Source organism: Emys orbicularis, chromosome 2 (genome assembly GCF_028017835.1).
Source record: "Emys orbicularis isolate rEmyOrb1 chromosome 2, rEmyOrb1.hap1, whole genome shotgun sequence".
NCBI classification, from domain to species: Eukaryota; Metazoa; Chordata; order Testudines; family Emydidae; genus Emys; species Emys orbicularis.
In genome coordinates, this window is record NC_088684.1 from 297830629 (window position 1) to 297901670 (window position 71042).

A 71042-nucleotide genomic window follows, 5' to 3' on the forward strand; every position below is an offset into this window, starting at 1 on the left:
AAGAGACATAGAGACAATAATACTATTTCCCTCGTGTCATCATCAGTGTTAATATTCCTTCTTTGATCTTTGAATTAAAACTATAGCAATAGACAAGACTTGTTTGCTTACATCACAAGACCTGAGCAAACATTTACCCTTTTACTTCTAACAATGCAGACTTGCATTTCAAAGCTCTATTCATTTATAGATCTTCCTAACCAGTCCTTAAGGTTCACCCATGGATCAGGTTAGTCTGTACGGTAATTAACTCTTTCTGGCCCTGTCACCTTCCAATGAAATATTATATTACACTCATAACGTCAAACCCTGCCATGGAAGGGGAAATGATGAGGTGAGATACACCCAGAGAATGCAGGCAAGTGACCCGCACCCACACACTGCAGAGGAAGGTGAAAATGCCCAAGGTCACTGACAGTCTGACCTGGCGAAAAATTCCTGATCCTGCATATGCTTGCAAGAGGCAGGATGGACCCATAAGAACCAGGCCCATCCCCTGATCTCAGTGGGGCTGGAGCCCCCATTCGGTGCCTGGCCAAGGGACGTGTTCACTGCTCTGCCTGGCCAGGCTGTGTTGTGGGGTTTGGGGATGGGGACGGGGTGTTACGGGGGGAGCGGGTAACAACAGCCCCTAGCACTGCAGCTCTGACAGCATCAGGCTAACAGCGCACCTGGGGCTCCCTGGCTCCCATGCCCTTTCTGCAGGTCCCTCCTCAGCACAGGGTGTGTGGCAGGCAATGACGCAGCTGTATCCCCCTCTCCTGGCACGGGACAGATGGAGGGAGTGAGGAGCAGCCAGAGAGGGGATGATGGTGCCACCCAGCCACTGAAACACAAGACAGACGCCATCAAACCCACCGACCCCAGCTACTGCCTACAACATGCTCCCAGAGAGCGAGCAGCCGCAGAGGGAGGAGGAACGCCGGGGTGAAATGGGAAGCAGAGGAGAATACACTGCTCTCTCCATGTTCTCCCCTGCAAGGGCCACAGCGCTGGGCAATAGGGATGTAAGCAGGGTCTGAATGAATGCTTCCCTGACAGCTAGCTGGAGGGGAGAGACTTGGGTGTGTTTATGTGTAACCCTCTGTGTATCTAGGGGTTCCGTTTCAATAACACAATGCAACTGGCTCGAGCCCCCACCCAGTGACCTGGGACAATTACACACCACCCCCCTGGGTGCCTCTAAGAGGCAACACTTCCCCTCTCGCAAGCACAGAGTCTGAATGTAGCAAAAGCCCTTTAATAAAGGAGGGAAACAATGCAGCATTATGTTGGGGAAACACCACAAACAGGGTTCATACATGTAACTCATGAGCAAAGACAGACGTCCAGCAACCCTAAAGTCCCATTAATGTGCCCGTCCTTTCCCTGCACCCAGGGCCGGCTCTAGGATTTTTGCCGCCCCAAGCTAAAACAATTTTGGCCGCCCCCCCCCCCCGTTTTTTTTCTTACCCCACCCCGCCCCTTCCCCAAATCCCCAGCCCTGCCTCCTCCCCCCAGGCTCTCAAGCCTAGGAGGGGGAGAAGCAGCGCGCGTGCGCCGCGGCCACTCAGGGTCTCCCCCTCGCTCCCAGGCTGTCAAACCTGGGAGGCAGGGGGAGATCCCCAGCGGCCGCGGCACGCGAAACAGCTGATTCGCGCGCCGCTGCTCCCCCTCCCTCCCAGGTTTGAGAGCCTGGGCGGGAGGGAGGGTGAGCAGCGGCGCGCGAGCGGCCTGGCACATTTTTAGGGGCGGCATGGCCGGCGCCAGAATGCCGCCCCTAGAAATGTGCCACCCCAAGCACCAGCTTGTTTTGCTGGTGCCTAGAGCCGGCCCTGCCTGCACCTCACTCACAGCTGCTGTCCTTGGATCGTGCAGACTCAGAGTTCCAAGGTGCATCTGCAGACCTGGACAGAAAGGGGGGATAAGAAGACACCTTACACACTCCACTGCCCAGGCACTTGCTCGCTGTGGCAACACCCGCTGGCCACGCCTCTCCACGCCAAGATGTTTTCAGGGCCCCCCACTTATCACAGCTCTCAGTGATTTCAGCTGTTAGTCGGGGAAGTCTCTTGCATCAGAGATACTGTCCCAAAGCAGGTCTACTACTTAGACCAAGGGTGGGCAAACTTTTTGGCCGAAGGGCCACATCTGGGTATGGAAATTGTATAGCGGGCCATGAATGCTCATGAAATTGGTGGTTGGCTGGAGTGTGAACTTCAGACTTGAAAAACTGGCTTGCCCTGGGTGGTAGCTATCTGTGTGACGGGGAAGGGTGGTAACTAAACAACAGATCACTTTGTGTGTGTGTATGTGTGTGTGTGGGGGGGCTTTGATCACCTAATTATGCTGATCAGAGAGTCACCTGACAAAGGGGGCTGGAGGTTATGAAAGAAAGTCTCTCTCACTGAAAGAACAAGAGTAAGGTGCTACAAGTACTCCTGTTCTTTTTGCGGATACAGACTAACACGGCTGCTACTCTGAAATCTCTCTCACTGGCCATTTGAAAGAGAGAAGAGACTTGAGAGACTCCCTGGTCCAGAGGAGAAGCCATGTGCAGGAGGAGAGGAAAATTGCTCCAGAGTGGTGAGGAAGCTGAGGCAGGGAAGTGAGTATAGATGTGTTTATTACTTTGTCTAGATCTGGGCAGTTCTTGTGCTAGATCCAGTAAAGAGTGATGGGGTTTGGGGAACCCTTACAAAGCCTGTGTCTCTTTGCTATCAACTATCCTGTGTCCTTGGAGAGGTGACCTGTAAACACTGAGCACCCACAAGGCTGGGGCTCTGGGAAGGGGTGCACTGAAGTTACTGGGAATGTGGGGGGTGGGTGGGGCAGCACTGGTGCTGGGTGCCTGGACAGCTGGGCCATGTGGTCCCATTTCTGTGAAGGGGTAGCAGACAGTGTGCCAGAAGGCAAAGAAAGAGAGAGCTGCAGCCTACTCAGACCGCGGGATGCTTAAGAGCACATGGGCCCAGTGTGTCAGGACACAAACAGCAGCCGCCGGAGTCTCCAGGAGAGGAAGTTTTTCCAAAGCTCTAGTGAACTAGTCCTGTCCAGAGAGGAACTGTCTGAGAGGTTTCATTCAGCCATGGTGAAACATCATCAGTGTTTATTTATAGATGATCATTTTCTAATGCAAAAAGTATTGCCCCGTATAATGGGTGGGGAGAGAGAGAGAGAGCGAGAGAGCGCTGCCTAAGAATGGGAGCCACAAAAGCCAGTATGCTTGGTGGAGAGCCCCCTGAGCTAACCAATGGGAGATGCTGATGTAGCCTTTTGTTTTATTTAGAGTGAATTTAGTAATGGGGTATTACATCACCCTGGGTCCAGCTCTGGTTGCCACAGTGTCAAGCTCCACAGAGTGACAGTCACCTCTGCTACCTGCCTCAGATTTAGAGCCTCTAGGAACCCATGAAGACCATGGATATTTAAAAAGGGCTCTAGAGGGGATCCCGGCAATTACAGACCGGTAAGTCTAACGTCAGTACCGGGCAAATTAGTCGAAACAATAGTAAAGAATAAAATTGTCAGACGCACAGAAGAACATAAATTGTTGCACAAAAATCAACATGGCTTCTGTAAAGGGAAATCATGTCTTACTAATCTATTAGAGTTCTTTGAACGGGTCAACAAACATGTGGACAAGGGGGATCCAGTGGACATAGTGTACTTAGATTTCCAGAAAGCCTTTGACAAGGTCCCTCACCAAAGGCTCTTAAATAAATTAAGTTGTCATGGGATAAGAGGGAAGAGCCTTTCATGGATTGAGATCTGGTTAAAAGACAGGGAACAAAGGATAGGAATAAATGGTAAATTTTCAGAATGGAGAGGGGTAACTAGTGGTGTTCCCCAAGGGTCAGTCCTCAGACCGATCCTATTCAACTTATTCATAAATGATCTGGAGAAAGGGGTAAACAGTGAGGTGGCGAAGTTTGCAGATGATACTAAACTGCTCAAGATAGTTAAGACCAAAGCAGACTGTGAAGAACTTAAAAAAGATCGCACAAAACTAAGTGACTGGGCAACAAAATGGCAAATGAAATTTAATGTGGATAAATGTAAAGTAATGCACATTGGAAAAATAACCCCAACTATACATAGAATATGCATAGGCGTGCGCAGCACATTTCATTAGGGTGTGCACCCAGGGAGTCCCGCCCAAGCCCCGCCCCCATTCCAATCCACACCCTCCTACTTCCCGCCCCCTGACTGCCCCCCTCAGAACCCCAACCCCCCCTGCTCCTTGTCCCCTGACTGCCCCCTCCTGGGACCCTGCCCCTAACTGCCCCCCAGGACCCCACCCCCTATCTAAGCCTCCATGCTCCTTGTCTCCTGACTGCCCCCTCCTGAGACCCCCCCACTCTAACTGCCTCCCTAGGACCCTACCCCCTACCTGTCCCCTGACTGCCCCGACCCTTAGCCACACCCCCGCCCCCAGACAGACCCCTGGGACTCCCACGCCTATCCAACCACTCCCTGCCTCCTGACAGGATCCCCAGAACTCCCAACCCAGTCAACCCCCCTGCTCCTTGTCCCCTGCCCACCCCCTCCAGAGACCCCCCCTGCCCCGAATCACCCCCCAGGATCCCACCAACTATCCAACCCCCCTGCCCCCTGACAGCCCCGACCCCTAGCCACACCCCTGCCCCCTGACAGGCCCCCTGGGACTTCCACACCCTATCCAACACCCCCATTCCCTGTCCCCTGACTGCCCCCGAGACCGTCAGGCCCATATCCAACTCCCCTGACCCGGCCCAGTCCCCTTACCATGCCACCGCTCAGAATAGAGTCCCCACCAAATCCCACCCCCTGAACATCCCCTTGACCAATGACGAGATGGCACTTATGGGGCAGGCGCAGAGAGCGCCAACCAAGCTGGAGTGCAATGGTGAAAGAGCGCTATGACTGACGTAAGTCAAAGGTCACGTGTAGCGCGGGGGAGGCAGCGATTGGCTGGGCGGGCCCGGGCGGGGGAATAAGGGGGGTCTTGGTAGCAGCATGGGGTTCACTGTGTGACACAATTACAACAACTTTGTGCAGCTGCTGGGGAAGTTTGTACAGGCAACAAATACACCCTGCGCAGGCAGGGGGGACCCTGTCACCCCGATTCATAGGTGCTGACTTTTGGTTTTGCCGGTGGGTGCCCCATCCTGGCTCCACCCCCTTATCCAAGGCTCCACCCCCACTCCACCTCTTCCTGCCCCATCCCCCTAGACCCCCCTGAAAACCTCCTTCTTGCAAACTCCCTCCCCTAAATGCCTCCCAGCAGCTGCTCACTCCTTTCTGCCCCTCCTGCCTTAAGGGCGAGGTGTGGGTGCTGGAGGATTACTCTGCCAGTTTTGAGGGGAGGCTATTTTCAACATTTATACACTTTCATTCTAGTTATTGAAAGTGTGTCTATCATTGGTATCTCCCCTTCCTGATGTTTCCCAGTTCTTGCTCTCCACCTGCGTCCCTTTTCCCATCTCTCTCTGCTCCCCACTTCCTGGTAGCTCTGTTTAGCAGCTGCTCCCACCCACGCACTCAAAGCAGCTCTGTCCCCCCCAAACCCCACCCCCTGCAGCCAGCCTAGAAACTACACGCCCTGACACAGAGAGAAATTTAATTCAACAGCCCAGCATAGAAATGGCCCATTCATTCATCCTGCTGTGTGGCTGCTGTGTCGCTCCAGCTCTTCCCAATCCCAGGGCTGCAGCCCATCCCCGCTTTGACGCCTTCACACACGCTACAACTTTTGTGGGAGGGGAGCCCCTGGTGGGACCATGGCCAAAGGCAGGGGAGTGGGGGCCAGTTGCTTACTCCACCAGGCTGCAGCAGCCCAGCACCCTGAAGCAAGAGGAGCTCACGTGTCCCAAGGTGAAGCAGGGCAGCATCTCCTGACCTGAAGCGGATACAGGGGGATGGATGCTAGGGAAGGAATTCCCCAGGAGCTGGGAGGGGGAAAGGGGAAGAGAATCAATCCTTCTTTACACTGGGAGGAGGGGATGCTGATCGGCGGGGGAGAGGATAAATTTCCTCTTGTGGGTGGGTCAGCTTTTGTGGCCTGCATCATGCGGGAGGTCAGACTAGATGACCATATTGGTCCCTTCTGACCTTAAAGTCTATGAGTCTATGAGTCTAAAAGCCCCTCAGGCAGGCTTGATCTGGGCGTGGGGGAGGGGGAGACAGCTTTGAGCTGGGCAAGCATTACTTTCCCAGGCATAAGGGAACTGTAGGGGTTGGAAGCTCCCAGAGCCTGCATGGGAGGGGGCTGGGCAGCATCCAGGCATGGGGAGGCTGTTCATTTGCAGTTGGGGCTGGAGTGAAGCCCCTCTGGACAGGTAAAGAAGGGGGAGGGGGCGAGCTGCAGGCCCCAGCCCAATTTCACTCAAAAGACACAAGGAAGAACTTTTCTTAAAGGAGCCATGTCCTTTGGTTTGTCCCCCTGCCTAGCACTAAGGGGGTCTGCAGCTGGTTTCTCCTGGCTGAAGGGGGAGCACAGGTCCTGGTGAATTTGAGACCCATGCTTAACCGGAGAACCTTGGGCTGTTAGCATTCCCCTTTGCTTCCACAAACCAGCATGAGCATGCAATACCCCAAAAGCATACTTTGAATCAGTAAAGATATTAACCCATTTGTCTTTTGCCAGCTCGAGTGCACGAGTCAGGGCCACTAGTTCAGCAAGTTGGGCAGATGTCCCAGCAGGTAAACTTCCAGCTTCCACGGTATCATGAAGTGTCACAATAGCATAACCCGCCCTCCTTTGCCCATTTACAACAGTACTACTGCCATCCGTATACCATTCCAAGTCAGCATTTGGGAGTGGCTGATCTTTTAAATCTGGGCGGCTAGAGTAGTGGGCATCTATGATTTCCAGACAGTCATGTTCCTGCTTTTCTGTCTCTGGTAGCAGTGTAGCTGGATTAAGGGAGGGACAGGTTTGCAGGGTAACTTCAGGATTCTCTAACAGTTTCGCTTGGTGGCAAGCAACCCGAGCCTGTGTGAGCCAGAGACCACCCTTAGTATCCAGTAGGGCTTGAACCATACGGGGAATATACACTTGCACAGTTCCTCCCAGTGTCAGTTTTTCAGCTTCCCCAAGCACTAGGGCAGTGACTGCGACCGCCCTCAAACAGGCTGGCCATCCCTTTGAAACTTGATCCAGTTGCTTAGAGAAGTATGCCACGGGACGTTTCCAGGCACCTAATAGCTGAAATGCCCTGTCCGCTTCTGGGGACCAGTGAAAGGGGTCATGATCTGCTCCCTTAACACATTCATACAGAGGTTTAGCCCACAGTCCACTACCCTGTATCCTCGGAGTCCGATAAAATTCAGGAGACTCACAGTAGCTTTAAGACAAGGGATTAGACCCACAGCAGCAATTAGCAAATGATCTACATATTGCAGAAGGAGGGCTTTGTCCTCATTGTCCCACTCCTCCAAATCTCTGGCCAGAGCCTGTCCGAACAGAGTGGGGGAATTTTAAATCCCTGGGCCAATACTGTCCAGCAAAGCTGCTTGTTAACCCTTCTGTTGTCTTCCTTATGCCTGGCAGTATTTTGCAGATCTCATAGTTGCTTGGGCACATTCAGGCCCCCCTTTCTCTTGGTTGTCAGCCAAGTCTTAGCTGCGAACAATGTCCTTGGATAGTGCCAGCATGACTGAGCTTGCTAGCTATATTTTCCTCTCAGTTAACTCATTCTGTGCTTTTTCCTTCTCCCTTTCTCGGCTTCTTCTAACTTACAAAGGAACCTTCCACTTTCCACTCATACACCTTTTCTCCAACCATTAACACATACACATTACCATTATACATCCTTTCAGTAACATAACTTCTGTACAGAGCTTTGAAGCAACAAACCAGGACGAGCACACTCACTTCTGAGGATTCCACTCTGTACAATCTCTGGTATCCAATAGCTTTCCTTTTTAATGATCTTAAATGCCTTCTCTGTCTTCATCCCTAGCCTTAGCTATAACCTGATTCCGCTACACTTCAGACAACAAGGTTCTCATAAGTATATTGCAATCATCCCAGTCAGGCTTATGGCTTGCCAGACACCCTTCAAAGATTGAAATAAACCTGCTTGGATTCGTCGAGAACTCCCCTGCGTCTGCCTTGAAAGCAGCTAAGTGTACTGGGTTAAAAGCAACATGAGAATACACTGACACAATCTGGGCTGCACGATCCTGTGTTCCTGGACGGGCTATCACATTCTCAGTAATCAACGGATACAATCCCACCGAAGGGGTACTCTCTGGAGCCTGTGGGGGTGGAGGAGCCGAAGGGGACACCGATTCTGCCATTACAACAGTGGGAGGGTTCTGGGGTTTAGCAGCCGTTACTACCGAGTCTGTCGGAGTCAAATGGCACTTATGCAAAATATCAGCCCTATCTCTTAACACCATAAACGTATACGCATAGAGATGTTCATTGCATTTACCTGTTCTCTGACAAAACAAAAGCAACTGAAGGATCGTGTTGTAATTGAGTGATCCTTCCGGTGGCCACCTTTCTTGGCACTCTAGCTGATACTGAGGCCAATCAACTGTACAGAACCTTTTCAATTTACTTTTAATCAACTGGTCAGATCCAAACACTTTCCAGTTCCCCAGAATGCATTCTAAGGGTGTACACTGTACCCTGCCGGCTGTACTCTGTTCCTGCCCCATAGGGAGACTCTGGGCATCCCCAGGTCAAAACAGGTAGACACTGGGCGTCCCCAGGTCAAAACAGATAAAGTCCCCACTGGACTGTTCCTACCTTATCCAAGGGTCCGGTTCTGCACCGTCGCCCTATCCACGGGACCGTTTCCCCACCGTCGCCCGCAGCTGCTTCTCCACTGTCCAAGTGCGTTGCACCATTGTGCCCTCCGGGGTCGAGCAAACCACGTCTCCGCCGAGGCCCCCAATGAAGTCACCGGTGAGCGCTCTGGGCGTCGGTCGTCGTCGTAATCCGTTGGCCACCAGGAGGGATCCGGGCAAGGCTAAATTTCAGCCTCGAGCCCCACGTTGGGCGCCAAAACTGTTGCCTGCCTAAAAAGGCCTCAAGATGGCAAACAGGGGGTTCGTCGCCCGGTGTGCTTGGCACCAATAAAGACACCGAGGGGAGAAAGCAAGCCAAGTTTATTTCAGAGCTCTGAAATGGCACTAGGAGACCAGCATGTCTCAAATCCAGTGCAACAAATACAAACAAATTTTCCCTTTTATATTCCAAGCAGTTTCTGTGCAAGCCTTTGTCTATTTCACCCTTACCCCTCCCTTCCAGACAACAGTTACAGCAGGTACACAGTGTGCATGTTAGAAACTTTCCCTTCGCCTGCTTATCTCTTGGCCTTGCAAGGCCTGTTTACAGCAGTTTTCCCTCGTCTTATCACTACAAGTTTTGCTAGTGTGAACAAAACTACAGCTGTCTGCTAGAAAAGCTGACCCTTACATTTCTGCTTCAGCATGTAAGTAGTTAGCACAGAAGTAGGTGAGAGTTCACAAGATGGAGTTCTGTGGTTCAGGTAGGCCCAGAGCAGAAGAGCTTCATCGGCACTTTTGGCCTTCCACTCTTCCGAGTTACCTGGTAGCTATGCCTAGTGCACCCCAACACTGGGGGAAACACCAGGGTGGGCTGAGACTGGCTGGCTCGGTCCTTGAGAACGCCCCTGGCCCATACACCCCCCCAGCAGTCCCCTGGAGCCAGCCCAGAAGCTGCCTGCCCATCTCCCCCCAGCCCCCTGCCGAGAGGCTGCCCACCCCTCTGCAGCTAGCCCAGAAGCTGCCATACCCTAAATTATAAATAAATGGAGATATTCCATCTCCTAGAACTGGAAGGGACCTTGAAAGGTTATTGAGTCCAGCCCCCTGCCTTCACTAGGAGGACCAAGTACTGATTTTTGCCCCAGATCCCTAAGTGGCCCCCTCAAGGATAGAACTCTCAACCCTGGGTTTAGCAGGCCAATGCTCAAACCACTGAGCTATCCCTCCCCCCTGGCTGCTGGTCCCCCCTAGCCCAGATCCCTCTACCCTGAAAATCAGAAAGCATCACTCACCTCTGCCTGCAGTCTCCGAGCTGCAGTAGGGGCAGGGGAAACAGCTGATGGGCAGGACTTCGTGCCAAACAGCTGATTGGCTGCAGCCAGCCAAAGAGCTGATGAGGGCTGCTGCAGCATGCTAAATAGCTGATTGGCAGTTGCCAACAGCTGATCTCCCCGGGCATGCTAAGCAGCCTCCTCCTTGTCCTCCTCCCCCCTCCAAGCCTCCAGTGGGGGAAGGGGGAGGAGCAGCCTTCCCAGACGGAGCTCAGGCATGATTAGGGTGTGCCTGGGCACACCCGGCACACTCTGTATGCACACCTATGAGAATATGATGGGGGCTAATTTAGCTACAACGAATCAGGAAAGAGATCTTGGAGTCATTGTGGATAGTTCTCTGAAGACATCCACGCAGTGTGCAGAGGCGGTCAAAAAAGCAAACAGGATGTTAAGAATCATTAAAAAGGGGATAGAGAATAAGACGGAGAATATCTTATTGCCCTTATATAAATCCATGGTACGCCCACATCTCGAATACTGTGTACAGATGTGGTCTCCTCATCTCAAAAAAGATATACTGGCACTAGAAAAAGTTCAGAAAAGGGCAACTAAAAAGATTAGGGGTTTGGAATGGGTCCCATATGAGGAGAGATTAAAAAGGCTAGGACTTTTCAGCTTGGAAAAGAGGAGACTAAGGGGGGATATGATAGAGGTCTATAAAATCATGAGTGGTGTGGAGAAAGTGAATAAGGAAAAGTTATTTACTTGTTCCCATAATATAAGAACTAGGGGCCACCAAATGAAATTAATCGGCAGCAGGTTTAAAACAAATAAAAGGAAGTTCTTCTTCACACAGCGCACAGTCAACCTGTGGAAGTCCTTGCCTGAGGAGGTTGTGAAGGCTAGGACTATAACAGGGTTTAAAAGAGAACTAGATAAATTCATGGAGGTTAAGTCCATTAATGGCTATTAGCCAGGATGGGTAAGGAATGGCGTCCCTAGCCTCTGTTTGTCAGAGGGTGGAGATGGATGGCAGGAGAGAGATCACTTGATCATTACCTGTTAGGTTCACTCCCTCTGGGGCACCTGGCATTGGCCACTGTCGGTAGACAGGATACTGGGCTGGATGGACCTTTGGTCTGACCCAGTATGGCCGTTCTTATGTTCTTATGGATAGTGATACACACATTCACAAGTACCATGTCTAGTCTGTATTACACGTTTTATTAGAGTCACAAGCAAGGTTACAATTACCCAAGCATATAGAAACCCCAAGCGTACCCATGCACAAGTTATAAATATAGTCATACTCACATCCTTAAAACTAGTCTTAGCATCTGATGGATTCCTCACTCATTGAACATCAGTAGAAGAATGGTTCCTGCTGGAGTTTTCCCATAGGTAACCTATTTTACCCAATCGGGAGCCCTCTTTTATATTGTAATTTGGACTACACTTAACACTCAACGCATCTGTATAAACATGTCAACCCTCTTTTTCCTTTTCTGTATTTCTGCACCCCATGAATATTGGGGTGCCCTGTTTTTCATAGGTTGTTTGTAGTTCTTATTTTCATTAGCATCTACACACAACATGTACCCTGCAGTCAGGACATGTGTTGGAAAAGATGTTACAACAAGGTATCTCGTGATCTCAAACAGTACGCTGTGGTCAATTTTTTGCAACATCACCTGTAGGCACATCTTTCCAGTAGTCTTGTGACATAGGGTCTATGACACTACACCCCATATTTGTCATAGTAATATGATTATGACATAATTATGATGCAATCTGTATAAGATGGGTCATGTAGAGTGTCACTGGAAAAGTTATGATTTGCTGAATATAATGGTACTATTTGTAGGCATGTATCATGTTTGTATCTGAAGTTACAAATATTGACTCTGTGTCTGTATTTCACATGTAGCCACACCTGGGTGACACCCATTAGGCAAGATGCTTCCAGTCTAAATAGCTGGTGGTGAAGGGCCCAGGCAGGGTAATGGGCCATTAGGGAAAACAATGGGCCGTAGGAGAAGCTTAGCCCCCACCCGGTGAGCCTTCCTGAGGACACTCCAGACAGCCTGTGGGTAATGGCTGCTCTGACAGGAAACTCCATCTTGAATGCCTAGATTTTTCCACAGACTGGGCTGGGAACTGTTTAGAGAACAGATAAAGCTAAAGCTCTGTAAAGCAGGGAGTGACATCATCTGTTGTTCTTCACTCCCCCACAACTAAACACTTGCGAGAAGCTCCAGAGGAAAAGGACTTAGAATGGGGGTGAGGATCCCAAGCTGCAAAACAAGTGCAGCTTGTGCCTTGAGAATCTGCCAGCCTGCTTGTATCATCAGCCAGGGTGAGGAATTGCTCATTCAAATCCTACCCTTCTAGTATGTTAAGCTTAGTTTGCGTTTTTGTTTATTTACTAGGTAAACTGCTTTGATCCGTTTGCTATCACTTATAATCACGTAAAATCTATCTTTGTAGTTAATAAACTTGTTTTATGCTTTATCTAAACCAGTAAATCTGGAGTGAAGTGCTTGGAAATCTTAGCTCAAGGCTGTTGAGCTAAAGTTCGCCCCTCCCTCAACATTGAGGGAGGGGCGAACTTTATGAGCTTACTTTGTACAAATCTCTGTACAGTGCAAGACAGTACAATTTTGGGTTTATACTCCAGAGGGGGTGTGTGTGCCTGGGGAGCTGGGAAATTGGCAGGTGTCTGCTGGTTGCACTCAGATACCCCAGTTTGGCTGAGTGGTGCCACCTGCTGTTGCATTGGGTGATAACAAGGCCTGTGTTCGGCTGGCTGTGTCCCCAACCCTGTTGTGTGTCTTAGAGGGGCGCAGCAGTTCTCACAGCTCCCAGACTGCATCAACGGGGTGATAACCCGTCACAGGGTCACTCTTTGGTCACGTACTTACGTCAAGCATTTCTTAAGCCTATGTCCTAGTATGGCTAAGCTGACATCTTACAAGCCTCAGACTGTAGGTCTTGTGTTTCAGCCCTGCTTTACTTATATACCTAATGCTACTTATTACGTCTAAATACTTATCAGTCTTGTACCTCTATGATCCGACAACTGAACTCTATTTCAAATACAATGCTTATATATGACATAACTTATGAGTTAATCATAACACACAATAAATGAATGATAAAATGAACTAATTGGCTACACTGATGAGAGGGTGCACGCTAAGCCCTGCCCTTCTCACGGAGATAGGCAGCTAAGTCCAGGCTGCATGGAGTCCCCTATCTCTGCCAGCAATTCAAACCTGGGAGCTCCTCTCCTAGAGTAAGGTGGCTTGGTGCCTAAGCCACGTTTTGTGAGACTGAGTTAGGTATGTGCCGCATTCTGCACAAAACTGCCAGGGGAGAGGGGGGTAGTGGGGAAGACTTCCTCATATCCTTTAGCCCAGTGGTTACGGGATTCACTCAGGATGTGGGAGACTCCACGCTCCACAAAAGCAAGTTGTCAATGTGGAATTGTCACTGAAGAGGGGTGTGTCTAGTGAGGTTCCAGGGGGGATTGGTTCTAGGCCTGACACTATTGAATATGTTTAGAGATGATCTGGAAGTAAATATAAAATCTGCCGATGACAATCACTGGCAAAGTGGTACATAATGATGAGGACAGGGAATATGTACAGAGAGATCTGTCTTGCTCGGAGAGCTGGGCCCAATCAAACAATGTGTTTTCATACAGCCAAAGGCAAAGATCTGCTACTAGGCACAGAGAATGCAGCGCCTACCTACAGAACGGGGACTGTATCCTGGAAAGTTGTGACCCTGAAAAGGATTTGAGTGCTGCAACAGCCCTGGTCAAGCTGCCCCTGCTGGACACTCACCAGGTTCTTCATTTGGATCCTGCACACTGGACCCCTGGGTTCTGAAGCTTCCTGAGTCTGAACAGGGTCCAGGCACTAATTCTAGCTGTGGGTTTGTCTAATGCCCCTGTCTGAGAGCTGAGACTCTGCAACCCAACTACATAGGCCCTTAGACTAGTACTGTACTGCCCCCCCCTCCGACTCCCAGTAGCTTAAGCACACTCTTTTCCAGAGCTCCAACCTCGTGGGTTCTCTGGTTTACAGGTACCCCTTCAGGAAGATGTGATAATTGAAGCAAACAGACACAGGTTATGTCTACACTACAGAGCCTCTTCTGGCATTGCCCTCTAGTGTAGACACAGTTTACACCAGCAGAAGGAGTTTTTCTGTCAGTGTAGGAGCATCACCTCTCCGATCAACGTTAGCTAGGATGAGAGAAGTGCTTTTCTGTCAACATAGCTGCATCTGCACTGGGGTTTTTGTCAGCATAGCTATATTAGTCAGGGGTGTGATTTTTTTCACACCCCGTGAATGACATAGCTATGCTGGCATAAGTTTTAAGTGTAGACCAAGCCATGGGCTTTGCAAAAGGAATTTTGAAAACGCCTTATTACAGTGAGACACTTAAAGAGATTGATCTGTTCAGTTTACCAAAAAGAAAACTGGGAGGTGTTTGCAGCATACAAGGACCTTCAGAGGGAAAAAATACGGGGTGCTAAAGGGCTCTTTAATCTAACAGAGAAAGGCAGAAAAAGAATCAGTGGGTGGAAGTTAAAGTGAGACCAATTCACGTTAGAATGAAGACACAAATGTTTAACAGTGCGGGTGATTAACCATCGGAACAGGCTGCCTAGGGAAGTGGTGGAGTCTCCATCTCTTGACATCTCCAAGTCCAGACTGGCGCCTTTCTGGAAGATGTTTTAGTCAAATGTGAATTATTGGGCTCAGTACAAGAGTAACTGGGCGGGGGATTCTCCTGCCTATATTATACAGAAATCAGACTAGATGATCTAAGGCAGTGTTTCTCAGACTGGGGGTCCCAACCCAAAAGGGGGTTGAAGGCTATTGTGGGGGAGGCTGTGAGAGTGGTGGCTGCTGGCTGGGCACCGTGCTCTGAAGGCAGAGCCAGACCATGCCACCCTGACTTTTGTGCTGTTGCTGGAGGCAGTGCTGCCTTCAGAGCTGGGTGGCCAGAGAGCGGCGGCGGCTGGCTTCAGGGATGAGTACCACTTTTTTTGGGGGGGGGGGGGGGAAGTCATCACAGCCTGAACTATTTTCAAAGTTTGGCCCAGTTAAAAAAAAATAAAGTTTGAGAACCCCTGATCTAATGGGCACTTCTGGCTTTAAAATCTATGGCATAAAGATCCATTTTCCAAATATCTATACAGCTGGAATGTAAAAATAGCAGAAGTCCCCATTCCTGAATAAAAGCTGAAAAGTGTGTTTGTTTTACAGGCTTTCATGGTTCAGGTGTGAGGAGATTCACTGCAGGCTATTTTCCATCAGACCACCAATCTCTTGCCATATTATACCCTTCTTTGAGCTTCTTGCCAAAATTCATGATTCCCATCTCTTGTGTTCCATGCTTCCTGTACTTTTCCTTCTCTGCTGGCAGCAGTTCCTCTTTATTGGCGATCTTGGTTATTATCACAGCCTGTTCTCTCACCTCCTTCAGCGATTTTATGCGTCCCAGGGACCCAGGCTTCACTTCCTGCTCTTCTGACATGATCATCAGGTCAATGTATTCCGGAGTGGACAGTGGGTTTGGTTTTAAGGCAATTTCTTGCAGGCGTTGGAGGCTGAGAGATGATCTCTTAATGAGCTTTAGTACTATAACTTCTACTCTAGTGTATTCCTCACACAGCCTCTCAAAAACCTTCTCTGTCGTCATCACCTCATCAGAGGCCTTTTTGTACTTTTCCTGCAGCTCTGCATAGGTTTTTTTCTCTTTTTTGACTTCATATCCCCACTTGTACTGTTGATTGAAGTGAACGTTCCACACACATTTACCAGGACAAATCCTGCACTTTCCAGAACTGTCCATAGCCCAACATTTGTACTTGTCTTTATCATCAGCATATATACAGTTATCGTGACATGTGAAGTGACACACCTGGCAGTTTGTTAGAAACAAACCTGTGCCACTGATGTCTTCTTTCACTGCCACTGTTCGTTCTACCTCGTACTCAAAGTTTTTATTGGCCTCCATATGACCCTTATGCTGTTCCAGAGCTCGCTCAGTCTGTCTTAGCTCCTCTAGCTTGGTCAGGCCAGCTTTGATTTGCGGCTGCAGCCCTTGCACGGCCGTCTCCAGCTCCTTCCGCTCTCTGAGAACTTCCTGGGTTAATGTTAAACTTTTAGTCTTTAAAGATCTTAAGGACTTAAAAAAAGTCTCCATGCTGCTAGCTCCCATTTCCCAGAACATTGCATCAAAATTACAGCTGCCCTTGCCAGCTCCAGCATTGCTGGCAAACAGTGCGGAGTTGTTGAATTTGAAATGAACAGGGACACCCTGAGCATCTTTAGTACAAGGCACCTCAGACGCGTTAATGGCCTCCAGGACAGGGGGCGTCTGTCCATCTGCGAAGGTGATCAGGATTTGTATATTGTCTTTTATATCCTTCCCAAAAATGGAGAGCACTGAGTCAAACACATACTTCTGGGAGTGTGTCAAACGAGCTGAGGAGGCTTGAACTACAAAGCAGACGGCGTCTATTTGATCAATGGCCCCTGGAGTGGAAAAAAATGCTCTGATTTGCTCAGTTAACTTTATGTCATGTTCAATTCCTCTAGTATCACCAAATCCCGGGGTGTCTATTATAGTCAGGGAATAAGGGACTTTGAAGCCCTCCTTGCAATTGACCTCGTAGGCAGTCACTTCAGATGTCTGGCTCTGGGCTTGGCTTCTGTTTGTAGTTTCATGGATTAGTTTGAATCTGAATTCATCTTTCCACTGCACACCCAGGACATAGTTGATCATCCCATTGATGAGTGTAGTTTTCCCTGACCCAGTTGCTCCCATCACCATAATCACTTTTTTAGAGACATGATGTGTCTTTTCTCCAAGTCTGCACTTCAGATAAGATGACATAGGACCTAATGCTATCTTGTCTAATGGAAGGGCATAGACTGACGGCTGCCCTTTTTTTATGAGCTTGCTCTTTTTGCGCAGAAAGTCTGCTAATTTATTTGATTCTTCTTTTCTTTGTGTTGAAACAATAACCTCCTCACTTGGGGCACTCACAGCCCCATCCGCACACACAGCCGACACCCGGAATCTGTAGGGAGTCTCAGGCCTCAGTCCACCAATGGTACAGAACTCTGTTCTCTCTCCTGTCCTTCGTTCCAGCCATTTGTCTTTCTGCTCACCTCCAGCTTCCTCTTTATAGTCCACCTTATATGCCCTTATACTGACTCCATCTCCAATGACACTTGGACTCTTCCAGGTGAGAGTGATGGCTGATGATTCTACAGTAACTTTTTCTGGCTTCCCAGGAGGGCTGATAGGGGGAAGAGTCTTCACAGGATCACTCATGTCGCTGCTCTCGCTGAGCCCTGGTTTGCTCACTGCCGTGTATCGGAACTGGTACTTGGTGTTTGGACGTAGCCCTGTTACTGTGAATGTCTCTTGTGTGTTATTTACATCCACAGCCATCCAGTTCTCCTGCCCTACCATTCTGTACTCCACCAGATAGCAAGATATCTCCTTTCTCCCAAAGGCTGCTGGTTTAAACGTGAGATGCACATGGTCATTTCTGACTCCATCTATCAGGAGAGGAAGAGGTTTTGATGGAGGTTCATAGTTAGTGCTGACCAGGTCTCCATTTTCATAGAGGTAAATTGAAGCTCCCGGATTGTCCTTGTCTGGGACCGAGGCCACAATGAATCGAGTCTTCCCATTAGATTTATTGACACGGGCAAAGTCTGAAATGGATTTTGCAGATTTTCGGACATTTTCTTTCCTCTGTTTGTCCTCAAACCACAGTTTGGATTTGTCGCTGACATAACTGACTGATGCAGGATCTTGGGTATTCTTCATAAACTGGGTCTGAAGGTAGAGTTTTAAATCTGATAAATATGGTTCCTCTTCATGTAATGAAGTGAACATAAAGGAGACAACAAAGTCATTCTTAAGATCAACTACTATTTCATCCAGTTTATTCTGGGAGGACACTACTTCCACATCCTTTATGGCAGAAATATAGGTTTTGACAAAATTCATTTCTCGTTCCTTTTTATCCAGAAATTCATTGAGTTGCTGGGTATTGAACAGTGATCGGTTTTTGCAGATTAAAACGTCCACCAGGGCCCCTTCCTCTTCTCCACCTCCACGAATGGAGGGTAAGAGTCCTGCTAGCTGTTTCTGGAATGTCTGTCTGTGTTGCTTACAGATATCTTTGAATTGCTGGATTTTACTCTTGATTTCGGGGAAGGTTGAGGCAATTGGATTCTTCAATGCATCATTGCATCGCATGTCTAATTCTGTCAGTTGCTCCAGGGCGGTTTGAACATCAAAGATCAGTTCTGTGCTGATCTCACGCACGACCTGAGCCGCTCTGGAATCCAGCTTGGTCAGCGGGTACAGCCAGACTCTCACTGGTACGGCCTTCTCCCCACTGTCACCCAGCAGCTTCGGGAGAGTGGAATAGGTTTTCATGGCATCTTGGTAAGTAACTGGATTGTTCTGAAGAGCAAAATCACCATAAAACTTACAACTAAGTTTTTCAGCTTGTGCTTTTTCCGTGTCATCCATTTTGAGAGATCCTTTCCCTTCGATGGAAACCAGGGGTATCTTTTTAATGATAACCTGGAGTTTTCCCTGTATGTCTTGCATGTTCTCAGATGAAGAAACGTCCTGATCAAAGACAAAAAAAGCCTGCGCCCCGTACAGCACAGCCGTGACCACGTGGGTGGCCGTGCCTTGGTCAAACACATCAGGGTAAGAGATATTATGGTGCCCTAAATGGCTCATGGTCAGCTGCTTAAACTGTGTTGTAGTTGAGTACTGGAGAGAAACACGGGCTTGATGTTTTGATGTCTTGGTATCACTTAAATATTCTGCGGCTCCATTCACTTCCACCAGGCCAGACAGGAAACTGGCGTTCAGCGATGCTGTGACACTGAGGGCAGAGGCCTTGTCTTCAGTGGCATCAGATGCAACAATCTGAAGTTCAGTCTTGGATTGTGGTTTTGTGTCTACATGATTTTGAAGTGTCTCCAGGTCCCATAAAGTGATGCCTAGAATAGTACAGACAGACACATGGTAAATGGCAGAGAGGGTAAGAAACCTTTCTGTTCTGTAACTGCAAGACATTTTCTAACATTAAAAGAAGAGCTGAATGTCCCTGAACAAACTGTCTGATCTGGTAACATGCTTCACTCATTGTGTCTGTGCGAGAATAAACATAGATTAGCATTCATTCATTTATAAGTCTAACATAAACACACAACCCTGACTCTGCAAAGTTATAATTAACATGACATTTTTACTGTAGCCTGCTGCACCTAGGGCAGTTTCAGCAGCTGATAATGAGATTGTTATGCGTACATGCACTTATAAGAACGGCCATACTGGGTCAGAGCAAAGATCCAACTAGCCCAGTATCCTGTCTTCCGACAGTGGCCAATGCCAGGTACCCTGGAGGGAATGAACAGAACAGGGGATGGATCACTTGATGATTCCCTATCGCCCATTCCTAGCTTCTGCCAAACAGAGGCTGGGGACACCATCCCTGCCCATCCTGGCCAATAGCCATTGATGGATCTGTCCTCCATGAATTTATCTAGTTCCTTTTTGAACCTTGTTATAGTCTGGGCCTTCACAACATCCTCTGGCAAAGAGTTCCACAGGTTGACTGTGGATTTCCAAAGTTTATGGTAAACTAAATTGTGTTTGTAATTGAGCTTAGTTTTGGTCATGTATGTAGCTAGACATGCCCACTATGATGTTATTGACATAAACTATGACCATATAGATCATTGTTGCAACCACTGTTATATATTTGCAGCAAATATTGTACAAAGGTTGTCGTGTAAGGTGAATGAGGTTATGATTTGCTGGTTATGATTATGCTGTCTGTATATGTGTATCATTTTGTAGTATTGGCTATGTACTTGTATCTCAATGTGTTTTGATTCTAAGTAGCCTCAGTGAAGCATTTGGTCAGCTTCTTGAGAAAGGACTATTCTGAGTAAGTGCCCAATCAAGAAACACTTAAGCTAACAATGAACTTTGGGAGACGCCAATCCACATCTGAGCTTTCCTAACATGTAAACAATGGCGTCGGCCTGTAAAGAACTGAGTCATGCATGGACGTGTGACTTGCCCATGTGACTACAAACTCCATCTTGTTGCTGTGATTTTGCACAGGAGAACCAAGGGGTTTCCGCTCACAAGACAGAGAATATAAAAGGCCCTGGAAACTGCTCCATTTTGTCTTCAATCCTGCTTCTTACTTCTGGAGGAACCTTGCTACAAACTGAAGCTCTGAACAAAGGACTGAATGACCCATCCCAGCTGTGGATGGACTCCAGAGACTTGATTTGAACCTGCAGTTTATTCATCACTGCTACAAGCCTGAACCAAGAACTTTGCCATCACTGTATGTAATTGATTCAATTTAACCAATTCTAGCTCTCATCTATATCTTTTTCCTTTTATGAATAAACCTTTAGATTTTTGATTCTAAAGGATTGGCAACAGCGTGATTTGTGGGTAAGATCTGACTGGCATATTGACCTGGGTCTGGGGTTTGGTCCTTTTGGGATTGAGAGAACCTTTCTTCTTTTAATGGGGTATTGGTTTTCCAAACCATTCATCTCCATAACGAGTAGCACTGGTGGTGATACTGGGAAACTGGAGTGTCTGAGGGAATTGCTTGTGTGACTTGTGGTTAGCCAGTGGGGCGAGACCGAAGTCCTCTCTGTTTGGCTGGTTTGGTGATGCCTTAGAAGTAAAGGAAACCCAGCCTGGGGCTGTGACTGTCCTGCTCTAAGCAATTTGTCCTGAATTGATACTCAGTTGTGTCCCACCAAAGCCAGCATCGTTACACCCATGCTCTCACTTCTTTTTGTCTGCCTATTGCTGTCCCTCGCAGTAAGATTTCTGCAGACAGCTAGTTCTGTGTGGCATGTGATGCACTTGGCATTAGCTTTGTTTATCACCAACCCCTTTCTCCCTCACTGCTGAACTCACATAAAAATACACACACGTTCTAGAACTCTCACCCCTTTGTGGTGTGTCTTAGACAACAGAGAACCTGCATGAAGAACCAACAGTTACGTTCTGGTAGCTCTGTCTACCAAAGTCTGTTATTTTGTAAAATGAGTTATCAACAAAATATACGATCTGGAAGAGTCTGATACACAAATACAGGACCCTGTCCCTAATGGAGGAAGGGCTCCTTTGGAGCTGGGGACTGCAAGATACATCCCCATCTGGATCACCATGTTCACATTCAGGCACAGTACAAGTGTTAACTGACTTCAGTGGGGCTTAAAGTCACATGCATGTGTAAGTACCTTCCTGAGCTGGGGCCTTAAAGGAGGTTTAGGCACCGGACTGGGCACTTATTCTTGGATCAATATCATCATCCACATGGATCCCAAAGCATCTCCCAGATTGTCCTAGCTCAGGGGTTCTCAAACTTCATTGCACCACAACCCCCTTAAGACACTAAAAATTACTACATGAGCCCAGGAAGGGGGAACCAAAGCCTGAGCCCCGCTGCCCTGGGTGGAGGAGCCAAAGCCAAAGCCCAAGTCACGCTGCCCCAGACGGGGGGCCAAAGTCCAGGCAGGGGCTTGTAACCTGAGCCCCGCCGCCCAGGGCTGAAGCCTGTGGGACCCAGCAAGTCTAAGCCAGCCCTGGTGACTCCATTAAAATGGGGTCGTAACCCACTTTGGGGTCCCAGCCCACAGTTTGAGAACTGCTGTACTAGCTGCTTCTGCACTACAATATCTCTAAACTTAAATTTAAAAAACCTTGACATTAAGAATTTGAAGGTTTCAAAGCCAAGCAGTAAAAGGTCAGGAAAGCAAATAACTCAGATTAAAAATCTGTTTTGAGGTAGGTTTTCAATGTGTGGCCCCAGGCAGGGCTGCCGAGAGCGGGTTCGGGCCCCACTGAAATTTTTTTTTCGGGCCTCCCAGCAAGGGCAGACCAGCTAAACAGGACCGACAAGGGGTGGGGGGGAAGCCGGGCCCGGAATTTTTTCGGGCCGCCCAGCAAGGGCGGACTGGCTAAACAGGGCCGACGAGAGGTGGGGGGAAGCCGGGCCCCAGACCCCCTTCCGGACCGCCTGGCCCCGGTAATTTGTACTGGCCTCCCCCGCCCCTTCGTCGGCCCTGGCTCCCGGCCTGAGTTACTGGACACTACTCAACCCCTGCACTGAATCCAGAACTGTTCATTTCCTCCCGGGTGCCCATCACTGTAATATCCAAGTGCTTCAAGAACATTCACCCACTTCTCTTCACAGCACCCCTGGGAGGCAGAGGGATGTAAATATCCCTATTTTACGGGTGAGGAACTGAGGCACAGAGAGTAAGGACAAAACAGCCACTCATTTGGGTGCCTGACTTGAGAAGCCCAGGGCCTGAGTTTTCTTCAGCGCTTTTAGCAGTTTTATAGAACTTCATATGTACAAAGCGCAGCTCCCACTGACTTCTGCAGATCTAACCAGCCAGACAGGGGAAGGAGAGACTCGTCTGCCAGCGGGATTTGCAGCTAGTTGCTGTTAGCAAAGAAATGTAGGGCCAGATTTTTAAAGGTATTTAGATGCCTAAACCAGTGGCATAGCTAGGACAGGAAAATGGGGGTGGGCCCCGGCTTTGGGTGCTGGGGGAGGGGGAAGGGGACTGCCATCTCCCCTGTGGTGGGCCGGTGGGTGCTGGGGGAGGGGGAAGGGGACTGCCATCACATGTGGCTTCCTTCCTCCCCTGCAGCCTGCTGCCCCTCACCCTAGCCTCACTAGGGGTGGGGGATGGGGCTTCCCCTTGCCCAGCGTTGGGCAGGAGTGGGGGCTGCGGGGGGGGGGGTGGATCACAGGGTCAAACACTCACCGAAGCCCCAGCAGCTGCTCAGGTGAGTGAAGTCCACTCCAGATGTCCGTCTCCCGGACAGAAGCCCCCTTGGCGTCTCCTCCCGGTGGGTGCCAGGGGAGGGGAGGGATGCAAAACATGTGTGTGCCTCCTCCATCCTCCCCCCTCTCCTGTCCTGCTCCCCCTCCTCCTGTGCTGCTATAGCCCTAGGCAGAAACAGCAGCAGGCTGCGGGCAGCACAAGCAAGGGAGAGGCACCTGCTGTTTTCTTTCAGGCAGGGAAGCTCCGGGGGTGGGGTGGGGGACGCTCCGGGATGGGGGGGGGCTGGCGGCGGGGGCCGGGGTCCACTCTAGGCAGGGCCAGGGGAGAAACCCAGCTCCAGATATGGGTGGAGCACAGCCCCCAGCCCTGAATATTCCTGGTGCTCAGGCACCACGGGCCCATATAACTCGCCGCCTGTGGGGCCCGCACTAGTGACTCCTGTCATGCCAAAGGGAGCTCTGCTAACGGCTCGGCCTGCGAGGAACTGGGGAGGAGGCCGGCACATGGCCATGCATAGGGCAGAGCCAGCGCCCGGCTGGAGGTTCCAGTGGTGCACATCGGGTGGGAGAGCTCCTCAGGGGATGGGAGGGCTGGAGAAGAGTCAGGGAGAAAGTGGCTGCCTGGCATCCGAGTCAAACTCAAGCTGACTTTAGTCAAACACAAGTTCCTGGGCTCAATAGAGGGGTAACGAGGTGAAATTTAATGGCCTATGATATACAGACTAGTGGCTCTGATGGTTTCTTCTGGCCTTAATATCTATGAATCTGTGAAAAGAGTCAGACTCTTGTTTCCTTCAACTGCATTACCGAGACATTTGATCTCCCAATATTAGCCTCCTTGTGCACAGAACAGCTGTTCGGTGGCTGGAGCTGGGGTGGCCTTAAGATAGACGGGGGGTGACCAGGCCAGTTAGGAGTCCATCATGAGACAGGTTATAACTGGGTACAAAAAATAATTAGATCAGTTCCTGGAGAACAGGTCCATAAATGGCTATTAGCCAAGATGGTCAGGGTGCAACCCCAGGCTCTGGGTGTCCCTAAACCTCTGTTTGCCAGAACCTGGGACTGGACGACAGGGGATGGATCACTTAATGATTGCTCTGTTCTGTTCATTACCTCTGAGGCATCTGGCATTGGCCACTGTCAGAAGACAGGATACTGGGCTAGGTGGACCACTGGCCTGACCCAGTAGAGCCATTCTTATATTCTTAGGTTACTAAATGCCAGGGAGGGGATGTTTAGAGTCTCTTGGTTGGTGGGTGGGGATGTGAGAGAGCAGCCACCCCGAGAAAAGATTAGGGGAAAATAAACCCTCCCAAGTGGGCAGCGAGTAGTTACTTTTAATCAGGCACGTGAGATGTTTTAGTTCTACATGATCCAGAACCAATGGCAGCAGGTCACCAGCCCAACGCGCGTACCTCCTGCCCCATGCAGTTACTTCAGCCCAGACCCTGGGGAATGTTCTGGGCCATTTCTGTAATACCCATAAGCAGGTCACTCACAGCGCACTGGGCTCGTTCTCAGGTGTGAAGGGGTTTGACTGTGACCCTTTCCTCCTCTCACTCCTGAGTTCAGGGGCTACAGCTGGGGAATTACCTGGGATGAGGGAGTCGCTGCGGCAGTCGTACAACATCCCCAGCTGGAACGGGCGGCCCAGAGCCGGCAGCTCAATGGTGTCAGCTGACATGGCCATGGTTTAACGTCCAACCACTTTCCTCTGTGTCACACCTGCAAGAAATAACTCGTGTTACACTTAGGTCCTCCAGGGGGCAGCAGATTCAAATGCTTCTCCTTGGCTGCGAACTTCACACCTCTCCGACCAGGTGAGTTGGGTTCATCACACTGGAAGTGTGAGTTTGTGAGCATGGATCTATGTCACTTCCTGACACACACTCAGGTGCATCGTACTGAGGGCCCAGAAACTGATTCCCAACAGTAACTAGTCCATGCAGGAGCCTGGTAAAAGGGCTAGTTTCACTCCTTTGTGCATCATTTTGATGCTACTGACATGACTGGGGGATTTCAGTGATCTCACGGTCTAGTGCAAACACAGAGCTCTGGGCAACAGTGAAGGGAAATGTGGGTGTGGAAAGCTGGTGAGCTCAGCTAGGGCAGGGTTGCTGGAAGAAGTGGGTTTGAAGGAGAAAGCTGAAGGGGGAGAGAAGGAGATGGTTGGACAGGATAAGGCAGACTGGGGTAGGAGGCCTGACTCTTCACTGCTTTATACCCGGTGTCGTCACTGACACCCCTACAAAGCAAGTATGAAATGCGTCGACTCTGGTCTGGTAGCATTTTAAACCCACTTTTGCACAGGTGTCAAAAATGACGCAGGCACCAGGCAGGGGAGAATCAGGCTCTAAGCAGTTAGGACCCGAAGGAAGCAGTAAGACGAGGGGACTGGGAGACAGTGGGAGGAGAGATGTAGGCAGGGGAGACTCAGGCTCTAAGCAGTTGGGACCCGAAGGAAGCAGTAAGAGGAGGGGACTGGGAGACAGTGGGAGGAGAAATGTGGGCAGGGGAGACTCAGGCTCTGAGCAGTTAGGACCCGAAGGAAGCAGTAAGACGAGGGGACTGGGAGACAGTGGGAGGAGAGATGTAGGCAGGGGAGACTCAGGCTCTGAGCAGTTAGGACCCGAAGGAAGCAGTAAGACGAGGGGACTGGGAGACAGTGGGAGGAGAGATGTAGGCAGGGGAGAATCAGGCTCTGAGCAGTTAGGACCCGAAGGAAGCAGTAAGGCGAGGGGACTGGGAGACAGTGGGAGGAGAGATGTAGGCAGGGGAGAATCAGGCTCTAAGCAGTTGGGACCCGAAGGAAGCAGTAAGACGAGGGGACTGGGAGACAGTGGGAGGAGAGATGTAGGCAGGGGAGAATCAGGCTCTGAGCAGTTAGGACCCGAAGGAAGCAGTAAGGCGAGGGGACTGGGAGACAGTGGGAGGAGAGATGTAGGCAGGGGAGAATCAGGCTCTAAGCAGTTGGGACCCGAAGGAAGCAGTAAGAGGAGGGGACTGGGAGACAGTGGGAGGAGAAATGTGGGCAGGGGAGACTCAGGCTCTGAGCAGTTAGGACCCGAAGGAAGCAGTAAGACGAGGGGACTGGGAGACAGTGGGAGGAGAGATGTAGGCAGGGGAGAATCAGGCTCTGAGCAGTTAGGACCCGAAGGAAGCAGTAAGGCGAGGGGACTGGGAGACAGTGGGAGGAGAGATGTAGGCAGGGGAGAATCAGGCTCTGAGCAGTTAGGACCCGAAGGAAGCAGTAAGACGAGGGGACTGGGAGACAGTGGGAGGAGAGATGTAGGCAGGGGAGAATCAGGCTCTAAGCAGTTGGGACCCGAAGGAAGCAGTAAGACGAGGGGACTGGGAGACAGTGGGAGGAGAGATGTAGGCAGGGGAGAATCAGGCTCTGAGCAGTTAGGACCCGAAGGAAGCAGTAAGGCGAGGGGACTGGGAGACAGTGGGAGGAGAGATGTAGGCAGGGGAGAATCAGGCTCTAAGCAGTTGGGACCCGAAGGAAGCAGTAAGAGGAGGGGACTGGGAGACAGTGGGAGGAGAAATGTGGGCAGGGGAGACTCAGGCTCTGAGCAGTTAGGACCCGAAGGAAGCAGTAAGACGAGGGGACTGGGAGACAGTGGGAGGAGAGATGTAGGCAGGGGAGAATCAGGCTCTGAGCAGTTAGGACCCGAAGGAAGCAGTAAGGCGAGGGGACTGGGAGACAGTGGGAGGAGAGATGTAGGCAGGGGAGAATCAGGCTCTGAGCAGTTAGGACCCGAAGGAAGCAGTAAGGCGAGGGGACTGGGAGACAGTGGGAGGAGAGATGTAGGCAGGGGAGAATCAGGCTCTAAGCAGTTGGGACCCGAAGGAAGCAGTAAGAGGAGGGGACTGGGAGACAGTGTGGGGAGAGATGTAGGCAGGGGAGAATCAGGCTCTAAGCAGTTGGGACCCGAAGGAAGCAGTAAGAGGAGGGGACTGGGAGACAGTGGGAGGAGAGATGTAGGCAGGGGAGAATCAGGCTCTGAGCAGTTAGGACCCGAAGGAAGCAGTAAGACGAGGGGACTGGGAGACAGTGGGAGGAGAGATGTAGGCAGGGGAGAATCAGGCTCTAAGCAGTTAGGACCCGAAGGAAGCAGTAAGACGAGGGGACTGGGAGACAGTGGGAGGAGAAATGTGGGCAGGGGAGACTCAGGCTCTGAGCAGTTAGGACCCGAAGGAAGCAGTAAGGCGAGGGGACTGGGAGACAGTGGGAGGAGAGATGTAGGCAGGGGAGAATCAGGCTCTGAGCAGTTAGGACCCGAAGGAAGCAGTAAGGCGAGGGGACTGGGAGACAGTGGGAGGAGAGATGTAGGCAGGGGAGAATCAGGCTCTGAGCAGTTAGGACCCGAAGGAAGCAGTAAGACGAGGGGACTGGGAGACAGTGGGAGGAGAGATGTAGGCAGGGGAGAATCAGGCTCTGAGCAGTTAGGACCCGAAGGAAGCAGTAAGACGAGGGGACTGGGAGACAGTGGGAGGAGAGATGTAGGCAGGGGAGACTCAGGCTCTGAGCAGTTAGGACCCGAAGGAAGCAGTAAGGCGAGGGGACTGGGAGACAGTGGGAGGAGAGATGTAGGCAGGGGAGAATCAGGCTCTAAGCAGTTAGGACCCGAAGGAAGCAGTAAGACGAGGGGACTGGGAGACAGTGGGAGGAGAAATGTGGGCAGGGGAGAATCAGGCTCTGAGCAGTTAGGACCCGAAGGAAGCAGTAAGGCGAGGGGACTGGGAGACAGTGGGAGGAGAGATGTAGGCAGGGGAGAATCAGGCTCTAAGCAGTTGGGACCCGAAGGAAGCAGTAAGACGAGGGGACTGGGAGACAGTGGGAGGAGAGATGTAGGCAGGGGAGACTCAGGCTCTGAGCAGTTAGGACCCGAAGGAAGCAGTAAGAGGAGGGGACTGGGAGACAGTGGGAGGAGAGATGTAGGCAGGGGAGAATCAGGCTCTGAGCAGTTAGGACCCGAAGGAAGCAGTAAGACGAGGGGACTGGGAGACAGTGGGAGGAGAGATGTAGGCAGGGGAGAATCAGGCTCTGAGCAGTTAGGACCCGAAGGAAGCAGTAAGGCGAGGGGACTGGGAGACAGTGGGAGGAGAGATGTAGGCAGGGGAGACTCAGGCTCTGAGCAGTTAGGACCCGAAGGAAGCAGTAAGGCGAGGGGACTGGGAGACAGTGGGAGGAGAGATGTAGGCAGGGGAGAATCAGGCTCTGAGCAGTTAGGACCCGAAGGAAGCAGTAAGGCGAGGGGACTGGGAGACAGTGGGAGGAGAGATGTAGGCAGGGGAGAATCAGGCTCTGAGCAGTTAGGACCCGAAGGAAGCAGTAAGGCGAGGGGACTGGGAGACAGTGGGAGGAGAGACGTAGGCAGGGGAGAATCAGGCTCTGAGCAGTTAGGACCCGAAGGAAGCAGTAAGGCGAGGGGACTGGGAGACAGTGGGAGGAGAGACGTAGGCAGGGGAGAATCAGGCTCTGAGCAGTTGGGACCCGAAGGAAGCAGTAAGAGGAGGGGACTGGGAGACAGTGGGAGGAGAAATGTGGGCAGGGGAGACTCAGGCTCTGAGCAGTTAGGACCCGAAGGAAGCAGTAAGACGAGGGGAGTGGGAGACAGTGGGAGGAGAGATGTAGGCAGGGGAGAATCAGGCTCTAAGCAGTTGGGACCCGAAGGAAGCAGTAAGAGGAGGGGACTGGGAGACAGTGGGAGGAGAAATGTGGGCAGGGGAGACTCAGGCTCTGAGCAGTTAGGACCCGAAGGAAGCAGTAAGACGAGGGGACTGGGAGACAGTGGGAGGAGAGATGTAGGCAGGGGAGAATCAGGCTCTGAGCAGTTAGGACCCGAAGGAAGCAGTAAGGCGAGGGGACTGGGAGACAGTGGGAGGAGAGATGTAGGCAGGGGAGAATCAGGCTCTAAGCAGTTGGGACCCGAAGGAAGCAGTAAGAGGAGGGGACTGGGAGACAGTGGGAGGAGAAATGTGGGCAGGGGAGACTCAGGCTCTGAGCAGTTAGGACCCGAAGGAAGCAGTAAGACGAGGGGACTGGGAGACAGTGGGAGGAGAGATGTAGGCAGGGGAGACTCAGGCTCTGAGCAGTTAGGACCCGAAGGAAGCAGTAAGACGAGGGGACTGGGAGACAGTGGGAGGAGAGATGTAGGCAGGGGAGACTCAGGCTCTGAGCAGTTAGGACCCGAAGGAAGCAGTAAGGCGAGGGGACTGGGAGACAGTGGGAGGAGAGATGTAGGCAGGGGAGAATCAGGCTCTGAGCAGTTAGGACCCGAAGGAAGCAGTAAGGCGAGGGGACTGGGAGACAGTGTGGGGAGAGATGTAGGCAGGGGAGAATCAGGCTCTAAGCAGTTGGGACCCGAAGGAAGCAGTAAGAGGAGGGGACTGGGAGACAGTGGGAGGAGAGATGTAGGCAGGGGAGAATCAGGCTCTGAGCAGTTAGGACCCGAAGGAAGCAGTAAGACGAGGGGACTGGGAGACAGTGGGAGGAGAGATGTAGGCAGGGGAGAATCAGGCTCTAAGCAGTTAGGACCCGAAGGAAGCAGTAAGACGAGGGGACTGGGAGACAGTGGGAGGAGAAATGTGGGCAGGGGAGACTCAGGCTCTGAGCAGTTAGGACCCGAAGGAAGCAGTAAGGCGAGGGGACTGGGAGACAGTGGGAGGAGAGATGTAGGCAGGGGAGAATCAGGCTCTGAGCAGTTAGGACCGGAAGGAAGCAGTAAGACGAGGGGACTGGGAGACAGTGGGAGGAGAGATGTAGGCAGGGGAGAATCAGGCTCTGAGCAGTTAGGACCCGAAGGAAGCAGTAAGACGAGGGGACTGGGAGACAGTGGGAGGAGAGATGTAGGCAGGGGAGACTCAGGCTCTGAGCAGTTAGGACCCGAAGGAAGCAGTAAGGCGAGGGGACTGGGAGACAGTGGGAGGAGAGATGTAGGCAGGGGAGAATCAGGCTCTGAGCAGTTAGGACCCGAAGGAAGCAGTAAGACGAGGGGACTGGGAGACAGTGGGAGGAGAGATGTAGGCAGGGGAGAATCAGGCTCTGAGCAGTTAGGACCCGAAGGAAGCAGTAAGGCGAGGGGAGTGGGAGACAGTGGGAGGAGAAATGTGGGCAGGGGAGACTCAGGCTCTGAGCAGTTAGGACCCGAAGGAAGCAGTAAGAGGAGGGGACTGGGAGACAGTGGGAGGAGAGATGTAGGCAGGGGAGAATCAGGCTCTAAGCAGTTGGGACCCGAAGGAAGCAGTAAGACGAGGGGACTGGGAGACAGTGGGAGGAGAGATGTAGGCAGGGGAGAATCAGGCTCTAAGCAGTTGGGACCCGAAGGAAGCAGTAAGACGAGGGGACTGGGAGACAGTGGGAGGAGAGATGTAGGCAGGGGAGAATCAGGCTCTGAGCAGTTAGGACCCGAAGGAAGCAGTAAGAGGAGGGGACTGGGAGACAGTGGGAGGAGAGATGTAGGCAGGGGAGAATCAGGCTCTAAGCAGTTGGGACCCGAAGGAAGCAGTAAGAGGAGGGGACTGGGAGACAGTGGGAGGAGAAATGTGGGCAGGGGAGACTCAGGCTCTGAGCAGTTAGGACCCGAAGGAAGCAGTAAGGCGAGGGGACTGGGAGACAGTGGGAGGAGAGATGTAGGCAGGGGAGAATCAGGCTCTGAGCAGTTAGGACCCGAAGGAAGCAGTAAGACGAGGGGACTGGGAGACAGTGGGAGGAGAGATGTAGGCAGGGGAGAATCAGGCTCTGAGCAGTTAGGACCCGAAGGAAGCAGTAAGGCGAGGGGACTGGGAGACAGTGGGAGGAGAGATGTAGGCAGGGGAGAATCAGGCTCTGAGCAGTTAGGACCCGAAGGAAGCAGTAAGACGAGGGGACTGGGAGACAGTGGGAGGAGAGATGTAGGCAGGGGAGAATCAGGCTCTGAGCAGTTGGGACCCGAAGGAAGCAGTAAGAGGAGGGGACTGGGAGACAGTGGGAGGAGAAATGTGGGCAGGGGAGACTCAGGCTCTGAGCAGTTAGGACCCGAAGGAAGCAGTAAGACGAGGGGACTGGGAGACAGTGGGAGGAGAGATGTAGGCAGGGGAGAATCAGGCTCTGAGCAGTTAGGACCCGAAGGAAGCAGTAAGGCGAGGGGACTGGGAGACAGTGGGAGGAGAGATGTAGGCAGGGGAGAATCAGGCTCTGAGCAGTTAGGACCCGAAGGAAGCAGTAAGGCGAGGGGACTGGGAGACAGTGTGGGGAGAGATGTAGGCAGGGGAGAATCAGGCTCTAAGCAGTTGGGACCCGAAGGAAGCAGTAAGACGAGGGGACTGGGGCTTTGTCTTCACTACCCGCCGATCCGGCGGGTAGCAATCGGTTTATCGGGGATCGGCTTACCGCGTCTAGTGAAGACGCGGTAAAATCGATCCCTGATCGCTCTGCCGTCGACTCCGGAAATCCACCTCGGCAGGAGGCGGCAGCGGAGTCGGCGGCAGCGCGGCAGCGGTCGACTTTCCCGCGTCCTCACCGCTAGGTAAGCCGACCTAAAATACGCAACTTCAGCTACGGTATTCACGTAGCTGAAGTTGCGTATCTTAGGTCGGACCCCCGCTGTAGTGTAGACCTAGCCTGGGAGACAGTGGGAGGAGAGATGTAGGCAGGGGAGAATCAGGCTCTGAGCAGTTAGGACCCGAAGGAAGCAGTAAGGCGAGGGGACTGGGAGACAGTGGGAGGAGAGATGTAGGCAGGGGAGAATCAGGCTCTAAGCAGTTGGGACCCGAAGGAAGCAGTAAGACGAGGGGACTGGGAGACAGTGGGAGGAGAGATGTAGGCAGGGGAGAATCAGGCTCTAAGCAGTTGGGACCCGAAGGAAGCAGTAAGAGGAGGGGACTGGGAGACAGTGGGAGGAGAAATGTGGGCAGGGGAGACTCAGGCTCTGAGCAGTTGGGACCCGAAGGAAGCAGTAAGAGGAGGGGACTGGGAGACAGTGGGAGGAGAGATGTAGGCAGGGGAGAATCAGGCTCTGAGCAGTTAGGACCCGAAGGAAGCAGTAAGAGGAGGGGACTGGGAGACAGTGGGAGGAGAGATGTAGGCAGGGGAGAATCAGGCTCTGAGCAGTTAGGACCCGAAGGAAGCAGTAAGGCGAGGGGACTGGGAGACAGTGGGAGGAGAGATGTAGGCAGGGGAGAATCAGGCTCTGAGCAGTTAGGACCCGAAGGAAGCAGTAAGACGAGGGGACTGGGAGACAGTGGGAGGAGAGATGTAGGCAGGGGAGAATCAGGCTCTGAGCAGTTAGGACCCGAAGGAAGCAGTAAGGCGAGGGGACTGGGAGACAGTGGGAGGAGAGATGTAGGCAGGGGAGAATCAGGCTCTAAGCAGTTGGGACCCGAAGGAAGCAGTAAGACGAGGGGACTGGGAGACAGTGGGAGGAGAGATGTAGGCAGGGGAGAATCAGGCTCTGAGCAGTTAGGACCCGAAGGAAGCAGTAAGAGGAGGGGACTGGGAGACAGTGGGAGGAGAGATGTAGGCAGGGGAGAATCAGGCTCTAAGCAGTTGGGACCCGAAGGAAGCAGTAAGAGGAGGGGACTGGGAGACAGTGGGAGGAGAAATGTGGGCAGGGGAGACTCAGGCTCTGAGCAGTTAGGACCCGAAGGAAGCAGTAAGGCGAGGGGACTGGGAGACAGTGGGAGGAGAGATGTAGGCAGGGGAGAATCAGGCTCTGAGCAGTTAGGACCCGAAGGAAGCAGTAAGACGAGGGGACTGGGAGACAGTGGGAGGAGAGATGTAGGCAGGGGAGAATCAGGCTCTGAGCAGTTAGGACCCGAAGGAAGCAGTAAGAGGAGGGGACTGGGAGACAGTGGGAGGAGAGATGTAGGCAGGGGAGAATCAGGCTCTAAGCAGTTGGGACCCGAAGGAAGCAGTAAGACGAGGGGACTGGGAGACAGTGGGAGGAGAGATGTAGGCAGGGGAGAATCAGGCTCTGAGCAGTTAGGACCCGAAGGAAGCAGTAAGAGGAGGGGACTGGGAGACAGTGGGAGGAGAGATGTAGGCAGGGGAGAATCAGGCTCTAAGCAGTTGGGACCCGAAGGAAGCAGTAAGAGGAGGGGACTGGGAGACAGTGGGAGGAGAAATGTGGGCAGGGGAGACTCAGGCTCTGAGCAGTTAGGACCCGAAGGAAGCAGTAAGGCGAGGGGACTGGGAGACAGTGGGAGGAGAGATGTAGGCAGGGGAGAATCAGGCTCTGAGCAGTTAGGACCCGAAGGAAGCAGTAAGACGAGGGGACTGGGAGACAGTGGGAGGAGAGATGTAGGCAGGGGAGACTCAGGCTCTGAGCAGTTAGGACCCGAAGGAAGCAGTAAGACGAGGGGACTGGGAGACAGTGGGAGGAGAGATGTAGGCAGGGGAGAATCAGGCTCTGAGCAGTTAGGACCCGAAGGAAGCAGTAAGGCGAGGGGACTGGGAGACAGTGGGAGGAGAGATGTAGGCAGGGGAGAATCAGGCTCTGAGCAGTTAGGACCCGAAGGAAGCAGTAAGACGAGGGGACTGGGAGACAGTGGGAGGAGAAATGTGGGCAGGGGAGAATCAGGCTCTGAGCAGTTAGGACCCGAAGGAAGCAGTAAGGCGAGGGGACTGGGAGACAGTGGGAGGAGAGATGTAGGCAGGGGAGAATCAGGCTCTGAGCAGTTGGGACCCGAAGGAAGCAGTAAGAGGAGGGGACTGGGAGACAGTGGGAGGAGAAATGTGGGCAGGGGAGAATCAGGCTCTAAGCAGTTGGGACCCGAAGGAAGCAGTAAGACGAGGGGACTGGGAGACAGTGGGAGGAGAGATGTAGGCAGGGGAGAATCAGGCTCTGAGCAGTTAGGACCCGAAGGAAGCAGTAAGGCGAGGGGACTGGGAGACAGTGGGAGGAGAGATGTAGGCAGGGGAGACTCAGGCTCTGAGCAGTTAGGACCCGAAGGAAGCAGTAAGGCGAGGGGACTGGGAGACAGTGGGAGGAGAAATGTGGGCAGGGGAGACTCAGGCTCTGAGCAGTTAGGACCCGAAGGAAGCAGTAAGACGAGGGGACTGGGAGACAGTGGGAGGAGAGATGTAGGCAGGGGAGAATCAGGCTCTGAGCAGTTAGGACCCGAAGGAAGCAGTAAGGCGAGGGGACTGGGAGACAGTGGGAGGAGAGATGTAGGCAGGGGAGAATCAGGCTCTAAGCAGTTAGGACCCGAAGGAAGCAGTAAGGCGAGGGGACTGGGAGACAGTGGGAGGAGAGATGTAGGCAGGGGAGAATCAGGCTCTAAGCAGTTGGGACCCGAAGGAAGCAGTAAGACGAGGGGACTGGGAGACAGTGGGAGGAGAGATGTAGGCAGGGGAGAATCAGGCTCTGAGCAGTTAGGACCCGAAGGAAGCAGTAAGACGAGGGGACTGGGAGACAGTGGGAGGAGAGATGTAGGCAGGGGAGAATCAGGCTCTGAGCAGTTAGGACCCGAAGGAAGCAGTAAGGCGAGGGGACTGGGAGACAGTGGGAGGAGAGATGTAGGCAGGGGAGAATCAGGCTCTAAGCAGTTGGGACCCGAAGGAAGCAGTAAGACGAGGGGACTGGGAGACAGTGGGAGGAGAGATGTAGGCAGGGGAGAATCAGGCTCTGAGCAGTTAGGACCCGAAGGAAGCAGTAAGGCGAGGGGACTGGGAGACAGTGTGGGGAGAGATGTAGGCAGGGGAGAATCAGGCTCTAAGCAGTTGGGACCCGAAGGAAGCAGTAAGACGAGGGGACTGGGAGACAGTGGGAGGAGAGATGTAGGCAGGGGAGAATCAGGCTCTGAGCAGTTAGGACCCGAAGGAAGCAGTAAGGCGAGGGGACTGGGAGACAGTGGGAGGAGAGATGTAGGCAGGGGAGAATCAGGCTCTAAGCAGTTGGGACCCGAAGGAAGCAGTAAGAGGAGGGGACTGGGAGACAGTGGGAGGAGAAATGTGGGCAGGGGAGACTCAGGCTCTGAGCAGTTAGGACCCGAAGGAAGCAGTAAGAGGAGGGGACTGGGAGACAGTGGGAGGAGAGATGTAGGCAGGGGAGAATCAGGCTCTAAGCAGTTGGGACCCGAAGGAAGCAGTAAGACGAGGGGACTGGGAGACAGTGGGAGGAGAGATGTAGGCAGGGGAGAATCAGGCTCTAAGCAGTTGGGACCCGAAGGAAGCAGTAAGACGAGGGGACTGGGAGACAGTGGGAGGAGAGATGTAGGCAGGGGAGAATCAGGCTCTGAGCAGTTAGGACCCGAAGGAAGCAGTAAGAGGAGGGGACTGGGAGATAGTGGGAGGAGAGATGTAGGCAGGGGAGAATCAGGCTCTAAGCAGTTGGGACCCGAAGGAAGCAGTAAGAGGAGGGGACTGGGAGACAGTGGGAGGAGAAATGTGGGCAGGGGAGACTCAGGCTCTGAGCAGTTAGGACCCGAAGGAAGCAGTAAGGCGAGGGGACTGGGAGACAGTGGGAGGAGAGATGTAGGCAGGGGAGAATCAGGCTCTAAGCAGTTGGGACCCGAAGGAAGCAGTAAGAGGAGGGGACTGGGAGACAGTGGGAGGAGAAATGTGGGCAGGGGAGACTCAGGCTCTGAGCAGTTAGGACCCGAAGGAAGCAGTAAGAGGAGGGGACTGGGAGACAGTGGGAGGAGAGATGTAGGCAGGGGAGAATCAGGCTCTAAGCAGTTAGGACCCGAAGGAAGCAGTAAGGCGAGGGGACTGGGAGACAGTGGGAGGAGAGATGTAGGCAGGGGAGAATCAGGCTCTAAGCAGTTGGGACCCGAAGGAAGCAGTAAGAGGAGGGGACTGGGAGACAGTGGGAGGAGAAATGTGGGCAGGGGAGACTCAGGCTCTGAGCAGTTAGGACCCGAAGGAAGCAGTAAGAGGAGGGGACTGGGAGACAGTGGGAGGAGAGATGTAGGCAGGGGAGAATCAGGCTCTAAGCAGTTGGGACCCGAAGGAAGCAGTAAGAGGAGGGGACTGGGAGACAGTGGGAGGAGAAATGTGGGCAGGGGAGACTCAGGCTCTGAGCAGTTGGGACCCGAAGGAAGCAGTAAGACGAGGGGACTGGGAGACAGTGGGAGGAGAGATGTAGGCAGGGGAGAATCAGGCTCTGAGCAGTTAGGACCCGAAGGAAGCAGTAAGAGGAGGGGACTGGGAGACAGTGGGAGGAGAAATGTGGGCAGGGGAGACTCAGGCTCTGAGCAGTTAGGACCCGAAGGAAGCAGTAAGAGGAGGGGACTGGGAGACAGTGGGAGGAGAGATGTAGGCAGGGGAGAATCAGGCTCTGAGCAGTTAGGACCCGAAGGAAGCAGTAAGGCGAGGGGACTGGGAGACAGTGGGAGGAGAGATGTAGGCAGGGGAGAATCAGGCTCTAAGCAGTTGGGACCCGAAGGAAGCAGTAAGAGGAGGGGACTGGGAGACAGTGGGAGGAGAAATGTGGGCAGGGGAGACTCAGGCTCTGAGCAGTTAGGACCCGAAGGAAGCAGTAAGGCGAGGGGACTGGGAGACAGTGGGAGGAGAGATGTAGGCAGGGGAGAATCAGGCTCTGAGCAGTTAGGACCCGAAGGAAGCAGTAAGAGGAGGGGACTGGGAGACAGTGGGAGGAGAGATGTAGGCAGGGGAGAATCAGGCTCTAAGCAGTTGGGACCCGAAGGAAGCAGTAAGACGAGGGGACTGGGAGACAGTGGGAGGAGAGATGTAGGCAGGGGAGAATCAGGCTCTGAGCAGTTAGGACCCGAAGGAAGCAGTAAGAGGAGGGGACTGGGAGACAGTGGGAGGAGAGATGTAGGCAGGGGAGAATCAGGCTCTAAGCAGTTGGGACCCGAAGGAAGCAGTAAGAGGAGGGGACTGGGAGACAGTGGGAGGAGAAATGTGGGCAGGGGAGACTCAGGCTCTGAGCAGTTAGGACCCGAAGGAAGCAGTAAGGCGAGGGGACTGGGAGACAGTGGGAGGAGAGATGTAGGCAGGGGAGACTCAGGCTCTGAGCAGTTAGGACCCGAAGGAAGCAGTAAGACGAGGGGACTGGGAGACAGTGGGAGGAGAGACATAGGCAGGGAGGGAACAAGCAGGGTCTGAAAAATGTTCTGTCCTGAATCAGGACCAAAAGCCCCAAACTGGACATTTTTAGTGGGACTAAAAGTGTGATACATTTTGTTTTGGAAATACCGAAATGTTCCATCTGCCCAGGCTGCTGTTTCGGTGTCCCTGAAACGCAATGTTTCCCCAGTAGCGGGGGGAGCCGTGTTAGTCTGTAGCCACAGAAACACTGAGAAGCCCGGTAGCACCTTAAAGTCTAACAGATTTATTTGGGCATAAGCTTTTGTGGGTAAAAACCCACTTCATCAGATTGGGTTCTTCAGTCGCATCTGAAGAAGTGGGTTTTTTACCCACAAAAGCTTATGGCGAAATAAATCTGTTAGTCTTGAAGGTGCCACCGGACTCCTCGTTGTTTTAATGTATTCCCCTAGACACACATGCTTTTTATTTAAATAGAAATCTTGGGTCTCCGGGTGTTATTTGACACCTCTCTGCCCCAGAGCAGCATGTCTAGTTACAGAATTAACAGCATTTCGTATTTATGTTGTAATGAAGTAATCTCTGGTTTTGTGCACTTGATCTCGGTGAGGGGAGAGCTGTAAACAGAGTTCTCTCTTCTGGCTTGTCTTGTACAAAGTGATGACAAAAGATGAAGAAAGTGAAACTACTTTGAACTCTGGTGAACGCTGAGTGTGTTGTTTTGCTTTGTTTTTGTTTGTTGGATGCCTGAGTTAGGACACACTTGTCTGCATCATTTCGGAGATGGTAGAACATTGATACATAGACACTAAGGCTTAGTCTACACTGCACTACACAGCTTTGAGCGACAGGGCCGCTCAGGCTTGTTTCTCGCAGCAGGAAAGATTCCCAGGGGTCATTCAGCAGCGCTGCTCTTGCAGCCTGAGCCTTCCAAAGCTGGGCTGGCTGTGGGGATAATCATCCCCTGAAGGTGCCTGCGCAGCCCTGCGTCTCCTGGTGTCCCAGGGGCTCATTCCTGCCCTTGAACATGTCGCCATGTGAAGGTGGATCAGAGCAGGATGAAATCTGCAGCAGGCGTCTTCTGACCTAAGCCCAGAGCTTGGGAGCCTCCTCCTCCCCCCAGGAGTGGGCTTGTTTCAGGGATGGAAAGATGCTGCAGAGGTAGCCCTGCTATTGGCTCTGCCAGATACAGCTCTGCATTCCTATTGGCTGAGCAAAGAATAGGCCAGTGAGGGGAGGGGGGTATGAAACTTGGGGGGGAGCCCCCTCCCCCCCACTGCATCTTTCCATCCTCCCACTCCCCCGAGCCTGGCCCTTCAGCCCAGCTCCAGGGCACGCAGCCCCGGGGAACTGCCCTGCCTGACAGAGCCCGTGGCGAGCAGGGGGGAGACTCGGGGGGGGGGGGGGGGTTCGGGGATGGAGGGAGCTGGGATCGGGGGAGCAGCAAAGGTGCAGCTGGAAGGTTTCCTCCCTCCTTCCTCAGTGTCTGGCTGGGGGGCGGGGGAGGGAAGCTGGGGATGTTTGGCAGTGGGGGGTATCGGGGACCACCCCAGTGCACCGAGCTGTCCCCTCTCTCGGCTGCCGGCGGCGGGGTGTGGAAGGGCAGCTTGGCAGTGGGGGGCCAGGGGACTCCCCTCCACAGGGCACTGACCTGTCCCCCCATTTCCGCTGTCTGGGCTAGGAGCCACTGCCCCCCCGCCCATTTCACGCTGCTTCCCACGCTCCGTCTGTCGCTGCGCTGTTGCTGTGAGTTAAACCCGCCTTCGGAGAGCGCAGCAGGGAAAGTGCTGCAGTCTGTCTACACTGACAGCTGCTTGCGCACTGGCATGGCCACATTTGCGACACTTGCAGCGGCATTGGAAGCGGTGCATTATGGGCAGCTATCCCAGCATGCAAGTGACTGCAACATGCTTTTCAAATGGGGGAATGGGGTGGAGTGTGACAGGGAGTGTGTTGTGTATATGGGGGGGGAGAGAGCGTGGGGTTTTGGGGGGCTGAGAGCATGTCAGCATGCTGTCTTGTAAGTTCAGATAGCAGCAGACCCTCCCCCCCCAGCCTCTCTCTCTCACACACAGTATTCCACACTAATGGTTGCTTTGTCCCGGAGCAGATAAGCAGCCAGCTGTCAAACGGAACTTTCAAAGGGCATATCCGCATTCCTACAGCAAGTTCAAACAGTGACAAGAGTGGCCACTTGACTTAAGGGGATTATGGGCCGTTTCCGGAGGCTGATCAGAGCGCAGTAACCCAACACCGTGACCTCATTCACACTAACGCCCGGGCGTTGTAGCCAAGGCGCAGCAAACGTTATTCCTCTCGCCGAGGTGGGTACCAGCAGCGCTGTAGCCGCGGAGTCAGAGCGCTCTACGGGCCTTGCCAGTGTGGACGGGGAGTGAGCTAGGGCGCCCGGGGCTCCTTTATTGCGCTGTAACTCACATGTGTAGCCAAGCCATGAGATTGTATGTGGGGGAGGGGAGCGGGGATTTAAATGGGTTTGGACCTTTGCTGTTGATGCAGAAGGAATAAAAAGTTTTGTGGCCATATATATTTATAGGAATAAGTCCCCCTGTAAGTTTATGGGGCCTACCCTGGAGTTGTTAATTAGAAAGTAGTTAAGGTTGTTTTGAATTAGCATTGTTCTGGGCTGTTTTGGGGAGTTTTTGCAGCATAGTTTTAATTTTGCTTTTTTGGCTTTATTTTTATTTAATTTTGGGGGTGGATGCCTTTGCTTTAGGGTTGTTAAGTTGCCTTTTTTTTTTAATTGTTTGAATGATCCTGACAGATTGGTTGCTGCTTTTTGAATTTTTGTTTATTTTGTTTATTTGGTGTTTTTTATTTTTTATTTGTTAGCATATATACATTTTTCTTTATATATATAAAGTAAATAATTTTAAAAGCAAGACGTTTTGCAGAGCAAAGTTTTTTATAGAAGCAAGCAGAGCTAAACAAAAGCTAAACAAACTTTACTAGAACAATTTTTTTTTGCTAATTTAAAATATAGTATGTTTGTTATTATTTACCATAATTATTGTGATTATTATTTAAAACAATTTTTGTTAGGCCTTTGGGATTACACTATAACCTGTTAGGCTTTTGGGCCTACAGTGAGTTTTTCATTTGACCCTTTAATATTAATATATTAAATGGGTCACATTTTATTTAATTGGTTTAAAGCCATGTATTGTGAAGCAATTTGGGCTTGTGGCTTTAATTTAAGGTACATTTTTTAAAATTTTTTTACAGCATATACAACACATTATAACAAACATGCTAATTATTACAAAATAATTATAGGGTTGATTATAATATTTAAAACTGATGTTTAGAAGAGGAACCAACCATTGAAGATGTTATACCAATGGTGTATTATTATTTGTTGGGCTTGTGTGGCTACTTTTAGAATTTTATTTTCTGGTGCAGAATGGCCAGGCTTTGTGTTAGTATTTATGTTTGGGTTGCTCCAAGTAATTGACTGATTTGTTTGTTTTTTGCTAGCTATTGGTATGAGGTGGTTTAATTAACCCCTAAAGAGAAATGAAAACTTACGGCATTGCTGACATTTGTTTGGTTGATATTTTTATTTTGATGAACTGGAAACCATAATAAGTTATGGTAGGGGTTTGTAATATTGTTATATTACATATATACTGCGACAAACAGTCCTGTGGCACCTTATAGACTAACAGACGTATTGGAGCATAAGCTTTCGTGGTTGAATAAATACCCACTTCATCAGATGCATGTAGTAGAAATTTCCAGAGGCAGGTATAAATATGCAGGCAAGAATCAGGCTAGAGATAACGAGGTTAGTTCAATCAGGGAGGATGAGGCCCTCTTCTAGCACTTGAGGTGTGAACACCAAGGGAGGAGAAACTGCTTTTGTAGTTGGCTAGCCATTCACAGTCTTTGTTTAATCCTGAGCTGATGGTGTCAAATTTACAGATGAACTGAAGCTCAGCAGTTTCTCTTTGAAGTCTGGTCCTGAAGTTTTTTTTGCTGTAAGATGGCTACCTTTAAATCTGCTATTGTGTGTCCAGGGAGATTGAAGTGTTCTCCTCCAGGTTTTTGTATATTGCCATTCCTGATATCTGACTTGTGTCCATTTATCCTTTTACGTAGGGACTGTCCAGTTTGGCCGATGTACATAGCAGAGGGGCATTGCTGGCCCATGATGGCGTATATAACATTGGTGGACATGCAGGTGAATGAACTGGTGATGTTGTAGCTGATCTGGTTAGGTCCTGTGATGGTGTTGCTGGTGTAGATATGTGGGCAGAGTTGGCATCGAGGTTTGTTGCATGGATTGGTTCCTGAGTTGGAGTTACTATGGTGCGGTGTGTAGTTGCTGGTTAGAATGTGCTTCAGGTTGGCGAGTTTAATAATTTTTTAATTTATATATATTTTTGTTAATTTTGGGGCTTAGATATGCTTTTTTTTTTTTTTGGTAGAGTTGGGAGTGGTGGGAAAGACCATAGGGTGTTTAGGTATTTGGATGGTTGAGCATGTTGCGTATGGTGATGTGTTTTGTTAGGGTATTTGTGTACACGTATTGTTAGAATACAGATATTCAGGCCTGCCTGTAAAGGCCTATACTTTAAGAACTTAGGTGTATTTTTATCACTTATCTAGTCATAGGGTGTAGCGGGGTGGTGACCTGCTCCAGCCCTGACAGGGTTGGAACCAGCCCTGGGAGAGGGCTGGCAGGCTGGGAGAACAGCCCAGGCTGAGTGGGGAAACAGCCACAGCTGTGGCCACACCCCAAACGGACTCAGCTGGCCCTATAAAGGGACTGCTGGGCTGAAGCAGTCTCAGTCTCTCTCTGTGTTTAGAGAGAGAAGGGCCTGGCTGCTGGAAGCTGAGAGAGAGTACCTGAGGGAAGCAGGGCTGGGGAATAGGGCAAGGGAGCTGTAGGGCTCTGCCAGGTAAAACCCCCAGGCTGCGGCCTAGTGTAAGGCCAGACAGGTACTGGGGCTACAGAGGGGTAGCCACGGGTAGGCCGAGGCAGCTGGTCCAAACCCCTTTGCCTGTGATGAGTGGCTGATACACTGCAGTCTGCCCCAGGTAATGGGGGCTAAGTGATGACTGGCAGTAACCAAGACTGAGGCGAGGTGGGGATAGTGGGTTGGGGGTTCCCCAGGGAGGGGAGACCCAGATTGGTGGGGTACTGCCAGGGGGCAGCACCCCAGTTAAAGGGGCATCGGGGTCCAGGGAGGGACATGGGGGCCAGTGGACAGGCGGATCACCGGCCTGCAGAGGGCGCTCCGGAGCTGGAACAGCTAATTCCCAGAAGACCAGCAGGAGGTGCCACAGGGGTGAGTCCCGCGCACTGCTACATAGGGGTATAAAAACAAAGAATCAAAATCATAGTCTGCTTGTACATGGGCCTTCTCTCACTCTGACTGTCTGAGGCCTCGTTCTTTGGCTAAGCTGCAGGGGCATCCATAAGCTGGGAAGTGAACGGTCACATCCTCACATCCCAAACCAGTCACACTGAAATAAGGTAAAATTAGGCTGTTAAGAAGGGGATCCAATCTACCACCTCCAGAGAAAGACAAGAGCCTAGAAGGCTTAAAGAAAACTTAGTGTAATAGCTTTCTGTCTGCCAAGAACTCACTTATCAATAGCTGTGGTTGTGAAACCCTCATTTCTTTATTATTTTGTCTTTATGGTCCCCACTTTTCTATTGTCTGTCTGGTCTCTGTCTGGTTCTTTAATTGTTTCTGTCTGCTGTATAATTAATTTTGCTAGGTGTAAATCAATTAAGGTAGTGGGATATAATTGGTCAGAGAATTATGTTACAATATGTTAGGATCGGTTAGTAAAATTTCAGTAAATGATTGGCTAAGCAAAGCTCAAGTTTTACTATATAGACTGAGATCAAACAGGAAGTGGCGGGGGAGGAAATTGGAATCATGTTTTGCTAAGTAGGGGGAATGGGAACAGGGACACAGGCAAGGCTCTGCGGCGTCAGACCTGGGAAGGGGGACATGGGGTAAACGCTCTGCAGCATCAGAGCTGGGTAAGCCCGACTGTTGTGAAGGGCTTTGGAATCATGCTTGCTGCAAATTAACCTCAATAAACATTGAATTGTCTGCAGTTTGGACTTCTGGTTTGTGGCTTTCTGTCTACGTGAGAAGAACCAGGAAAGTAGAAGGGAAAAGCCAGGTATAATGCATGATTTTATAGGCTTATACCATTTTGGAACATAAGGGAGAAAAAGATTGTTTTTATGTTTGCTGAGAAGGGGGATAAGGCAGACATGTTTTTGGCTTGACTTTAATTAATTAATTGTTTTTTGTTAGGACAATGGCTTGTAACTGTTGTTTAGAAAACCATAAGGCTGTAGCTGTTTTATTAGCTATGTTTTGCATAGGGGCATATTGAGCCTAAAGTGTATGGTTGATGTGGTTTTAAGTGTGCCATTGTAGATTGAGTGGATTTATCCCTGTCTGTACTAATTTGGTAATTTGATGTTTTTGCTTTGGTGGTATTGTGCGGTGTAAAGCTTGTTCTGCGCTAGCTTTGGTTTTTTTAATGCTATTAAGTTTACAGAATTTAATATTTTTGTACCGGCTTTTATGCTTTTTAGTATCGTACTGGTTCATTTTTTTTATTTTTATTTTTTTAACGAAAAGGGAGAGATGGTTGTTGTAAGGAGCTGTACCAAGTCTTGAAGAAAGAGGTGCTGTATGGTGCACATTTGGGCTGCGTGAGTGTTAAATTATTATTTAATTAACTGCAGTATGTAGGGTTGTTGTTATGGGTGCTACAGATGCTTTAATATGTGGTTGCTTTTTAAGCAAGTGTGGGAAAGGCCTTTGTATAATTGGTGGGCTGTTTAAAATGAGCACTGGTATGTTTTTTACAAAAACTGTTTTACTTACCCACACTGTGACTGTGTGCACCTTAGTGGTTTGGTGTAAAAGATGGGAAGGTGAGTAGATGGGTCCACAGGGTTTATAAAAGGAATTGAAATGTACAAATGGCCCCCTAGGGGTTGTTACCTTTATTGTGCAGTTATGAGTTTCGCTGGTTATGTTGACCCAGGTCTGCAATGTGATTTTTGCAAAAGGCCCATACAGAGAATTGTTATGCATGTGTAAGGGGACTGTTGCCCCCTTACTAACATTCAGTGGGGGTGTTTTGATTGGCTTGCTCCCAGTACTAAAAGGGGAAGGGTCGATGGCAAATCAGGAGCCTGAGACTGACAGTCCCCAGGAACAATGGGGAGAGGCCAATGCTCCAGATCAGCCTGATTGACAGGGCGGGCAGGCTAATCAGAGAATCAGGAGGCCAGGGGGGGTTCGTCCTCCGTGTGAGCTGGAATTGCCTGAGTCAGACAGAGTGGGGCCGAGCTAAGGAGAGAGCAGGGGCCCGAGCTAAGTTGCTGGGAGCAGAGCTGCAGCCCCAAAGCCAGAGCACAGCCCAGAGAGAGCAGAGCTGCCCTGGGAGGAGAGCTGCAGCCACAGAGCCAGAGGGGCCAGACAAGCAGCCAGGAAGCAGGTCAGAGCTGGGAGCAGAGTCTCAGAAGCAGCCTGCAGAGCAGACCTGCCCTGGGGGCAGAGCTGTAGCAACCAGAGCCAGAGAGGCCAGAGAAGCAGCCCAGGGAGCTGAAGGCAGAGCAGCAGCAGCAGCTGGGCTGAGGCAGAGTGGAGCTGGAGCAGTCTGGAGCCGGGTGCGGTGAGCCCAGGCAGTGGGCCCAGCACAGGGAGATACCTCAGCCAAGAGGCCTTGCAGGCCAGACTTGGAGGGGGATCGTAACCCTGACAGGGCGGGGGCGACGCTGGGAAGAAGGGTCCTGCCCCCTAGAGCCTGAGAGCGTGTGGCCACCGCCAGAGCAAGTGTCCAACCCGCAGCGTCTCTGCAGCACAGCCAGGGCCTGAGAAGGAGCCTGGGACCTACAAGGAACAGACTGCGACCTGCCCTGATGTTCCAGAGACACTGCTTGTGATGTTCCCGGCCACAGAGCAGGGTGATGGGTTTTCCTTTAACCTTTCCCATTTGTCCTTATTCTTTTTTTAAAGTAATTGTTAATTAAACAACTTGTATTTGCTTTAAATTGTATAAAATGATCAGTGGGTCAGGGAGGTGCCCAGTGCAAAGAGAGTACCCCGGAGTGGGGACACCCTAGCCCCTGTCCTAGGTGACCACAGCAGGGTTGGGGGTCAAGCCCCCCAGGAATCCTGGGCCCAGCCTTGTCGGGGTTTACGAGGACTCTGCCAGACAGGAGAGTGAAAGGGGAGTCCTCAAGGGCAGGGAGGCCTCTGGGTAAAGGAAGTGGGAGCGAGGACTCGGATCCTTTCGCTAGCCCACTTCACCGGGGTAGTGCAGAAGCCAGGAAAGTTCCCCACAATAGCGGGACCATTCCCCCGCTTACACATGGATATTTTTCGGATTTTATTGTAGTTTGTAAAATTAAACCATTGTATGCTTTAGTGTGCATGTGCTGTTTCTGAACCCCCGAAATTAATAAATATTTCCAAGAATAATAACGTTTTTGCATGTAGCAGGTTTTTGGCAGGACTTTTTTTTGATGGGATTAAGCAGTGTGCAAGTAACCTTTTATTGGGGTGCAGGAATTTTCATGTTCCTTGGACTTTTGACTGGCAGGTGTACACCTCCGGTCCGTGCCCGGAACAATTAAACACAAACTAATTAGGAAAACAATTTTATTTGTAAAATATGAACCCATTTGAGTTTGCTGGTTTTTTTTAATATGGTACACTAGTGGGCTCAGACAGTTATTTATGGAATAGGGGTCTGTTTGGAGTTTAGAGTTTTTTTTTGTTTTTTGTTTTTAAATTTTAGAGCTATTACCTGGTTTTGGTCCTTTTATAGCTTAGAATTAGTGTCTTTTTGCTTGTATAGTTTTGTGTTTATTTAATGGCTTGGTTTACTTTGTATTGAAAGGTAGTTTTGTTTTTTGCAGTTGTTTAAGCCACTGGAAGTAGTTATGCTGTGTGTCCGTAGGGTGTTTTTTAGAATTTTTAGTGAGGCATTTGGGATTAATTATTAACCGCATTTGTGGCTTAAACAGAATTTGGTCTGGTTGGATTTGTGCTTTAGCCTGTCACAGCTGCAGATGGCAGCCAGGAGTAAGGGCAGCTTTTTAGGCCAGTTTTTACCAGTGTGGTTCACCACTTTTGACGGTGCCTTTTTAATAGTACAATTAATTTTTTTTTTACCTTTTTTGAGGACTGAGGTCGGTATGGGATATGAAACTTTTGTTTAATTTTTAAGGCATGAATTATGGTAAAGATTATTTTTACAAATGCACCCCCATTATTTGAGTTTATAACCCTGGGGGCTCTATACCTACATACCACTTTTGTAATAAGCTTTTTAGCAGCGGTTCTGGTGCTGCTGTTTTAGGGAAAGCTTTTCCTCATTCTGAAAAGGAATTCACAATGACTAGTAGCGATGGAAACCTTTTTTTTTTTTTTACTTTTTTGGTAATTTATTCATGAAATTAATTTGAATTTTGTGCCATGGTTTAAGTTGTTGCTGGTGGATTATTGGCTGCCAATGTGGGAGCGAGCTTTATTCCTCACACAACAAACAGAATTTTGGACCCATGTTTTTATATTATTTTAATATTTGCTCATTTAGCTACTTGCTCTAATTTTTTAGTGTTTTTTTTTATTTATTTTTTTTATTTTTTACACCCGGGTGCATAAATTGGTGTGCTACATTAAGCAGTTTTTGTTTTTTAAACTTTTGGGGAGTATGTTTAGAATCACTTGGGGTGCCACTTACTGGCTGAGATGCATCATTGCTAGTGCTTTTTGTCTGGCTTTTAGTGATTATTGCAATATTACAGCAAGGCCTGCAAGTTTATGGGGCCTTGCTGTGTTACGCTGAAGTTGTTAATTAGAAAGTAGTGAAGGTTGTTTTGAATTAACATTATTTTGGGTTGTTTGGGGAGTTTTTGCAGCATAGTTTTTATTTTGCTTTTTTGGCTTTACTTTTCTTTTAGTTTGGGGGGGGTGTTTGCCTTTGCTTTAGGGTTGTTAATTTGCCCTTCTTCAGCCGTCCAAACGACCCTGACAGTTTGGTCGGCGCCTCTTGAATGTTTGTTCCCCAGGTCGGCGCCTCTTGAATGTTTGTTCCCCGTTGTTTATCCTGCCCACTTGGCGCCTCTGATCTCTTCTCCGTGCATTCCTTTCCTCACACGCAGAACAGGAAATAACTTCGACAGCAAGACTTCTTGCAGAGCAAAGGGTTTTCACAGAGCTAAACAAGAGCTAAACAAACCTTACTAAAATAATTTCTTCTTACTACTACTACTAAAACTAGTTGGTTTTTTTTGCTAAATTAAAATACATTATGCTTGTTACTACTTACATTAAGTATCATAATTACTATTTAAAACAGTTTTCTCTGTTAGGGTTCTGGGCCCACATGCTGAGGAGGAGAGGGGAGAACTACACACACACACACACACACTTTAAATGGTGCTCCAGAGCCCTGTACGACAGCTCCTAGCAAGCAATGTATCTTCTCTGAAGGGTCTCTCCTACTGAAGCTAAAAAAAACCCTGCAGTGACAGAGGCCCAGACAACAGCATTTAGGTTCCTAGCTGCCTAACGCCCTTCTGAAAATAAACCAGGTTCCTACGTACACTAGGTGTGCAACACTGAGCGCAGCAATGCCTGAATACCCTGTCAAAAATCTGGGCAAGAGAGACCTTGAAGAACAATCATTTGCTGAATTGTTGTCATCAAGTTCTTTACAGGTATAGACTGTCAGTTTCTGAATTTACTGACAAAAACAGTTGTGCATTGCTGTAATAGAACATGTTAGCCTCCAGGACCTTAGTTTAAAATTTGCTTTAAAAATATTCCATTAGTGTGTTGCTGAAGATTATAAAAATCACATCTCTAAAAAATCCTTGCATAGATTTTTAGATGCACAATCTGAGTATTCATTTTTAGCCTTCAATGGTTGGATCTTCAGACATATAGTTTTTAAAATAAATCCTTCAAAAGACCACCCTTCTCTAACATACACATTTTAATTTTAATTGCTATAGTACAAAAAATTTACTTCCAAAGTTGTCCTGTCCTGTCCATCCTTGTAATCTTTCTCCCTTCACCTCCTGTGAAAGAGAGCCCTTAAAGGGACAACACCCCTTTTCTTCCAGATAGGGAATCACGTTTGTCCACCTTTCTTTACTGTTCTGACAATTTGGTGAACCTAGTTTTAAGAGAGGCCTCCAGCAAAATCAGTACCTTAGTAAGATATAAAATCCTTTGTTATGCCTAAAATCTTTGGAAACCTATTTTTTAAAGTTGGTGAAATTTCATAAAGACGTCTATTGTTATGGAGATCACACAAAGTAAATTATTGTCCCTTTTTCTAAAAGCAATGAACATTGTTATGAAGACACTAACCCTCTGTGACTGATTAATTTAAAATAATGTCTTTGTTTCAGTGAGTTAAATATGTAGTAATCGGGAATGATTACTTTATGAAGGCTTAAGAGTACATTTAAAATATAAAATCAGCTTAGAAACACTGATTAAGAAAATGTAAAACAGAGAAGAGCTGCATCGTGTATTCCATAATAGTTAATGTTCTATTCAGCAGGACACCTGACTTGCCCTTGCTACAAAGTTTTTACTAATAAATCTTTGGCAAATTTCAGGGTATATAAAAAAACCTGTGACTGACATTTTTTATTCCCAAATTTAGTGCTTTTAATTAGGTACTTTCTGCATGTCCAGTCTTCACCATCTGGCATGCAGTGGAAAATATGCTCCATTTTCTTTAGAAAGAAATTGCGGAGGAGTGGTTTTTTCAAACATCATGTGCTTCATTTGGGTTCAGGGATTTGGCTGGAAGGGGGTGAGCAGGGAGGGGGAGGGAAGAGAGGAGGGAGAAAGTGGGAGGGGCAGGGCCTGGGGCAGAGCAGGGGTGGAGTATGGGCAGGGCCACAGGCAGAAAAGTTGGGCAGGGGAGCTTCATTCACTCATAGGTGCCGACTTCCACTCTGCCCAGTGGGTGCTCGACCCCCGGCCCCGCCCCTGCACCGCCCTCACCCCACCCCCATTCCACCCCTTCCCAAAAGTCCCCGCTCTACCCTGCTTTTTCCCACTCCCTTCCCCAAGTCCCCATCCTTGCCCTGCCTCTTCTCCACCTCCTCCCCTGAGTGCGCCGCGTCCCCGGTCCTCCCCCGCCCTCCCGGAAAGTCCTAAGTGCTGCCAAACAGCTGTTAGGTGGCGGGGACGCGGCATGCTCGGGGGGGGGGGGGAGAAGGAGGCTAGGAGGGGGGGAGTTTGGCTGCCGGTGGGTGCGGAGCACCCGCTAATTTTTCCCCGTGGGTGCTCCAGCCCCAGAGCACCCACGGAGTCGGCACCTATGCATCCACTGCCCGTGGCTTCAGACGTCACTCTGAAATCTAGACTGTCTGCGCCAGTGTGAAGCGATGGAAACTCCTATGAGCTTGGCTGAGAGCTTCTTCTGTTCCAAATATCACTAGGTTCAATTCTCACTGGGATTCACAGTCTGTTACGGTCCAATTTTTAAGCTTTCAACCATTTTTGGCTTTTTTACACATGACTTTACAAATGACACCTGTGTGACAGCCTGGGGCTTTCAGCTACTAGTATAGATTCAGCAACATTGAGATCCTCCCAGCTGAGCTTACCTGATCCCTGGGTACCACCGTTAAAGAGGCTGGTACCCCAGACCCAGTTATCTTGGAGATTTCAGAGCTTTGACTAAAAGCACCAACTTCAGCTCGTTAGGATTCATGAAGTTATATCACTCGTTACAAGTATTCAGGCAACTGCTGGTTATTTATTAAAAGGTTCACAAATCACAAAAGCTTAAGTTTTTGCAGGAATTAATATTCTTTGAAAACTTATTGGAATGAATAACATTCAAAGTGAAGAGGATCCAAACACATGCACTGCTAGAGAGCATTTCATCTGGAGTATTTTGAATAGTTTACAAATCATGAACACACTTGCAGAAGTCAGGAGTGATTCACCGACCAAAAATGTGACAAGTTCATCATTCATTTGACACATGATAACTACAGCTGGTCAGATATTACCAGGGAATGAAGTGGAGGCCAGAAAAACCTGAACACTGTGAATTCATGTTTATAGTATCCCTTGGGATGGGGGCATCCTCTGCAATGGGATGCTAAAGATACTAAATTTATTGAGATGCTTTCAAATTAGCATGAGATTATTAACCAAGTTCAATCAAAGCTCTCAAGGATCACCTTCCGGGTGATTCCATCTCTCTTGGGAGTTGATGTCCGCTGGATCTTGGACAGAGACAGAAAGAGAGAGAGAGAGAGAGACACACACACAGAGAGACACAGAGATCTGCCAGTCAAATACTTTTTCTTCCTGTAACCCAGGAGCATTTTCAGTGGCAGATCTTCAGATATACACATTCTTTAGTCAGACATTGCAACCAAGTGAGGACATTCAGCTAACAATACCTCTTTGCCTGGAGAACGAACGTGTGCTCCTCCTGCAGCCTCTGGAGCGCCTTCCAGCTGCTGTGCCGTCCTGCCAGGCTAGTGGGGCTCCGACAGGACTGATACCAATTTATAGGGATGCTTCTGTTATGTAGCTGATAGAAAGTAAAACTGGAACAAAGTGCTTATGGAAAGAATTTATTTAATTGGTCTATGTAACTTGTGTGGGGTGGTGGGGTGGAGTTGGAACCTGATTAGCAAGCGACCTCTGTCTGGAGAACAATTCCAGATGTGTTTTATAGGAACTGGGTAACGTGACCGCTCTCAACCTGCCACAGCATCGGAAACAGAGCAGTGCACGAACCGGAGAACTGAAGTGCTGGTACCTCTCTCCCATCAGGGTGCAGTCAGATTGATCAGCTCTTTCTGCAAGGCTGCTATCAAATCCCCCCCACTCTTCTGTTCTGCAGACTAAATAACTCCAGTTCCCTCAGCCTCTCCTCGTAAGTCATGTGCCCCAGCCCCCTGATCATTTTCATTGCCCTCCACTGGACTCTCTCCCATTTTTCCACATCCTTTCTGTAGTGGGGGGACCAAAACTGGATGCAATACTCCAGGTGTGGCCTGACCAGTGCCGAATAGAGGGGAATAATCACTTCTCTCTATCTGCTGGCAATGCTCCCACTAATATAGGCCAGTATGCCGTTGGCCTTCTTGGCAACAAGGGCACACTACTGACTCATATCCAGCTTCTCATTCACTGTAATTCCCAGGTCCTTTTCTGCAGAACTGCTGCTTAGCTAGTCGGTCCCCAGTCTGTAGCAGTGCATGGGATCCTTCCTTCCTAAATGCAGGACTCTGCACTTGTCCTTGTTGAACCTCATCAGATTTCTTTTGGCCCAATCCTCTAATTTGTCTAGGTCCCTCTGTATCCTATCCCTACCCTCTAGTGTATCTACCTCTCCCTCCAGCTTAGTGTCATCTCCGAACTTGCTGAGGGTGCAATTCATCCCATCATCCAGATCATTAATAAAGATGTTGAACAAAACCGGCCCCAGGACCGACCCCTGGGGCACTCCGCTTGATACCGGCTGCCAACGAGACATGGAGCCATTGATCACTACCCGTTGAGCCCGACAATCTAGCCAGCTTTCTGACCTTGTTCGTGAAGACGGAGGCAAAAAAAACATTGAGTACTTCAGCTTTTTCCACATCATCTGTCACTATGTTGCCTCCCCCATTCAGTAAGGGTCCCACACTTTCCCTGACCACCTTCTTGTTGCTAACATACCTGTAGAAACCCTTCTTGATACTCTTCACATCCCTTGTTAGCTGCAACTCCAATTGTGCCTTGGCCTTTCTGATTACACCCCTGCATGGTCTAGCAATATTTTTATACTCCTCCCTAGTCATCTGTCCAAATTTCCTCCTCTTGTAAGCTTCCTTTTTGAGTTTAAACTCGCCGAAGATTTCACTGTTAAGCCAAGCTGGTCGCCTGCCATATTTGTTGTTATTTCTGCACATCGGGATGGTTTGTTCATGCAACCTCAATAAGGCTTTAAAATACAGCCAGCTCTCCTGGACTCCTTGCCCTCTCATATTAGCCTCCCAGGGTATCCTGCACATCAGTTCCCTGAAGGAGTCTAAGGCCTGGTCTACACTAGGCTTTTATGTCGAATTTAGCGCCGTTACATCGAATTAACCCTGCACCCGTCCACACCACGAAGCTATTTAGTTCGACATAGAGCTCTCTTAAATTCGACTTCTGTACTCCTCCCCAACGAGAGGAGTAGCGCTAAATTCGAAATGGCCATATCGAATTAGGCTAGGTGTGGATGGAAATCGACGCTAATAGCTCCGGGAGCTATCCCACAGTGCACCACTCTGTTGACGCTCTGGACAGCAGTCCGAGCTCGGATGCTCTGACCAGCCACACAGGAAAAGCCCCGGGAAAATTTGAATTCCTTTTCCTGTCTGGGCAGTTTGAATCTCAGTTCCTGTTTGGACATAGTGGCGAGCTCAGCAGCACTGGCAACGATGCAGAGCTCTCCAGCAGAGATGGCCGTGCAATCTAATAGAAGGAGGGCCCCAGCATGGACTGATAGGGAAGTCTTGGATCTTATCGCTGTGTGGGGCGATGAGTCCGTGCTTTCAGAGCTGCGCTCCAAAAGACGGAATGCAAAGATCTACGAGAAGATCTCTAAAGCCATGGCAGAGAGAGGATACAGCCGGGATGCAACGCAGTGCCGCGTGAAAATCAAGGAGCTGAGACAAGGCTACCAAAAAACCAAAGAGGCAAACGGACGCTCCGGATCCCATCCCCACACATCCCGTTTCTACGAGGCACTGCATTCCATCCTAGGTGCGTCCGCCACCACTACCCCACCACTGACCGTGGACTCTGAGGATGGGATATTGTCCGCGGCAGGTTCCTCGTCGGACATGTTAGCGGACGGGGAAGATGAAGAAGGAGATGAGGAGGACGAGGCAGTAGACAGCGCTGGCACTGCTGATTTCCCCGACAGCCAGGAGCTCTTCATCACCCTTACCAAGATCCCCTACCAACCGTCCCCATCCCTTACCCCGGAGACAGAATCAGGGGAAGGATCAAGCAGTAAGTGCTTTAAATATCTAAACATTTATTTTTACAAGAACTGAAATATTTATAATATTAACAATGGCTTTTTCCTAAAGTGCTTAAACATGTAAACAATTATCTGCAAAAAAACTGGAATATTTACAATAGTAACAAAGGGTTTTTCATGATTTGTCTGCCTTAGGCTCTTCACAATTTAGTCCCAAGTATTTAAAATTTTTTTTACAATGTCCGGTAAGTCATGATTCTGCTGCCCAAGACGCTCCACTCTTTAGTCCCAGTGCACCTACGCGAAAATCCGGTCAATATGGCCGGGGATAGAGGCGAAATCCTCATAGGAGAACTCCTCGTAGGTCTCATGAAGGTACATTTCCAGCCTGTTCATCAGGTTCCTGGGTAGGGCGATCTTATTGGGCCCTCCGTGGTAGGACACGTTTCCGCGCCACGACACCATCAGGTACTCTGGTATCATTGCCCTGCAGAGCATGGCGGCAAACGGCCCTGGTTTCTGAAGGCTTTCTCGAAGCATCCTTTCCCTCTGGGACTCCGAGATCCTCAGCAGGGTGATGTCGCTCATGACGCCCTGCTTTGAATTAGGGAGGGGAATGTTAGTATTGGGACTGCTTTACAGCCTCGCGGTGGAGGGAGAGGGGCAGCATACAGGGATCTTTCCCTGGGACAGCCGCGAGGGGGTGGGACAGGGGCATAGTTCATGCTGTCCTGATTGCTGGCAGCAGAGACTGGCATTGCTTTCAATGTGAAAGGAGGCCAGTGCTACTAGTACAGTTTTAAGCAGCCAGAAGTCTACGGCTTACCATGATTGCACGCTACAGAAGTTCAGGTGTCCTGCCACGCTTCTCAGATAACTGCAAGACCACTGCAAGACCCCAGGCACTGAAGGCGAGGGCCGAAAATTCGACCTTGTCCTGAGTGCGCATGTGAGAGGTGCAGTGCATGGTCTTGTTCACCGAGAAAGACTAGGTTCTTTGTACACAACTTCATTTATCTGTCTCAGGAATTCACTCCATTTTTCCCATTCACACAGACACATCTGCGACTGTCTCCCAACCCAGCCTGTCAGCACAGTCCCAGAGGCTAGCGCAGATTAGGAGGAGGAAGAAGAAGACGCGGGAGGACATGTTCTCAGAACTAATGAGCTGCTCCCGAGCCCAGGCAGCCCAGCAGACACAGTGGAGGGAGAACTTGTCACAAATGCACCGAGCAGTCATGGAACGGGAGGAGAGGTGGCGTCAGGAGGACCAGCAGGCTACTGAAAAGCTGCTTGGACTAATGAGGGAGCAAACGGACACGCTCCGGCGCCTTGTGGATGTTCTGCAAGACGGGAGGCAGGAGGACAGAGCCCCGCTGCAGTCTATCTCTAACCGCCCTCCCCCGCCACCAAGTCCCACACCCCCCTCACCCAAAGTACAAAGAAGGAGGGGCGGCAAGGGCCATTAAAACTTTCAGTCAACCCCTGCAGACTGCTCTAGCACTAGAAGGCTCTCATTCCCCAAAATTTTAAAAGTCCTTTCCTACACACCTCACAGAAGCCCCCATGCAAGTTTCAACCCCCACGTTTCATGTGTGGTTCATAATAAAATATTCGTTTCTGTTAATTACTGTTTCCATGATTTTCTTTTGGAGGAGAGTCTGTCTGAAGGAGGGGAAGGGGCTTGGTAATTAGACAGGACAGTCACCTTTAGCAGGGTACAGAGGCGGGGTCAGGTCCAGCATCAGGACACATACCCAGTGCAGTGACTAGTGACCCTGGTCAATCTGGGAGGTGGTTTTCATGTTGGGGGGGGGGGGGGTTGCTCTGTGACTTTGTGGCGGGGGAGGGCAGTTACAGATCTAATGCATCACAGAGCCGCGCAGCAGGGGAGCTGTAACCCTCCTCCCCCTGCCAGACAGTCACATAGCCGACACATACACGCTGTCCCGCCCAGGAGGGCTGGCAGGCTCTGTTGAAACAACCAGTCCACCACTGCGGAACCTGTCATTCCTGGAGTTTAGAAGCATCATTTGCATCACAACACTAAACCCGCACCCCGCCACAGTCTGCGTCCCAGGTTTAAAACATTCCCGCGAAAACAGTAATAAAGACAACGGTGTTCATTAACAAAACAGAACAGATTTTATTTTTTGGGAAGGGGGTGAAGGGGGTATGTAACTGGAGAGGATAGTCAACGGTAACTGGGTAAAGAAACGGTGGCAAGTTCAGCTTCTGTGTCCACAAACTTAAAAATCACTGGTGACCCTGCTCAGTCTGGAAACTGTCTTTCAAAGCCTCCCGGATGCACAGTGCGTCCTGCTGGGCTCTTCTAATCTCCCGGCTGTCTGGCTGGGAGTAATCAGCAGCCAGGCGATTTGCCTCAACCTCCCACCCCGCCATAAAGGTCTCCCCCTTGCTCTCTCAGAGATTGTGGAGCACACAGCAAGCTGCAATAACAATGGGGATATTGGTTTCGCTGAGATCACAGCGAGTCAGTAAGCTTCTCCATCTCCCCTTGAGACGGCCAAAAGCACACTCCACCACCATTCTGCACTTGCTCAGCCGGTAGTTGAACAGTTCTTTTTTTGTGTCCAGGGTGCCAGTATAGGGCTTCATGAGCCAGGGCATTAGCGGGTATGCTGGGTCCCCGAAGATCACTGTAGGCATCTCCACATCCCCAAGAGTTATTTTGTGGTCCGGGAAGTAAATACCTTCCTGCAGCCGTCTAAACAGACCAGAGTTCCTGAACACGTGAGCATCATGAACCTTGCCCGGCCATCCAACGTTGATGTTAGTAAAACGTCCCTTATGGTCCACCAGTGCTTGCAGCACCATTGAAAAGTAGCCCTTTCGGTTGATGTACTGGCTGGCCTGGTGGTCCGGTCCCAGGATAGGGATGTGAGTCCCATCTATAGCCCCACCGCAGTTTGGGAATCCCATCGCGGCGAAGCCATCTATGATGGCCTGCGCGTTTCCCAGGGTCACTACCTTTGACAGCAGTACCTTCACGATTGCCTTGGCTACTTGCATGACAACAACCCCCACGGTAGATTTGCCCACGCCAAACTGGTTCGCGACTGATCGGTAGCTGTCCGGCGTTGCAAGCTTCCAGAGGGCTATGGCCACTCGCTTCTGGACAGTCAGGGCTGCTCGCATCCGGGTGTCCTTGCGCTTCAGGGCAGGGGACAGCAACTCACAAAGTTCGAGGAAAGTCCCCTTCCGCATGCGAAAGTTTCGCAGCCACTGGGATTCATCCCAGACCTGAAGCACTATGCGGTCCCACCAGTCGGTGCTTGTTTCACGGGCCCAGAATCGCCGTTCAACAACATCCATATGCCCCATTGCCACTGTGATGTCCTCGGCACTGGGTGTCGTGGTTTCAGACAGGCGTGTGCTACTCTCGGAGTTCAGGTCCTCACCCCGCTGCCGTAGCCTCCTCGCCTGATTTCTCTTTATCTGCCTCAGTGAAAGGTCGATGATGAGCTGCGATGCGTTGACAACGGCCACAACTGCAGCGATGGTCGCAGCGGGATCCATGCTCGCAGTGCTGTGGCGTCCGCGCTGTCACTGACCAGAAAAGTGCGCAAACTGATTTCCCGCCGGCGCTTTCAGGGAGGGAGGGAGGGCGGTAGTGACGGACGGATGAGGACAGTTACCCAGAAGCACCCTCGACAAATTTTTTTACCCAGAAGGCAATGGCGGCTCGACCCAGAATTCCAATGGGCAGCGGGGACTGCGGGAACTGTGGGATAGCTGCCCACAGTGCACCGCTTCCTATGTCGACGCTTTCCCCGTTAGTGTGGACTGACAAAGTCGAATTACTGTCCTTAGTGTGGACACACACGTTTGACTTTGTAATATCGATTCCACATATTCGATTTAACTAAAATCGAACTACTCTCGTAGTGTAGACAGTCTGCTTTTCTGAAGTCCAGGGTCCGTATTTTGCTACTCTCCTTTCTTCCTTTTGTCAGGATCCTGAACTCGACCATCTCATGGTCACTACTGCCCAGGTTGCCACCCACTTCTACTTCCCCTACCAATTCTTCCCTGTTTGTGAGCAGCAGCTCAAGAGGAGCATGGCCCCTAGTCAGTACAATTACCCTAGGAACCTGCAAAGTTTATCTGAGGAGTTTAAATCTTTCCCTCCAGTGAGCATCACTTTGCATTTATCAACAGTGAGTTTTACTCATTGCCTGTTCCTAGAGTTTCTTTAGGTCTCTCTCGAGTTCCTTCCAGCCCCCTCTGATCCTGTCTAATCTAAATACTCTTGTTGTCAGCTGCAGATTTTGCTCCCTCCCTGCTCACCCACCGCCCTGAGCAGATCATTAATAAATAACTTAAACCACACAGGACCTAGCATGGAACCTTCTGCCATGATGGAAGTCGGCCTCTGGTCCGGCATGGCCTGGGAGTGTGCACTCGGCGCACTAGCCCCTCTGAAGGCTGCACTGCGCTGTTTACACAGCTATTGTTACCTGCGCTGGCTGGAGTCAAGCTGGCTTGGGGAGGGAAGCCCATGCACCGCTTTTGCTGTGTGCACAGACCCTCAGACTCTGGGCCGCCCAGAAGGGGGAGCAAGTGGGGCACCTGCCCTGGGTGGGGGGCCTGGGACATGGGCAGGGGGCTGCTTTTGCCTCCATCTCAGGCAGGGGGGCAGGGACCCCACTTTTGGGAGGGCTCAGGCGCCCTTGCCCTGGGCTGGGACTGAGGGGGGCTGGCTGCAGACAGGGAGTCCAGGCGGCTGGAGCCGGGGCTTGTGCTGCCCTCCCGCCTGGTGCTTGGGGGGCTGGGGCCGTGCTGCCTGCCCACCTGCCCGCTGTGCTCCGGGCCTGGGGGCGGGGGCTGTGCCACTCCTGGGGCTGCGGCTACGGGCTCCTCTGCCTGCGCAGTGCTCCAGGGCTGGTGGGAAGTGCTCCACCCTGTACTCCAAGACTGGAGGCGCTCAGGCAGCCCGGGGCTGGCGGGGTGTGTGCGTGTGTGTGTGTGTGTGTGTGTGTCTCCGGGCTTCAGCGGGGGAAGGGGCCAGGATGGGCGGGCCCCGGGCAGAAGGAGCAGGCCAGCCGGGAGTGGGTCCTAACCTCCCCAAGCCCGCAGTTCATCCACCATCCATGGTCGACATAAGTACCTCAGTGAGTGTCTCCACTCACGCTGCGTCGGCCTCCGTCAATTGACCCTGGCTCAACACTGCTCGAGGCGCTGGTGTGATTGTGTTGCTGTAACGGCGCTTACTCTGGTGGGACACAAAAAGTGTAGACACTTGCACTCCTAGGTTAATGCAAGGTGGCTGCATTGACCTAACTTTGTAGTGCAGAGTCAGACCAGGCCTCAGTCAGATGCTGCCCCATGCGTGTGGAATGCGGCTGGGGGAGGTGCACAGCAAACGGTTTGGGAGAACTCGTTCTGTTTCTTGGAAATCAAACACACAAACGAGCCCTGTTCCAAGATTACAGTGACTCAGCCGGCTTTACCTCATCCCTTGGCACAAAAAAGCTAAACAGTAACTAAGGGAAAACACTGTACAGAAATAGTTGCTGTCAAAGGGTATGAGTCGAAGTGATGTTGGATGATGTTCAAGAGGAAAATCTGGTCAGAATCAATGACAGCATCGAATGGGGGGAATTAGTAGAAAGAGGGGGTAAAAATGGTTCCCAGGTGATGGGGGGCGTGGAACGACCAGCGGCGATAGAGACAGGAGGGAATGACCACCTAATTGTCAGGGTGGTTAAACACTGGAATAAATTGCCTAGGGAGGTTGTGGAATCTCCATCTCTGGAGATATTTAAGAGTAGGTTAGATAAATGTCTATCAGGGATGGTCTAGACAGTATTTGGTCCTGCCATGCGGGCAGGGGACTGGACTCGATGACCTCTCGAGGTCCCTTCCAGTCCTAGAATCTATGAATCTATGAATCTAGGATGGGAACTGTGAGAAAAGCCCTTTAACAGTGGAGTATGAAGCACTACAAAAGCAATTTTCCCTTTCTTGGTATTGACACCTCCTCATCAATTATTGGGAGTGGACCATATCCATCCTGACTGAATTGGCCCTGTCAACACTGGTTTTCCACTTGAGGTAACTCCCTTCTCTCCATGTGACAATATATTTATGCCTGCATCTGTAATTTTCACTCCATGCATCTGAAGAAGTGGGTCTTGACCCACAAAAGCTTATGCCCAAATAAATCTATTAGTCTTTAAGGACTACTAGACTTTTTGTGGATACAGACTAACATGACTACTTCTCTGATACTTATCAGTAATAGCTACTGATACCAGTGGATGTTCTTTTTTTCCCTGTCCTATTACAATTTGCTACCTCTAACCTTTATTACCTTATGGACTAAGGAGAGCAAATAATTACAAAGGAGCCTCACCAGTTATGTTACTAGAGATTACCTCTCTTCATGCTGATGGTAGGCCAGGAGAAAGCATTGCTGGGGCAGGTGCGGGGGTCAGGGAAGATTATGGTGGAGGGTTTATTGTGCATTGAAGTTGTAAGCTCTGTGAGGCAGGCACTATGCATTACTGTATCTGCATAGGGCCTGCACAATGGGCCCCTGATCTGAGTTGGGGCCCCTGGACATTACAGGAATACAGGTATAAGCAGGGTCTGAATGAACTCTCCCCTGACAGCTAGCTGGGGAGAGGGAGAGACTTCAGGAGCAAACTGTATTTACATGAACACACCTACTCTGCCTAGGTATCCAGCAGACAAAGCTGTGTTTTTCAAAGTGATTAACTTTGGCTGGTGTTGAGTTACAAAACACTGTAGTACTGAATGCAGATAGTGAAATATTATCAACATTGTTGTCCTTATTGTATGAGTAAAGGAGAGCAAAACTGTGCTTAACCTGTCTGGATGGAGGGGGGTCACCCTCAGCTGACAGGAACTCGCTAAACCAGGGGCTCAAATGCCAGAGGCTTGTGAAAGTAAGGGAAAATAGAGAGAGCTGTTGTTGTTAGAGGCTACTGGTGCTCTATGTTGATATCAGTTGGCTGTTTATGCATGTTCTTTCTGTATGCTGCACCAGATTGCTGGCAGAGGAACCCCCAATGACCACAGACTCCCATAAAGCACCTAGACAGGTTTATTGTTAAAGTGAAACACAGTCTTCAGCTCCCTGGATCAGATGTCTACAGTTCTGCTAGTACAAATGTGCTCCCTGACAATGGACCGGCTCAGTCAGTGGTGGGACTCTCCACTGTCTCTTAAGCCAGACAAAGACACCACCTCAGGGATATATTCTTATACACAGGTACAATCAAGTTACGCCCCACTCCTGACATATTGAGGTGCAACCTCTCTATGCAATAAGGTGCCGCCTCTCACCTTGTACAGGTTGGTTCGAACAAAACAACTCTATCCTTTATATTACCCTTTTCCCCTTCCTTGTTGTCTGTGTGGAATGTGCAAGTATCGGAGTGTCCTGGTACCATATGTTTATATCTCTAGTATCCAATACATTGTAGGTATATGTTTATGCAACATCAGCCCTTTCCTTGCCAGCTTCTGTGAGCAGGGCCTGCCTCTGGCTCACAGCTTAACTTTGCTTTTATAAAGTCTTGATCATTACTTTAGCTCAGGCCTTAGGCCTCATACCAGGCCTCTGATACCAAGGGGTTTATGTTTCAGGGCCTCATCTTACTACAGATGTTCCTGTCTAGCAGGGGCGGCTCCAGGCACCAGCGCACCAAGTGCGTGCCTGGGGCGGCAAGCCGCGGGGGGTGGCCTGCCGGTCACTGTGGGGGCGGCAGTCAGGGAGCCTTCGGCGGCATGCCTGCAGGTGATCCGCCGGTCCCGTGGCTTTGGTGGTAATTTGGCGGTGAGTATGGAGAAGCCGCAGGACCGGAGAACCTCCCGCAGGCATGCAGCTGAATCCGCATTACCGACGGACCTCCCGCAGGTGCGCCGCCGAAAGCCGCCTGACTGCCGTGCTTGGGGCGGCAAAATACATAGAGCCGCCCCTGCTGTCTAGAGATGTCAACACTCCCTAAGGATCCTTGGTGTGGTTTAACCTGGTCCTCCCCATTGTTCAAAGATAGAGCTTTTGTCATTTTAAGTACTCAAGAGAGCTGACAGTCACTTGTGGTGGGATAGCATTTCTGCCCAGCCTGCCTCAGGTTTCCCCACTCAGGCTAGGTCTACACTACAGGGGGGGGTCGACCTAAGATACGCAACTTCAGCTACGTGAATAGCATAGCTGAAGTTGCGTATTTTAGGTCGACTTACCTGGCTGTGAGGACGGCGGCGAGTCGACCGCTGCCGCGCCGCCGTCGACTCCGCTTCCGCCTCTTGCCGCGGTGGATTTCCGGAGTTGACGGCAGAGCGATCAGGGATCGATTTTTATCGCGTCTTCACTCGACGCGATAAGTCGATCCCCAATAGATCGATTGCTACCCGCTGATCTGGCGGGTAGTGAAGACGTGCCCTCAGAGTTAGATGGATCCTCAAGAGACTGACCTGCAGAGAGGCAGGTAGCCAGCAAAGAGGTGAGAGGATGGAACAGTGGCTGGTGGGGCCGCCAGCCAGAGCAAGCGTTCAGATGGCAGAGCAAACAGGATGCCTCCTTCCACATGCGGGAGGTGAACTCAGACAGAGGCACCTCTGAACCCTGGGTCCTCACTGATCAAGGACACCACTGTGAGTGGGGTGTGGTGTGAGAGTAGAGAAGGGCACAGAAACGGAACTCAAGAAGATGAGGCAGAAGACTCTGCCCCACACACTCTGGGGTGGGCATCCTGCTCCCAGTTCTATGATTATGAATCCCCCTTGTGGCATTTTCCTTAATTAATGTCAGGTGACTTCCCTCTTTTCATTAAAAGTTCCTTTCCTACACTCAGACATTGTGCGTGCGAGTGGGGAAGTATTGTCTCTCCGAGGAGCCCAGGGGAAGTGTGTAATTTTCCCACTGTGAGGGGACTCGAGCCAGTTCTGTGTTATATTGTTGAACCCCTAGATATTGAACCTGGCCCTGGTTGCTGTTGGTTCCACCTGGCAGAAGGGTTAGACAAATAATTAATAAATGTTAGTGATGAAGGGTTGGGAGCTGCAGGAGGGGAGACGGTGCCAGGCTCAGAATCCCATATTACCTCTTTGTTAACCAGTACTTTTCCCCATTACCCAGAATGCCCAGGTTCACAGACTGACTCTGGGCTGAAGAAGTGTCATTTCTTTGCTACCTCAGTGAGTGATTAGCCCACCGAAACCGGGCAGAGCACAGGGTTAAATGCAAGCGCAGCCCACATTCAGATGCTCACCTTAACTACACTGTTACAAAGTGATTCATTATCTATTGTATAAACACTTTTCTGCCTAACACTGAGATTAATTTGCTAACTCAGTTGTTTACCTGATTGGACGGGTGTCCAAGTTGTTTATCTGATCTGGTTGCTGGCTTAGCTTTTCACCTGGCTGTTCTCTTTCCTTGCAAGACAAGCAGGCATCTTTTCACATGACCCAACCCCTAAAATATACGTTCTGCGCATTATATATCCTACACTCTTGCTTTCTCCCTTCTGGTTCTCTTCTCAACCCACCTCCCCCAAGCTTCCTCTTCTTGTTTCTCTAGCTTTCTCTTTCCCTTTTCTCTTATCTCCTTGTCTTCATTCTCCTCAGCAGGGCCAGCTTGGTGCTTGGGGCAGCCACACCGGAGAGGGGCGGCACGTCCAGCTATTCGGCGGCAATTTGGCAGACGGTCCCTCACTCCCGTTTGGAGCGAAGGACCTCCCGCCGAATTGCCACCGCAGATCGTGATTGCGATCGCGGCTTTTTTTTTTTTTTTTTTTGCGCCGCTTGGGGCGGCAAAAACCCTGGAGCCGGCCCTGCTCCTCAGTCTGCCCTGGGCTCACTCCCCACCTCTCCATCCTGATTCTCCCCTCCCCAATCCCTCACTTATCCTCAGCCCCCTTCCACGTCTGCAGAACACCTGACCCTGAGGAGGAGGAGAAAGAAAAGGAATAGGGAGGACATGTTACGCAAGATCCTGCAAGCCAATGCTGCATCAGACTGTGAACAAAGGGCTTGGAGGCCTTCCCCATGAGGTCCAAAATACACTGCAGGACCTTCCTTTTGAAGGCTCAGATCTTTTCTCGGAACAGACAGATGCCAGACAGCATGGCCTCAAGGACTCGAGGGCAACTATGAAGTCCCTCCGACCAACCAAAGAAGGCGCTTTAGGCCCCAACCCCAGCAACACCAAAGGCAATACCCACCTCGCCCCAAGCATGAGGCTTTCCACCGTAGGAGAAGAATTAATAGGTGCAGGTCCTCTAATCTGCCTTTGGGTTAAGGACAGGGCCCTATGAAGTCCTCTTCTGGGCCTAAACAGGGTGTCTGAAGGTGCACACAAGGACGACGTACCTGTCTCTATCCAGGATCCATCCCCATGTTTTCTGAATTGTCTATCCCACTTCTACCATGCGTGAACATCGGGCCATTTGGTTCTTCGCACAGTGAAAGTGGGCTATTCTCTCCAGTTTTCCTCCTACCAACCCCCCATCCCCCTTCCACGTCCCTCTTCAGGGCCCCTTCTCACAAGCAACTTATTTTTCAGGAGGTGCAATCACTCCTCTCCTCAGGGGCAGTGGAGGAGGTTCCTCAGGAGCTAAGGGGCAAGGGTTTCTACTCCCGATATTTCCTAATCCCCAAAACAAAGGAGGGCCTCAGGCCCATTTTAGACCTGTGATGGCTCAACCAGTTCATGGCGAAGCTAAAATTCCGCAAGGTCTTCCTAAGCACTATCATTCCCTCTCTGAATCCAGGCAATTGGTACGCTGCCCTTGACATGAAAGATGCATACTTCCACATTGCCATTCTACCGGCCCACAGATGTTTTCTCAGGTTTGTGGTTGACCACAACCATTGCCAGTTTACTGTTCTCCCTTTCGCCCTGTCAACAACCCTCTGCACGTTCACAAAGTGCATGTCAGTGGTAGCAGCCCTTCTCCAAGAGACATGAGCAGGTGTATCCCTACCTGGACGACTGGCTGTTAAAGGGGCATTCAAGGGAGCAGGTGGAGACCAACATCCACCTAGTAATAGAGACATTATGGTCGTTGGGGCTCATACTCAATGCAAACAAGTCCATGTTGATACTAACTCAAAGGATAGAATTCATTGAGGTGATTCTTGACTCGATACAGGGAAGGGCTATTCTCCCAGAGTCCAGAGTCCAGGCTATGGTAAACATCATCCAGACGATATCCCAGCACTACAGCAAATGAATGTCCCAGCCTCCTAGGACACCTGGCAGCCTGCTCTTATGTCGTCAGCCATGCCAGGCTGCGACTCAGACCATTGCAAGCATGGCTTGCCTCAGCCTACTGTCCGAACCAGGACAGTTTGAACTCAGTACTAACAATTCTGGAACACATTTTAGATTCTCTCCAATGGTGGCTGGACCTGCACGTAGTTTGTGAGGGAGTCCCCTTCAACCTCCCGCCCCCGTCTGTAACCTTAGTCACAAATGCATTGGATCTGGGTTGGGGGGCACACTTGGGACAATTATGGATGCAGGACCAGTGGTCCCAAACAGAAATCCCGCTCCACATCAATGTGAAGGATCTCAGGGCAGTGAGACTGACCTGCCAAGCCTTCCATTCCAGAATGCAAGGTCAGTGCTTCCTGAAGCCTTTAGAGAGAACTGATGAATTTGGCATAATAGGGAGTGTGATTTGTCTGGATGACAAATTCTCGACTCGGGGGAGGATGGAAGCAGTCTGAACGGGCTCTCCCCTGACATCTGGTGGTGAGCTGTGGAAAAAGACTTCAGGGGCTGATCTTATTTGCATGGGCTCACCCACCGTGCCTAGGTGCTCAGCATGGTGGGTTGCTGGCCTAAATGGTCACTTTTGGCTGGTGTGGGATCCCCATTCTCTTTCTTATTGGGGCAGAGGTAATAAAGGTCCAGGCAGGCCCTGCCCAAGGGCCCCAGACACCGTTTGTCCCATCCTTTCTCCACTGTGTAACAACAGAGCTAATTTAGACTCAATTGAGAGTCTCGTTACATGCTGCAGAGTGGCAACCATTGACCCCTAGGTCTAAGTAGTAAACCTGCTTTGGGACAGTGTCTCTGATTCCCCAGTGTGACTCCCCAGTGTACATCAGCGGTGAGACTCCCCCACTAACAGCTGAAATCACTGAGAGCTTTGATAAGTGGGGGGCCCTGAAGACATCTTGGTGTGACTGACGGAGAAGCGCAGGGTGGCTGGCGGGGAGGTGTGGCAATTGGGTAATGCAAACATGTTATCTTTCCTTAGGCCTAAATGGTCTTATCAGGTTTTCCTCCTGCCTCAACATTGGGATAGGCACTGAACAGCTTATCCGATGCATATCCACCAATGGCCTTCAACCATTCCTTCCTGCTATTCAGAAAGGGTGGGTGACAGGATGTGTATAGCAAGAGAAGAGAGAAAAAAGCATAAGAAAGATTAAAAAAAAAAAGCAATAATACCTTACATTTATTCTCATTACAAACTACTTTCCATTTTCTGTCCTTTTATATTTACTTCATATAAATTCTACAATATAAACATAGGCTACACTCTTTCATGTCATTGAGGTATAGATTCCATAATGGCATCAGAGACTGTTTGCAGATTGCATGTCTGGGGACTGTTTGAGCCTTTGTTCTCTGGATCATCCTTGATCATCTTTGATCAGCCTTGTGATCACCCTCCCCCTGTGTGATTAACGAGGGGGTAGGGCTGACCTAGGAGATAAGACCTTAAAAGCCAGAGGCTAAGCGACCAGGGGACTGCAAGCAGGGGACTTTGAGGGGGAAGAAGAAGATCCCACTGCTGAACAAACAAGGTGTGAGGACTAACTTTGGGGTGAGTAAGTTTGTTTGGCTCTTTGTGTTTTTCTTTCAGGTTATTGCTGTTATAGAAGAAGCTCGTCCCTGCCTGGTGAGCCTTCCTGTGGATGCCTTAGCTAGAATATGGATAATGGCTGCTCCTGAGAGTCATCCAAGCCTGCAAGGGCATGTGACTTGCTCATGTGACACTGGACTCCATCTTGTGCCTGTAATTTTCCACAACCTAAGACTGAGAACTTTGTTGGGGACAGTAAAATTCCATCCATGTAGGACAAGGTATAAAAGACCCTGGAAACATTTCCATTCTGCCTCTTTCCTGCTCTGATCTCTGGGCTATGGATTTACATTAAAAGGAGAATTCCAACCAATGGACTGAGGACTTCCCAATCTTTTGAGAGTTACCAGAGACTTTAAAAGCCACCAGTCAGTAACGTCACTGCTACAAACCTGATATAAGAACTTTGCAATGATTGGATGTTTAGGATTTATTTGACCATTTTAACTCTCTCCTTCTTTTCTCTTAGAAATAAACCTTTACAAATTAGATCCTAAAGGATTGGCAACAGTGTGATTATTGGGTAAGATTTGGATTATCTATTGACCTGGCTACGTGGCTGATTTTTTGAGATTGGAAGAACTCTTTACTTCAGGGGTTCTCAAACTTCATTGCACCGTGCCCCCCCTTCTGACAACAAAATCACTACACGACCCCAGGAGGGGGGACTGAAGCCCGAAGTTGCCCAAACCCACCACTCCAGGTAGGGGGGAACAGTGCCAAAGTCCAAGCTTCACCGCCCTAGGCGGGGGTAGGGTTGCCAACTCGGTTGGACCGGACGCCATTTGCAGCAATGGCATCCAGTCCATCCATCCGATCGAATTGGCAACCCTATGCGAGGGGGCCAGAGCTTCATCCCCAGGAAGGGGGCCTGTAACCTGAGCCCTGCGGCCCAAGGCTGAAGCCCTCAGGCTTCGGCTTCGGCCCTGGGCTGTGGGGCTTGGGCTTTGCCTTTGTCCCCAGGCCCAGCAAGTCTAAGCCAGCCCTGGTGACCCCCACTAAAATGGGGTCCTGATCCACAGTTTGAGAACCGTTGCTTTATTTGATTAGATTGCTTTTCAATAACCGCTCATCCTAAATTCTAGTGTCTGGGTGGTGATATAAGTGCTGGGATGCCTAAGGAGACTGCATTTTTGATTTCTTATTAACAAGTGTGGTGAGACATAAGTGTGCTTTCTTACTGGCTTAGTATATCTAATGGTAGAATAACCACCAGTCTGGGGTGAGTCCATCCTATCTCTCAGCAGTTTATCCTGAATTTGGCATCCTCAGCTGTGACCCACTGAGGCACAGTGACAGCTGGAAGCAACTCATCCACAAGGATAGAGCAGCCCACAGTGTGATCATGGTGTTTCACTGGTTCCTGAAGGTTAAAAGCCTAAAATAATAATAATTTTTATAAAAATGAAAAAAAACCAAAACCATCAAAACCAAAACCCATCCAAACACTCAAAGGCCTCAAAGCTGCTGCTGCTGCTACTGTTGATCACATTCATCCTTCAGGCTGAACATGACACCTGCATCACCACCACATGTAAGCTGCTGCGCCAAATCACCAACCAGGGCATCAGACGAAGCTGCCAACAGGGGCATAACCTGTCCCTCTCCTCAGGGACGGGTTTATTTTTAAAAACCAAAACAGTCCAACATGTATCAAACAGAGAAATTTACACCTGCTGCCTGGCCCTTTTCCCAGATCCTTTCCTGACCTGCTGGTGCTGCTGTGGTTTGGAGTGGGAGGGTTCAGCAGGGACCTGGAGTTCCTGTTGGGTCAGAGGGAACCTCACAGTGGATGCAGCCATGAGGGAGTGGTGTGGAGAGTAAAAGAGAAAAGGCACAGAACATGGGCTGCTGGAGTCAGGGTTTGGCATGGGACATCTTTGGCAGGGGACAGGGGATTGAGAATGCCACAGGGGACAATGAGTGAGGGCACTGGGCAGAGAGAGGAATAGAAGTGGTGCTCTATTTTGAAGCACTTGAAGGAGAGGCAGTTGATCGGGAACAGTCAACATGGATTCACCAAGGGCAACTCATGCCTGACTAACCTGATTGCCTTCTATGATGAGATAACTGGGTCTGTGGATATGGGGAAAACACTGGATGTGATATACCTCGACTTTAGCAAAGCTTTTGATATGGTCTCCCACAGTATTCTTGCCAGCAAGTTAAAGAAGTATGGGCTGGATGAATGGACTATAAAGTGGATAGAAAACTGGCTAGATTGTCGGGCTCAATGGGTAGTGATCAATGGCTCCATGTCTAGTTGGCAGCTGGTATCAAGTGGAGTGCCCCAGGGGTCGGTCCTGGGGCCAGTTTTGTTCAATATTTTCATTAATAATCTGGATGATGGGATGGATTTCACACTCAGCAAGTTCGCAGATGACACTTAGCTGGGGGGAGAGAGGGGGATAGATAGGCTGGAGGGTAGGGATAGGGTGACATAGACAAATTTGAGGATTGGGCCAAAGGAAATCTGAGGTTCAACAAGGACAAGTGCAGAGTCCTACACTTAGGAAGGAAGAATCCCATGCACCGCTAGAGGCTGGGGACCAACTGGCTAAGCAGCAGTTCTGCTGCAAAGGACCTGGGGATTACAGTGGACGAAAAGCTGGATATGAGTCACCAGTGTGCCCTCATTGCCAAGAAGGCTAATGGCATATTGGGCTGCGTTAATAGGAGCACTGCCAGCAGATCGAGGGATGTGATTATTTCCCTTTATTCGGCACTGGTGAGGCCACATCTTGAGTATTGCATGCAGTTTTGGGCCCCCCATTACAGAAGGGATGTGGACAAATTGGAGAGTCCAGCAGAGAGCAACAAAAATGATTAGGGGTCTGGGGCACATGACTTATGAGGAGAAGTTGAAGGAACTGGGCTTATTTAGTCTGCAGAAGAGAAGAGTGAGGGGGGATTTGATAGCAGCCTTCAACTACCTGAAGGAGGGTTCCAAAGAGGATGGAGCTCGGCTGTTCTCAGTGCTGGCAGATGACAGAACAAGGAGCAATGATCTCAAGTTGCATTGGGGGAGGTTTAGGTTGGATATTAGGAAACACTATTTCACTAGGAGAGTGGTGAAGCACTGGAATGGGTTACCTAAGGAGGTGGTGGAATCTCCATCCTTAGAGGTTATTAAGGACTGGCTTGTCACAGCCCTGGCTGGGATGATTTAGTTGGGTTTGGTCCTGCTTTGAGCAGGGGGTTGGACTAGATGACCTCCTGAGGTCTCTTTCAACCCTGATATTCTATGATTCTAGCGGAGATCAGTCATTGCTAGAGGGACAGAAGTGGTGGAAGCCATGGGAGGATTAATCTATATTAGCCACAGGGTCTCCAGCCTGCAGCCAGCCATGATGGACCTTGGACTGGTGGCTGCAAGTCACCCAGAGGATAGAATGTCAAGTAGAGGGCAAGTGAGGAACCCATTGGAAAGGCCTGAGGGGAACCAGTAGGCTGTGAATGGCTCCCAGGGTGGGAGCAGACATGGAGGCAGCTCTCTGATTTCTGGTTCATGCCAGAAGGGGACAGCACCATAGACCAGTTGCACATAGCCCAGGAGGAAGAGGAGGATGAGTAAAGATTGTTCCTGTGCCTTGTCTGAAAGAAACAATTGTGGCACATCAGGATGGCAGCCACTGAGGGAAAACCGAAGGAAGGGAAGCAAGAAGCATTCTGCCTCTTGGGAGAGCAGAGTCCTTGCCCCAAGCACGAGGTGTGGAGGGGCTGAGGAGTGGTCAGAACTCAGCTGCTTCCAGGATGAGGCAGAGGGAACAACCTCTCAGGGTGGGGAGCAATGGGGCAGGCTTCCTGTTGGGACACCCAGTGTGTGTTCCCGAGGCTGACAGGCAAGTACTAGGGGTCACAGTTTCATACTAATCTCTCTGACTGTCATAAAACTATAGGAAGCTGAAAATCTCAGTGCACACATTTTATCTATATTATGCAATCTCAAGTCTGAGGTTTCCTGTTGTTTTTCACACGTATTCCACTTCCTCTTCTGCTTAGCTCCTGCACAACAAAATGAAGCAGCAGCAGTTTTTCCAGAAAGCAAGAAGCGTCAGAGTCAGCAGTTTGGGCAAGTTATTGTATGAGTGAAATGATTGCTAAGGGTGGGAAGCCATTTACTGATGGTGAATTTATTAAACAATGCTTTATTAAAGTCAGTGAGATCGTATGTCCTGATAGGAGAGAGGTTTTCAGCAATATCAGCCTATCTCCATATACAGTAGCAAAGCGCATTCTTGAGCTCTCTAAAGATATCAATGGGCAGCTCATCGAGAAAAGCACAGCTTTCTGCGCATATTCCATCACAATTGATGAGAGTACCAGTTTGGTTGACAGTGCGCAGCTTGTCAACAATGCGCGGTAGAACAACGGCCAGTGAAATGTTTCACTGCCTCACAGAATCACTGGAACGACGCGGTCTGCCTGGCACTTGTTAGCAGGCTTAACCACTGTTGGGGCCCCGGCAATCATTGGTCAAACAAACGGATTGGTAGCACTAGTACAAAGAAAGATGGCCGAGCAAAACGCTGAGCAACCAATAGCGTTACACTGCATCATTCACCAACAAGCACTGGGCAGTAAATCTTTGAAATCTGACAATGTCATATCAGTTGTGAAATAATCTGCTCCCCTGCCCCTCCATGAGGTTAGAAAAAAATCTTTTTGTCTTTCAGAACTTTAGGAAAAGTTGGCATCAGCCGAAGAGCAACCCAGAATACCATGGATCTACTGTCGCGACAAAGAGTGTGTTTCATGTTTTGTTTTTATGATTTGTGTTGTTTGTCTTGCTGCTAGCATTGTTTTGTATTATGCTAAAAGAGAAAATCCTGCATTAGGCAGAAAGGAATCAGTGAGCACTTTAACTGTAGTTACAGAAACACCCTGGAATGGGTAGGGAAGAGGAGAAATAAAAGGACAATTTGATTTAATGGATCGGGGAGGAGAAGGGATCCTGAAAATTAAGCGTGGTAGTTAATTTTGCTACTTGGGTTCTATAAAAAATGCCTCCTGGCACATCCTGGGAACTGGAAGTTAAAATGTGTGCACTGAGATCCCAATCCAACTAACCCTAACCCTCCCACCCCCCTCCCAGCTTAGTGTCATCAGCGAACTTGCTGAGGGTGAAATCCATCCCATCATCTGATTATTAATGAAGATATTGAACAAAACTGGCCCCAGGACCGAGGCCTGGGGCCCTCCGCTTGATACCGGCAGCCAACTAGACATGGAGCCATTCATCACTACCCACTGAGCCC

The 71042-nt window shown here is 50.3% G+C and overlaps 1 protein-coding gene across 1 annotated transcript; it reads right to left on the minus strand.

The window, feature by feature from the left end:
• Window positions 1-15299: 15299 nt before the first annotated feature.
• Window positions 15300-50415, minus strand: LOC135873902 (uncharacterized). Its single transcript, XM_065398511.1, has 3 exons — window positions 50346-50415; window positions 24484-24615; window positions 15300-19045 (listed from the first exon to the last, which is right to left on the minus strand). The coding sequence occupies exons 2-3, from the start codon at window positions 24578-24580 to the stop codon at window positions 15300-15302; spliced, it is 3843 nt and encodes a 1280-aa protein (XP_065254583.1). The 5' UTR covers window positions 24581-24615; window positions 50346-50415.
• Window positions 50416-71042: the final 20627 nt, after the last annotated feature.

Coding starts and splice junctions, on each gene's coding strand:
- LOC135873902 (XM_065398511.1), bottom strand. CDS start 24,580: ATGGCCATGTCAGCTGACACCATTGAGCTGCCGGCTCTGGGCCGCCCG. Junction 19,046..24,483: donor CAGCGACTCCCTCATCCCAG/GTAATTCCCCAG, acceptor GTACTATTCTAG/GCATCACTTTATGGGACCTG.